The following is a 72,089-nucleotide window of genomic DNA, read 5'->3' on the forward strand; positions in this document are numbered from 1 at the left end:
CTTGTTCTCTTCTACCCTGCGCGCAGCTGCGGGCCACGCAGCGTAATTGGCGTAACATAAGCCTTTTCGCTCTCTCCCCGCAGGAAATGCTATGGCATAAAATGATTTTGACTGATTGAGTCTCCTCTGAGAAGAAGACCAACTTCTTGCCATGTTGCGCTTTACGTCGCTATAGCCATTCAATACTGAAGAATTCAGCGCTGCTTCCTCCTCAATAACTTCGTTTTCATTCCTATTTCATGAGGACATCAAGGAAGTAGGAAGGAAATTCTCACATCCACAACTGAATGGCTTTATTGCGACCCCTTTAATCATAATTCACACACGTTTTCAACATTGTTTGTTAACATTGTCAGCGTGACCAGTGGAACTTCCATCCATGCAGATACAACAATATAAGTGTCTTGTGGTCGTGGCTCATGCGGTGGTTAGTTACTCTGAATCTGTCTTCTTCCTAAAGTGCGCTAAAGAGAAGACTGCTGAAATTCTCTTCATTACCGACATTTATTTGTCGTGGGGTCCGAATCAGAAGAGAGTCTTTAGGATCCACTTCATTAATGCTAAAGACACGGCGACATCGTCAGTGAATATTCGGTTCTTGGAAACACACTCCTGAAAGAAAACGGTTCAGCTTCAGTTTATTCACGTCGCAACAGTCGACAGCATCAGGAACTTTGAAAAAGAAATACAAGAGTCAAGATGATTCCAGCTGTTAGCACTAGAAGTGAAATCAAAATGCCTTAGCTCATCATACCCTGCCTTCCTAATGAGGTATGCTATGTACAAATATCTCTCTGGCCTAAAACGAAAAAGAAAGCTAGCTCAATACAGTAAAAAGCATTTCCTTCAGGTTCACAGCGCAAAAATATGGGACTGATTTCTTGCAGCGGCCACAGCCATTCACCTTCATCATCAGCCATCCACCTCAGCAGCCAGCGGAAAACCTTTTTGGTCTATACTGAGCCTGCGCTTCCTGGGAAAGCAGCGCTCCTCGTGGCGCCGGTTTGGCACTGCCTCGACGCCTTAGAAGGTTAGGCAACAGCACAGGGTAGGCCCTAGACTTCCCGTGTAATTTGAGGAGTACAGAAAGCCCATCTTTTTTTTCGGGAATTGCGTCACATTGGTCACTGGTGCTTGTTCTGTTAACGAAGTTAAGTGAAATAGTATTTTTAAGTGTTAAGTGAAATAGTATTTTAAGTGTTAAGTGAAATAGTATTTTGATTGATCAGCATACCATTCAGTAAAGAACATTCGACAACTGTCCACCTCTCGCCGCTATATCATCATTTAGCATCACGCAGACAGCCCCAAACTCCTCATGATACCAATGCGACCGTACGAGCAGGTGAATTCAGGCCTTGTTACTATTGCTGAATGTGAGTGCTCTGTCTAAGAAACCGGGCCTTACACACGAGGTACGAAGAACGGAGAATAAGATGTGCCAGCATCAGTAAAACATAAAGTGTACCTTCTTTCTTTGCATGATTGCTATTAGACTTCATTGCTTATTGCTATCTAAGCTCAGGAAGATTCCCAGATTTGCTTTGGCCATAGAGTGGCGCAGTGGCATTGCGAAGTATGGCCAGGCGCGATGAAGCCGGACGTGCTCACCGAGACTGTTCTAGGTATACTGAAGCTCGTAAAAATCATGTGTAGCACTTAATAATGCTTCGCAATATTTTTCTTTTGGAGCTGGGCAGAAATCCAAAAATTTTATTTTTCGCCGTCAGCCTATCCCGAGTCCTTCGGTGTTGCTCGATTACCAACGCCACCCAGAGTGAAGCAACCTTGTTCTACGCTACGCCGCTACCTATGCTGACTTCTACAGCCACAGAAAAAGAATGGCATGGTGAAGTGGACGAGAAAAAATATCTTACCACGGCATCGACGAACATCCCCGTAGCATTTATAACTCCGCCCTCCACAAAGTCCTGCAAGGTTTTGATAACAAAAACTCAGACTCCTCAAATACGTTCGAGAGGAAGCTAAACTATTCATTTTATTACCACATCCGCTTGCTTTGATCAGTTCTAGTATTAGCACTTTGTTAGCTGAAACCAAATGAACCTGAAAAGTATCGCAATGCTTCAATTTGACCTAAACTATTAGCGCGTAGGGCGGCTCATTGTTACGTGTGGGGATGTTATTGGGAAGTTTACTCGAAACGTATGGCCACGGCATTCGCAGGACAGGTATGATGCGACATCGATGGCTGCGTCCTTTGCCCTCCAGGTCACATATCATGAGACCATACGCTAAAGGATCCATTTGTCAGTTTTCGAGTTTGGATTCATCCGCTCTGTGACATTGTTCATTCTTATTCGGGGACGTAGTTGCGGCCTTGAAGCGTCCGTTTGAAGCGACTGGACCATTCGCTCACTGGCGACCGGACCTCGCCATTGGCTCAATATCGAACCCAATTCCTTGCCCATGCGTGCGGGGTGCAGCCAAGGGCATCGTCGGCGTGGGGACCTGCTACCTCGTGATTTTTGGGATTGGCCGCCAGCTGCTTTCGTGCGACGCTGCCATTACACTGACGTCAATCGAAATCAAAAGGAAAAATAGATATCAGTTCCAAATGGGGTCTTACAAAATGCGTCCCCTGCTTTAATGTGACGACCCTTGTAGATGGCACACTGCAAAGCAGTTCCTATTGAGTTGATTCAAATACTTCCCGTGGACGAGAGCTTGCTTGCACAACCCGGGAGATTTACATTTTAAGTTGCGTTCAGCTGACTCAAGAAATTATGACCACGACCGTTCCCGTCGTCTCCACCCACGGAACTTAAAAAAGAACGCAAGAAAGTATATCTATGCGGTCGTCACTTGAATGTTATTACGCGGAATGATACTGTACAAACCGCCAAAGTGTCTTCGTAGTACTCTGGACTGGAGATATGTGACTTTTTGCACAACATTTCCACTGTTCTGTATTAATGACCTCATGCATTTTGCATTCTTCCTGTTTTCTAACAAGGGCATTAGCCTCTGCCGAGAGATTTGCTTATCGCATGTGAACGTAAGTACGTGATACATAAACGACAGGACTACATCGAAGGTAATAAATAGCCTGCAGCGCAGCATAGCCGTACCTGAAATATCAGCACTCATAAAGTAACACTGGTAAAACCTTGATGAACTTGGCAATTTTTTGATGCAGTTTTTCTATTTCTGTGCACATTGTGGCTTAGGCGGTTGAGTAAGGAGAAGAGCTTGTGCCTATAACAGTTAATGTCTGAAGGCAGAGCGCTACTACAGAAATTATTACACCAATAATATCCAGGATAAAAAATTTAAAATGGACTATGTCTCACCGGATTCAGCTTAATCGTTAGCAGCGGCCCAATCTTGGCAATGCAGGAATAAACTGCTTCACCATAGGCGTCAACACCCTATCACGCAAAAAATGGGAAAGCAATTTAATATCACTTAGCAAAGCTTGCTTAATGTAAAGTTGCAGTGATTGTATGAGGAATACTGGTGATATGGACAACAAAAGAGTAAGCGTTCAGACAGCTTGTTAAAATTTTCCATAACAAGTATTTAAATCATTTTGATAGTTTTTCTTTCCAGTACCAATTCGTGAAAATTTGTAAGCTGAAATATTTCTTTTGCTATCGAGAATTGGAGTTGATAATGGGCTCTGATCCTAATGTTTACTAGTATTATCTAGCATGACATTTTCTGCTCCTCAAGCTCATCAAGGTACCCTGAACGGAAAACTTTGAACCTAAGAGCTGAATTCCGCGTTATTAGTTGTTTTTTTATTACTGTAAATATTCGACGCTAGAGTATTAAAATTGTGGTTTAAGCAACAGTGCCTAGATAAAAGCATTTCAGGCGCTCTCTCCAGAATGCGGCCTCTGTTGATGTGTAAGTGTGCCCGCAGTATTATTTTAACTGAGGGTAGGAGAGAGGACGTGGAGCCAAAAACAAAATGCACCTCACACACATGTACCACCAATGCGACCGTTATTAATAAAATTTGAACTGTTCCCTTTCCAAAATAGTAAAATTACCTGGAGAAAAAATGAACCTCTGCTGCAGAAAATATATCTGTTGAATGCTGAACACGGAAGGTATCGGTTGCGCGGTTACTATAAAGCACACATTCGGTGCACGCAATGGTATGGACGCCATGTTTACTTTAGGAGAGGGCAAAAAAAACACTTGTGCCACAAAAGCGAAATAGTTTAAGCAAGAACGACAAAAAGAAAATTAGCTTCTGCTCTTGGCAAGTATGGCCCGAAACAAATAACAGACAGTGCTTGTAGCGCTCGGCTGTATATTAAATCTCCTGTCAAGCGGTGGGGCTGCAACTTAATGAGTTAGTTTTGACCAATGCGGGCTAATGCTCTTTTAGTTGCACTTTAGCGTTGTTAAAAGTTGCCTGTGAGAATTTGTTTCTTGCACAGATTTTAATAGGTTTGTAGCAGGCACAGGGCGTACATATACGGCAGGAAGCGTACGATTAATTTTTACAGGATTTGATTTTATTTAGCAATAAAAAGTATAAAATAATCAGCGCCACCTCATGGATGCCCTGCTTGACTGCAGACGAGCTGTCACTAATCAGCGCTACAGAATTTTAGAAGTGGTATGAATGTCCGTCTTCAAATGTAGCAAATATTATTCGAAAGCTCAGCAATCATGCGGTAATCGCTTACCAGCCTGTCAAAGAAGCATTTTTGCGCTCTTTCTGTCTTCTGCTCCTTCGTGTGTATGTTTATTCGTGTGCGCAACGCCGTCCCAAGAAAGCATATGTAAAAGTTCTTGAAAATATACATAGCGGTTGCACAGCGACCACAGTTCATCACAGGGAAAGTGATAAAATGCGAACCAGGAAGGGTGCCCGAACAGGAGACGCATATTTCCTGTACTATTCATCGCTTTACAGCTGGTATTCAAAAAGAACAATTGGGAGGAGTTAGGAATGAAGGTTAATGAAGAATACCTCAGAATTGCTGCTGACATTGCGTTGCTAAGTAACTCAATAGCGTAATTTAAAAGCATTATCAAGGACCTACACGTCTAGGCATCACGGGTGGCCTCAAATTAACATGATAAATCTAAAAACTTGTTTAGCGCAATTCGTAAGGGACAACCGTGTGCAATAGGCAGCCAAGCATTGGAAGTGATATTGGAGTATTTATTTGAGGAAGGTAGTAAACAATGAACCCGACCACCAAAGTGAAGTAACAAGGAGAATTAGAATCGGCTCGGGTCCACTTAGCAGGCACTCAAAGATGGGAATCAGGATTTTAGCAGTATCCGTTAAATTAAAAGTACATAAGTGTAATTTAATGGTACCCACCTAAGGGGACCAAACATGAAGGCTAAAGAAAATGGGTGAACTTCACCCGAGGACAGCGCATTGAGTTATGTAAAGGAAAATCACAGGAAAAAAAGGAGGACGGCAAAACAATTAATGGAACAAACGAGAATAAATGTATCCTAAATTAAAAAAAGAAGAAAAAATGACCATGAGCCGGCTATGTGATGCGAACGCAAGATAACTGATTTTCCTTCAAACAATGAAACAGACTCCAAAGCAGGGCAAGCGTACCATCGTGAGTCGGTGTCGGAGTCAGGGGAACGGATCTGATTAGGAAGTATGCCGTTACAAGGTGGCCACAGTTGGCACAAGACGGCGTTAATTTGGAGGCTATGGAAATAGCGTTTGTCCTGCAGTGGGCAACGTTAGGCTGATTAAGATGATGTGTATAACGCGAATTTCATATACTCTAAAAGTGACACATATGCATGGAATGAAGAGTCGAATTAGGAGAGTATGAATAAATAAATAAATAAATAAAATAAAAATATTTGCACAGCTGGTATCTCTGCCAGTATTGTCTTCATCAGAAGCTTCCCACTGTCCGCAACGATTGGGTACTGAAATTGTTTGATTGCCTGGGAATAGAAGGGCTTACTGGCAGATATGAAGCCACCCGAAAAGCTGGTTCATGATAGTAGTAGTAGTACAGTGAAACGATGACAATCTGGATTCACAGTGCGCTAGAAGATGTCCAGATTAACGGAATGTCGATAAACCGCGAGACAAAATATAATCTTAGCCCGCTGAACCATATCAAGACACCTTTATTTCTTTAACAAATCTCTAATGGTTGATTGCTTCGTGCCAGACATTTGTTGGCAGTAGCTATTTCTCACACCTTCCGCCATATGAAGGAGCGCGGACAAGCCGTCGGATGAACCAACACCTAAATTCTAGGACATTCAGCGTGGCAGCAGCCCCGGCCTCCTATATGCGCTACCCGCAAAAGAGAAACAGCACACCATGCGCATAACGCAGAACCTAATGTAAAACTTACTAACACTGATGAAGGTCATACATACCTATCATGACTTTACGGGAACCAAGAAATTTTTATAGCATTTCAGTTAGCCACAAGCACGTGGATACCCGGCGCTAACGGGTTTGTCCGGCTCTCTAGCGTTCATACTGGGCAGACAGGTATTTTTCGGAGCTTAAACACAGTTTGGTAGGTCCCTTTAAGCGCTAATACTGGAGACATTGACGCCGTGCATAGCTTGAAAAGACTTATGCAGTTCCGCCATAGCGCACATACCTCAGTTACCAGACTGCGACTTACTGCATTGAGTGAACGAATTTTATTGTTTCAAGATTGGAGGTGAGCCGATAATTTCATTAGCCAGCTTGATCGATGTAGCGGTGCAGGTTGTCGTGGTTGACAAGTTGTACTGAGCCACCGAATCTAAATGGTTCGCATCCTTACTCAATATTTTTTTCATTTTTTCTCGTTTTTATTCTTTATTTACTTCCAATGTATCGAATTTATTTTGTACCTCTTCGACGAAGTTATTTTGTACCTCTGAACGTTTCTCCAGCGTGCCCTCCTTTTGTCTGCAAGCAAACACAGCCGCCGAGTAATTGAGGGCCGTCCTTTAGAATAAACCTGTAAACCCAGTGGTGTATAAAATAATTCCGGATTTTTCAGTAAAGTTCCTTGATAATAGGAAGAATGTTGGCAGGGCACCTCGCGCAAAGCAGGCAACCGAAAGAAAGGACAAAGCAGGACATTGCTGCACAATAGAAACAAGCGTCCTGTCGTATCATGTCAATTTATTTTAAAAGAGATAAGTACGGCGCCTTTACATTTCGCTTGGACACCAGCGCCACTCGTACTCTAGTGGCCAGACTTGGGAATCACTCACTCAGAGGACCAACGTGGTCGACTCTGATATCATCATCTGATCTCAGGCAACAACCTACGCATGTGAACTCCACTGCTTGTTGTAATTAACCGTAGCGCGGCCGAATTCCCCTGAACTGACAAAAATTTCACGCTATAGAATTCCAAGGAAGCGCAAGGGCGTAGGAATGATCCAGCTTACCGTTTTAACTGGTCCGGATGAACTGCAGTTTACTGTATACGTTTGGCACTAACCTTCAGCCTCGGATCGTACTTCTACGTTCACGGGCGATACAACTGCGCGAAACGCATCGCCAGAAAGACAAAGGCGAACCCGAACTGCAACAATGGTTTCTAACGGGGAAAGTTGAAATTATGAAAGGCACCATTGATGGGGTAGAAAATGCGCTTTCGTAACGATTCAGTTATTAAGCACAATTGCGCAAAGCTCTGAATCTGAGAAAGATACCTCTTCTAGCGAACTCATTATTACAATTTGTTCTAGATTTACTTTAGCCCGAAACCACTACTTAACACGTTCCCAAGCAAGAATCTTTTATGAAGCATCGGAGTAACCCGGGCAGGGTCGATTAATTCGGAAGAGCGTCGCACAAGGTGGAGCCAATGGGAGGGAGGCCTTGGCCAAACCTAGCATAGCTACAGCCCATGCAGAAATAAATAAAGTATTTCCATGGCTGAATTTCGAACCGGCAGCGGCGCGAAAAGATTAGCCTCGCTGGCCACTGCACGAGAGCACTTCCACAATGAGCCACAATGAGATCCACAATGAGCCAGTAAGGCTAACCACAAGCTTTCGCACGTCTACTAGGTTTAGTTACGTTAAAACCCTATCACTTTTTTTTAAACATTCAGGTCTCTTGGGCGCACATGCTTCACTTGGGGAGCAGTTTCTACTCTGATTGCATTGTTCCGAAAAAACTCGGTATGATAGATTTGTCAATAAAACGGAGAGTTGAGCTAGTTGGTACATGTTTCTTGGAAAAAACAGCGCTGAACGAAAGGACAACGAAAAAGAGTACAACAAAACAGCGCCGGTCCTGTTGTACTCTTTTTCGTTGTCCTTTCGTTTAGCGCTTTTTTTTTTCCAAGATAGATTTGTCAACCATCATGAGCCTTCCAAAGAGCCTTCCTCCCATTTTTTTTACTAATTAACAATATTTTCTCCGTGTTTTCTCACCTCTGAATTTATACATGTTTTCGCATCTCAGGCTATAGGCTCCCCAACTAGACTTGCAACATTCTCAAGTTCATTGAAGCTTTAAAACAAAATGATGTGGGTCGAGCTTACTGCTTACTTACCCTTGTATTCAGAATCGGCTTGTACTTGTGATAGCAGAAACGGAATACGACGCACGTTTTTATAGCACCCTTAAGAAGAAAAAAGAGAGAACTAAAAGGAGAAATCAATCCTATGAAGCTATTAGCAATAATGTTCGCGGCTACGGAGTGAGCAGTCACAATTCTTGCTCAGCGAGAAATCCTATATGCTATGGGAACGGCTGGTCACTAAAGTCCACTTCTTGCATACGAAAGGTTTTGTCTATGACAGACTGCGTGCCCAACATAGCTTCTGCAAACACTACGTCAGATGTACCTCTCTGAGCACCCCTGCCCCGGCGCTGGCGCTCTTAAGGACACATGTTCAGCGAGTAAAAAAAAGACACCTTGGTTTTCACGCATTCACGTTCACACGCGTAACCAGTTGCCCTGAAAGGCATGTCATTCAACTTTATTTGAGGCATGTGCATCATTGGCTAGAGAAAAAAAGCAGCATCACAGATGAATTAAATCTGCTCCATTCACCTAACATATATCGGTGGCAGTGCTAACAAAGAGCTAACTAGCTTCAGAAAAAGCACTTCTAGACCTTAGAATTAGGCCGACAGATTGAATAATATGCATACACAGCGTATCTGTAACTTAAACGAGTATAATAAACATAACATAATATTCTAAATCAGAAAAATATAGCTGAACACAAAAACCAATGAAACCATTGCAACGGCATTGCAATGTATGATGAAAAACGCTGCTATAAAAACGAAATTTATATCTGCTGGTAGAAAGCAAAACTATCAGAAGAAATTGGGTAGGCCAAATCGGCTGTAGTCAAAGCATAATATAGTGTTTGAAATCCGTAATTAGTGCGAGGACGTGAAGCATAGCAGAGTTCATGATGATGAGTATGATGTCTTTGTGTATGTTTACGCAGGTTGGAGTTTTATCTAAGAACAGCATTTGGCCCTCGGACAATGAATTATAGTTTGAGGCGAGGGAAACCATGAAACGAGGTAAGTTTCATTATGTTATATTTAAGTCTAAACGACCACAAGACGAAAAAATAGGCGAATTTGTTGCTTTCAACGGAGCTCTCTGCAGCACTAACAGTTTTATACTACTGGTAGCGGTAGTGTTAACCCAGATTAAGTTACAGTGCGTTAAACCGGATCCGAAAAACACCAAATACAAAACAAGCTTGTTTCTCCCAGGTAACATGTATTGCCGTTATTTAAAAATTCCGATTGTACGAGAGAGTATGTAGTCTGTAGGTACTAAATATGAGCGTCGCGCAACATGAACTCATTTAAGTGAACACCAAGGCATCTTAAGCCATTATTTGCATTTAATTAACTCGCCACGTGAGAGCATTACTCGAATTTTTAAATCCTGTTTTTGACTAAACAATATAGGTTTTCTTTTCCTTGTGTTTACCAACGGAGCACTTTTGTAAACCGTAGGTGTTTTTCAGCTAATGCTTCATTTCCTTTTGCCATTTGCGTACAGCCCAGTGAAAAATAGGCTTGAGGTCATCAGCATATAATGCACGCAACTTCTTTTTCTACATGGATGAGGTCACATACTTAATGATTATGGAAAAAAAGCATTCTTTAGCGGGAAACCTTTTATGAACGCAATTTTTATGGAACATAACATTTCACTGTAAAAATAAATAGATCCAACAATGGCAGTCTCGCATTTTTTTTAACGTTGTTGCTACCATCAAAAGTGTTCCACATTACTTTTCTAGGGCAGGTATAACTTTCAATGCTCATCGATGGAAAAAAATTAAAAGAAAGATTGTGCTATATGTCATAAGTAGCGACCATTGTCTTGAATATTTCAGTAACACTATGTTACAATTTTTTAATTTTGAAAAATTTTTACGAGAATGCTGGACATGTTTACATAAAGGGTTCTCAATTATTCAATACCGTTTAAAAAATGCTCTGAAAGATACCTCGCTGCAGTGTCCATATAGTTTTTGATTTTGCGCGAAAAGGGACATTATTTTTCTGATAAAGGGGGAAGAAAATACTAATAGGTAACTAAAATTAATTTCAGGTTTTGACGAAGTTTTTAGTTTCAGGACGCAAGGTTAAATTGCGAAATGGAAGCCTTCCAAAATCGAAGACGAGCACAGTTTTTGAAATTTCAGAATCGGCATCGTGCTGCGAGATAACAAACATAAAAAACCGCCTTTCAGATCACTTCAAGCTATCTTTTCCACGTTGCATATTCAGAAGCTGGGCTTTGCATGAATTAAATGCAGCCGAATTTTAGTCGTAATTTGAACAAAGATGATGTAGACGTGATTCCCGTCATGATACCACGTGCATCGGCGCCATTTTGTGGACATATATAACGCGCGAAAGCCGGCTTAACTAGTTGCTAAACACGCATAACCCACGCTCCAGATCTCGAAGCACGATGCTGATTCACAAATTCTGTAACCTGGATTCCCATTTCATATCGAATGTCTTCTATTTGTCAATATACCTTGTGTCCTAAAGCAAGAAATTTAATAGTCGATCATTTTATTTTAGTTAAATACTCTTGCTTTTTTTTAGCTCTCTTACACAATGTCCGCCATGCTATATAATCAATCTGCACAGTGCGCATGCATATGGATATCTTTCACGGCTTTCCAAAGAGAAATATGCACTGAATAATTTGAAACATGCCGTATATACTGAATAGTAGAAGACCTGGCAAGGTTCTCTGGGGAACTCTATGTTTAACAGGTTTGTAAAGACTGAAAACTATCAACAGTGACAGACGGCACTTGGTTACTGAGGCAACTGGAAATGAAATTAAGCATGTTATTTCTGGTACCGCGTGCTGAAAGTTTTAAGATAAGGGCACTATGATTTACAAAGGCTTCTAAAAATCCTCGAATATTTCTGAAGCGATCATTTTGTATTCGATGCTAGTGACAAAAAGTCCGTTTAGTCGCAGTAATGCCAGTTCGGTGCATGAGCAATGCCTAAATTCGAATCGTTTCACTGTAATAAGGTTTTATTCTTCAAGGAAATCATACAGACATCGAAAAATAATTCACTCTAAGCCTCTGGAAAATATCACCGAAATTTTATAGGCCTATAATTATTAGGAACATCTTTAGAACATCCATTGTGTAGAACAGCTAATTTTGCTTCTTAATTTCAAAAATTGAAATACACCGGTATCTAGAGCTAAAGTGATAAACGTAAGTAAAAACAAGACAAATAATGTATGTGACGTACATAACTGGACGCACTCTAACTCCGATTTCGTCTTCACTTTTGCTGATTTCCATACGTCTGAAAGCTGGTAGCGCTTTTCCAAACGATCTTCCACCATCTCCAAATGATATGTAAACATTTGGAAGCGATCTTTTCCAAACGATTTTTTCATCTGTGACATGTAATTAAAGAACTTATATGGCATTAAAGAAAGATGTTTCGATTTTTAGGATAGCATTTAATTTTTTACGACGTATTTTGAAGGCTAAGAAATGTTTCGAGTCACGACTGCTGGAACGCCTCCTAGAATTTGTTTTTAATTATAGCCATTTTAAGGATATGTGGTGTGACCTTTGAGCTTTTTAGCCATGTCACCGTCTTGTATAGAAAGCATTCTCTATATGTTAAAAGGTACTGTTCTAAGAACAACTCAAATGCGTTAGCGCAATTTGTATACTTCAATACTGGTCAAAAGTCGAATCATAATAGCATATCTGGCCTCACTATTTACATACTACATTTTGTTCTGTTTTTGTTTCGTGATAGAGTTCCTATGTTTCAGATAATTACTACAAATTGCCAAAACGGGAAGGTCGTCACTGAAAGAAGTCTCAACGACCCCTGCTGGTACAAGTGCAGTCAACTTGGTGACAATTAACAGGTCAAGCGTTGTTGCTGAGGAGTGGATAACAGGTGTGGGCAAAGCGATTACTACAAATTGCAAAAACTGGAAGGTGGTCACTGAGGGAAGTGTCAATGACTCCTGCTGGTACAAGTGCAGTCGACTTCCTGACAATTAACAGGTCAAGCGTTGTTGCTGAGGAGCGGATAACAGGTGTGGGCAAAGCGATTACTACAAATTGCAAAAACTGGAAGGTGGTCACTGAGGGAAGTGTCAATGACTCCTGCTGGTACAAGTGCAGTCGACTTCCTGACAATTAACAGGTCAAGCATTGTTGCTGACGAGCGGGTAGCAGGTGTGGGCAGAGTGAACGAATTTTGAAGGAAATAAGATTCTAAGGGAAGTAACATGGGAGTCAGTTGAGGAGAACTTTAGTATATTGTAAACAATGTGCGCGAACATCATCCTCATTTGTCTATATTCATCATCATCTCCCATCGTCGGCTTCTTAGCGTACGCCATTGACGCCGGTGGAAATAAATCTATCTCCGGACGTTCCCAATCCCACACGTGGTGGACGTTGCTCTTGGTCCTCATGTACCTCTCCCCAGCCACCTGGAGCTCCGTTCCAGTCGCCGTCTGGTCGGCCCACCAGCCCCGATGGAGCCCGTACACTGAAGTAGCTCACAACCATCCACCGTCCTTCCACCGGCCGCCAACGATATGATTCCTCTCGGCGCCGATTCTTCCACCGACATCGTGGGGCCCACTGGAACACCTCCCACACCGCAGCCGGCCTAGCCTGCTTGGACGGTCAGTACCCGCCACCGCGACTCTCCGGTTTTCGCGGGCTTCATGGCGACAACGTTGAAGATTGGCTGCAGCAATAGGACCACGAAAGCGCTTTCAACCGCTGAGACGCTTGCATGAAGCTTATTAATGTCTCATTATATTTGTGTGATGTAGCAAACACTTGGTTTCTCAACCATTCCCGACTGGTCCCATTTCACATCACAGATTCGCCAGATCTTTGGGATCGTTAGCTCGGACCCTGCAGTCTATAAAAAATTGGACACTCGTGTTCAGCGTCGAGGCGAGTCTTACACATTAGGGCGTACATTGAGGACCTGCTTTCTCTCTGCCGTCGTGTGAACAAGGCCATGCCTGAAGACGACCGCGCTTTCCATGTCCTGAAATGCACTGGCCCGTTGGCCTTCACTGCACTTGCTGCTCAGAACATATCATGAATCAGGGACATTCGCACACCATCTACCAGCTCCTTGACAACCAGCAGTGGAACCGGATTGAAGACCCGTGTTATTCTCGCCCATATACTAATGCAGACTTGCGCAAGCTCATTTCCTCCTTAATAGGCGAAGAACTCCAAGATGTCATATCATCTTCTGCCGCCAGTTTCCCACCTCCTGCTCCTGTGTACGGTTTGCGCGACATGATCAAGGACGAGCTGGCCTCCTTCATGTGTCCGATTAGCCAAGAGCCCCAACCTCTCGCTGCGTCCCAACGTATGCTGAGGTTGCTGCCACACCACCGTAACCCCCTGCCCTTCGGTTCTGGACCTTTGCAGCCCAACCTCACAGCTCTTTCTGCAGGAGCTCCTGCCGCTGCTTATCCTTCTGTATGGCGTCCGCGTCCACCTTGTACTGTTTGCTTTTACTGCAAAATTCCTGGCCATGTAGCCCGTGTCTGCCACCGGCGAATGCGTGACGAGTGTGCCAGTTTACAAAGCACCCCGACTCGTTGACATGAACCTCATCGACATGATCGTAACGCCCGTTCCCCGCCAACTCCTCCTGACCGAGCTTCGAACGTCCGTGTATCGCGCCGCCGCTCCCCGTCACCTTTCCGTCGCTCTTCATCGCCTCCTCACGCACCTTCTCAGGCCTTGGACCGCAGCCCGGAAAACTCACTTCCGCAGTTTCCGGAGGTAAAACTGTATCGCCACAACATCGCACAAGTCCTCCTCTGGCCCAGTCAAATGGGTTCGTACACGTTGAAGAAAACCTTGTGGAAGCATTTATTGATACTGGCGCCACCATTTGCATCATCCGCTCCGACCTGTGGTCACATTTGAAGAAAACCCACACTCCCAACTTCGGTCCGCGTTTACGTGCTAATAGTGAAGCTCCGATAGAGCCTTCTGGACAGTGTATAACTCGGATCACTATAAACGGCATCCGCCATCATGTACAACTTGCTGTGCTCTCTTCCTGTTCTCATCAACTCATTCTCAGCTGGGATTTCCATTCATCAGCGTCCGCTGTCATTACATGCGGCGACCCATCCGTCGAGCTTACTGAAACCGACATTTGTGACCTATCTGACCGAACGCCTCACATCTTCTTTGCAGCCTCTGACCATGCCATCTGTCCTGGCTGTGCCGATGTCATTTAAGTTGTTTCCGACCATATTGCAGGTGAGGTGCCATGGTCTTACCGAGCCCGCGCTTTCTGTCCCGAGGAGATTTTGTTGTTCCCTCGCTTCTTCGTTTTTCCTATGGGTTTTCTCTCCTGGCTGCCTCAAACACTAGGCCTGAGCCTCTTCTTCTTTGCCAATTCTTCTCTTCAATCGCCAGCGCTCAGCCGATTACGCTTCTCTGCCTTTACAAACCAGCACCACCAGCTTCCTGATGTGCTTCCTTCGGGGAGGCACTTTCTGCTACCATCATAACCGAGCTTACTTCAGAACAGGGTAAGCCTTGGCTGCTGTCTTGAAGAAGCACGCCTCTTCCTCTCACATACACTCTGCAGTTTTGGACCAAAGTGCCACCACCCATCGCATATACACTGAGGCTCTGGGATCGTTCATCGCGGCCCGTACCGAGTACCTACTTTCGAACGCCAGATTATCCAGGCCAATGTCTCTGACATGCTGAATCGTCCCATCATACGTCCTTTGTCCAGTCTGTGGTCCTCACTACTCGTAGAGCAGAAGGGTGGTTCAGAACGTTTCTGTGTCAATTATCGTGCTCTGAACGAGATAACTGGCAAGGATGTATACCCAATTCGTCGCACTGACAACGCTCTTGACTGCTTAATGGAGCCGAATTTTTCTCCAGCCTCGACCTACGGTCCGGTTACTGGCAAATACCTATGCATGAAGATGACAAAGAAAAGCCACTCTTTGCCACCCCGTATGGACTATCCGAATTCAACTTTATTCCTTTTGGCATGTGCAACCGTCCCGCTACGTTCGAGCGCATGATTGATACAGTTCTCCGGGTCCTCGAATATAAAACTTGCCTTTGTTACCTGCACGATATTGTCATCTTTTTGTTGAGCTTTACAGATCAACCTAAAAGCCAGGATGAAGTCTTAAGCATGCTTGCAGGAGCTGTCCTTAAGCTCAATACTTAAAAATGTCGCTTTGCCTCCAAATCCATTAAAGTGCTTGGCCACATCGCCAGCAGATATGAAATACGACCTCACTGGGATAAAATTACTGCTGCGCTCTATTTCCGCCGTCCGTCCAGTGCCAAAGAGTTTCTTAATTTTCTTGGACTGGCTTCGTACTTTCTTCGGTTAATCCGCCACTTCCCGTCTATCGCGCCGCCTCTAAACACGCTTCTCACTGCGGGAAGCAGTGAGAAGCTGGACAGCGGCCCAACAGCTCGCGTTTCTGGATGTCAAACATGCCCTCCTACAACATATTACGGTGACCCATTTCGATGAATCGGCCCCAACCAGCCTCCAAGCGGATGCCAGCCAAGATGGACTCGGCGCAGTCCTCCTGCAGGAAGACGAGCCTGGCGACCAGAGGGCTCTTCTTTATGCCAGCCGCCAGCTCTCTGACGTTCAGGCCGCCGGCATTCTTCGGAACTCGAGTGCCTCGCCGTCCTCTGGGCCATTGAGAAGTTCCGTCCCTACCAATACGGCCGACAATTTACGACCGTCACGGACAATAGCGCTCTCACTTCGCTGCAGTCCGGCAATCATTTGAATGCAAAGATTGCACGCTGGTCCCTCCAACTTCAAGAGTACATTATTAACGACCCGCCGCGGTGGTTCGGCGGTTATGGTGCTCGGCTGCTGACCCAAAAGACGCGGGTTCGATCCCCGTCGCGGCGGCTAGAATTTCTTTGGAGGAGAAATTCTAGAGGCCTGTGTACTGTGCGATGTCAGTGCACGTTAAAGAACCCCAGGTGGTCGAAATTTCCGGAGCCCTCCACTACGGCGTCTCTCATAGACTTAGTTGCTTTGGGACGTTAAAACCCATAAACCAAACCAAACATTATTAACGATAGTACATCGGCGCGGCTCTGCCCATCAATATGCTGATTTCCTCTCTCGTGACCCTTCTTCTGTGGCAGCCTTGACGGATTTGACGAGTGCGCAAACGCAAGATCCCGACATTGCTGCAATAATTCGCTCCCGCAGTTCCGCCGCCGGCCCACGCCACCGCGAACTGCGCCGGATCTATAGGGCGTAGTATGCCCTTTTATGTCATGTGAAGCGGCTCCGTGGTCGACCTCCCGTGTGGATGGCAGTGGTGCCAGAAAAGCTGCGATCGCTGGTCTTGCGCGGCTTGCGCGACGCTCCCACGGCGGGTCACCTCAGCCGCGGCAAGCCCTACGCGTGAATGTCGGAGCGCGTTTGGTGGCCTAACATGTTTAGGGACGTCAAGCAACACGTGGCATCCTGCCAGACGTCCCAGTACAAGAAGCTCTCTACACGAGTTTCTAGGCCACCTCTGTAGGCTTTTTCGCCACCGTGTTCATCTTTCGAGCTTGCTGTACTCGACCATTTTGGCTGGCTTCCAAAGACGCGCGCCGGCAATAGGTATGCGCTGGTAGCAATCGACATTTCTCCAAGTGGGCCGAAGCACTGCATGTCCCTGACACGTCGTCCGCTCATGCCATCTTCTTTGTAGAATAGCATTTCGTGCTCCTGGTACCCGTCGCTTCATCACGAACCGTGGCAGCTGCTTCATGTCGCATGAGCTTGAGCGAGCCCTTCGCTCTTTCGGCATTGCGCATGCCATTATGTTCGTTCACCATCCGGAGTGCAATGGCCAAGTTCCACACAAACCGAGACTGTCTTGCTCCTGCTGTGACTTTCGCCGTCAACACTGCGGCGCAGGAACTGCGCATGTGACCCCGTTCTCCCTCGTCTACGGTAGAACGCCCTCAATCCCCCTCGACGCACAGTTGGGACTATGCCACCGCTGCCACCAAAAATGTTACGGTGTGGGTCTGCACAAGAAGGCAGCTAAAATCCGGTTCTCGTCTCTTTACGTTTTTTACATGGTTATAAAACTTGATTACGATTGGCGTTATCTCTGTAACGTTTGCATGCCGTAGCCTGTAGAAAGAGGCCAGCTCCAATTTATCATCAGTATCTTTTTAATACTGATGACTAGCCCTTGTGCTGGCAACGCCACCCGGAATACGAGCATCGAGCCAGGGACGACTGCACTCGCCATTCCGCGCATGCCGTGGCAAATGACCCTATACGGCCAGAAACCGCTCGCTATGCACTGCACACTAAGACTGAGTATTCAACCCTGGCTATTACCACACTCTCCCCAACAGGCACGCGATATAGTTTACCAGTAGATGTTATGTGTGTGTAGTGGAATGAACGCAACAGATGTATCGAACACCTGCCGAGAGCAACCAGATAGTCCTTTTGGAAGCACAGTTTCGCACGATACCAGCGGTCGCTCTTTTTTGGCATTACGAAAAAGCTAACACCCGGCAGTGTTTTTTTTTCAGACACCTAACAAGAGAGCATTTTCATGGCACTTCACTGACCCGTCACGGTTAAACCATATGTAACCTGCAGGCTACAACTTACCCTCTGGAACATGCTGGGTGGGTACTTGTACTTGGTACTGATGGTCAAAAAGCATTTGTCCACCATATTTGCGGCTAGGGCAGCAGCTTTGGCGCTCTGTACTACACCTGCGCATAATGTGCAGTAAATGTTAGCGTGAATGCAGACAAAAGATGCTCATTTCTGGACAAGTAAATACACAACCTAAGTTTTAAAGACCGAGGAACAACGAAAGTGATCTTTCAGTACAGTCGTAAACAGCCTCGCAGTATCCAAGATGCCCCTGCAGGGTGAGTTTTCCGGACTGCACGCCGCACATGACATTTTGTGGACGCGAGCTTTACGTAGAAGAAGAAAAAATACAGAGGGTACGCGCCATTCTTGTTTCATGCCTCAGATATAGACTAGCAAAATGTTGCATCCATGCTTTGAACGATAGCTTTAAGGCGGAAGCGTCTAGATTGCAGACGTAGGCTACAGAAATAATGTCGTCAACCAAACTTGCGTCATCAGCATTATGAGCCTGCCTACGCCCACTGGAGGGCAAAGTTTTCTCCCATAATGGTGTAACGCGCTTAACTTTTTGCGGACAAAAAACGGAATGAGGACACAACACAGAACGCGTTTCCTCGTTCCGTTTGTTTGTCCGTAAAACGTTTAGCGCGTTTCACCATGATGAAAAAACTAGGCCGAAATGTCGCACTTATTCGCCGACGTCTCTCCGATTAACCCTGCCCTGTGTAAACTGAGGCCCCCGTCTCCCCGCAGACTTCTAAATCTCATTCGTCCACCTCACTTTCTGCCGCCCTGTTCTAACCTCGCCTTCTTTAGGAATGTAGTCCGTAACCCTTACCGACCGCCGGTAACCTTTCATTCGCATTACATGCTCTGCTCAAGCACATTTCTTCTTCTTGATTTTGACTGGGTTGTGATTAGCTCTCTCATCTCTTAGCGTTAGGCCTATCATTTTCCTTTCCATAGCTGGTTGCGTTGTGCTCAATTTAAGCTCAACCTTTTTTCAGCCTCCACGCTTCTGTCCCAAATCTGAATGCCGGTAAAATACAGCGGTTTTATACTGAGAGATATTGGTAAACTACCATTGGTGATCTGAGCGAACCGACTAAAAGCTCTGTACCCCATTCTTATTCTTCTACTTACTTCAACCTCGTGACCTCGTATCTGCGGTTATTTCCTGCCCTAGGTATACGTATTCTCCTGCCGTTGCCTTTCGGCACTGCTGAAGATAACTTTGGTACTCTGTATGTTATTTTTTAGACCAACTTTTCTGCTCTGCCTGTCTAAATCATTCGCCACCTTCGCTATTATCTCTTGAGTGACATCTGAAAGGACTTTCATCAGCGAATCGCACATTGCTAAGGTATACTTCATTGACTCCTATGACCAACTGTTCCCAAGGCACGCCCCTGGATATCTCCTCTAAACCTACAGTGAATAGCATTGGCAAGATCGCGTCTCCCTGCAACACCCTTCATTATTGCAGTTTTATTGCGTACTTTATGGATTACTGTATGGCTGCGCAGCCATTCTCAATATCTTTTAATACTTTTCATAAGGAATTTCTGCATCCTGATTCCATGACGCCTGCATAACTGCTGAGATTTCGACTGAGTCAAATGCTTTCGTGTAACAAACGAAGACTGTATGTAAAGGTTGGTTATATTCTCCGCATTTCTGTATCACCCGATATAAAGTAAGATTGTGTAAAGTTAAATCAGTAGGCAAGAAGCCAACTACCTCGCGCCGGGTCTAACTCGTGTAAATATGCTGCCGGTATACATTGTATACACAAATTGTCGCATGGTTTACAGCACGCTGAAAAAATACTATCTCAGATAAGCCCCCCTCCCCCCCACACACACGCACTCAAATATTAGGAAGATTATGCGTTATGCTACAAGGGAATGCGGAAAACGCAGACTGCGTTTCCGATTCTTATCACGTAAAAATTTGAATATGGCTTCGTTTACAGGATTCTCTTCTTGCGCGGACTCGCGCGTACTACGTAGGCCAGACTAGGCGGTGTTTGAACATTGGTCTCGGGGAGAACAACGACGCCTGTTCTGGAGTACGTGAGCATTTTCGTGAATGCTGAAATTTCCGGCCTATTTTCTCGTAAACACGTCTTGTTTCGGCGCCCACGACTTCACGCTAGAGAGGTGATGCAACCGAACTTTATCGCCTCGTGCGTAAATTGTCAGCAAGCTATCACTCTCGCTGTCAAAGAAATAAATAGGCAATCTACAGAGATAAAAAATTTATATCTCGCTGAAATTAATGACTCTGTCCCTGTCCCTGTGGTGCCACACCAGTATGAATTAATGACTGTTAGTTCTTGTAGTGGTCATTGTTGTATCGTTTTTATGTACCCCATTTCTTTGCAAAAAACTAATTCTGAGAACGGCGCGTGTCCTTTCTCTTCTTTCTTTTTGTACGTAAATTTTTTTCCCAGAAAACATAATGAACATTTTCTAACTCGCGCATCTTGAAGTTCTGTCATAACCTCCTACTATTTTAAAGAGTGACAGGTATATGCTCAGGGCAGTCTATGCTCCAGTTGGTCACGCAGTGGAATGTCTATTAAACAGCTCAAATGACTGAAGAATCTCTTATAATACGCTTCTGCGTATACCTCTTAGCTGAAAAAAAATTGAAACAGTTACGTGTAAGGCTTAGTTCATAAAACTTCAATTTAGATTTTTTATTGTCGTTTTCGAAGTTCTAGGTGTTGCTTGTTTAGAAGAACAGGATAATAGTGATTATTTACCCTGCAGTGGTACAATCCAAAATAACGCCTACTACCACCTCTTCAATTATATTCTTTCTACAAGTATACAGCAAAATTATCAAATGCGTCTTAAGCGTTTTCTTTCTACAGAAGTAAACAACGCGCACGCAACTCACCCGATTTTTCCTCGCATTGTTCAATGCCGACCGGAGGTTTTCGGGCACAACATAAGGCACAGTGCATAAGAAGAGCGATGGACATTGCAAAATGGAAAGCCATAACAGAGAGCTGGCAAAGTATGGCTGCACCCAGTTTCTACAGAACTGCGGACCGTTTCTCTAATACTGGGCGGCAAATATATATGTAATCTGCCGCGGGACGTGTCCGGCAAAGGCGACTGCTAAATATATTCGTGAATGGTTGCTTGATGGGCTAGCTGGATCATGGTAACTTATGCGACAGCGCGAATAACTTTAAGGAACGGACGACGACAGACTGACAGCGCTCTTTTCTGTCTCTCTTTGTCGTCTTCTCTTTAATGTTCTTCGCGCTGTCATAGAAGTTAATGTTCGTGAAACATCCCACACTTCCTGAGTAGCTGGCGTATGTCACGATACGCTGCGCACCTGTGTTTGTATTCCACATACATAGCTCGGAGCAAATGTCCATCTTAATGGGCATTATATTCTCGCCCTACGCACTTGGCACCTGATGGCACTTGACTCTTTCCCTGTACCGCGCACCGATAATGATGACTTGTCACGCTGATGGACAATCGTCGTTCTTCTGGACTGAACTTCCGCAATCCTCCTTGTGCTGTTTGTTCAGCCTTAGGCGGCCTTCTGCTATCCGCGTCTCCAACTGCATGCAGTTTACCATTCGGATGGTACACTTCCGTTATCAGTAGCTGCACGGGCTGTGCACTGGCACTGAATAGCGTCTTGCACAGCACCGTATTCATAGGCAGCGCCCCGCCGTTCAAACCCCCGAAAACGGAGTGTGGCCATGATGCATGTGCAGCAGTGCTGTTCGCTCTAGTAGGCTACAAAATGGGGCGGACATCTGAGCCAGACGTTTGGAAGTATTACTGTGCCGATGTACTTTAAGGTGACAGTCTTAAATATGCAGTAATGTGATATAAAAAAGTGATGAAGATGGGGCTGGAACATAGCTACAAATTCGAACTTTCTGTCTAATATATCGTTTGGTTCGCTCAGATAAATTATTGAGCATGCATAAGATACCGAGGAAAGCATTAAAGCTCAAATTTTTATTCCAACGTAATGTCCGATAGGAAGCTCTCAGTACACCGCTTTGTAATTTGCCGAAAACGCCATGAGCATCTTCGTTTTCCCGATGTGTCCAGCTCGTACGGCATCAAAATTCATCACTTTTCGCATGCGCCGTTAGTCTGCTTTTGCGCTTGCTTTACTCACAGACATAATTCTATTTTGACCGCTCCCATAACCTGATCAATGCGCCGCAGCAGATACCCACCAGGTAAATGCAATAAGAAAAATCTGGACAAAATACGGTGCTTGACATTAAACTTCATCCAAAGCTATATCCTTTCCATCCTAAGGAAGGCGTCCTATTTGAGACTGGAACTATTTCCTCGAAAAAAACAAAAACAAGGCATAGTCTCTACCTCTTAACGAACTCATGGCGCAGGTGCAAAAGTGAAGGCAAGTGACCCTGAACACGTTCAACCCCCCGGATATATTTGGCGATCTAGTGAACATTTCGAGAACTGCACCTCGTATTGAACACTTCCATGACGTAGTGCAAGCTTTGTTGACTTCGTTCAACATTATCGGAACAGCGTAAGCACATGGACGTGAAACGACAACACCGACAGGGCGCTGACTTGTAACTCCCACTTGCTTGAACACGCAATCATCAAAGAAAATTAGTGCTCCCACAGCGAGGTACTAGCAAGGGGGACGGCTGCGTCGAACGCATATGCAGCATTACTGGGCAGAAGCCTCCACTTGTCGAACGCGTCAGCGTTCAAAGCAGTCTCAAAGCCGGGACACTGCAAGGTGCTGCAACGCAGGGAGCACGAGCAGTGCACTGAGAAGCGTGAGCGCAATTCCCCTCATGCCAGAGAAATTACTAATGAGCACGGATACAATGGTCCACCGCTGCGCGAACTTTGTTACTGCTACGTTTATTAAGGCGAAAGCCTTTAATGCCTCATACTGTCGTTAGCAGACGCGTCGGCAGGAGTGTCTACAGACGCGTCGGCAGATTCGTCCGCCTTTCGGCGTCACTGCTTAAAAGGCTCAAGGTTCCAGCATGAATAAAGGCGCATCTAGTGAATGCATGGGCCTCATAGATAAAATAAAAGGAGTAAAGTTAAGAAAATAAAAATAAAAATAAGAAAATAAACAAAATTAAATACAAAATAAAAATAAGATCTGAAAATAAAAATAAAAAACAATAAAATTAAGAAAAGGAGCAAAAATAAATAAAAACCAAAATATGAAAATAAAAAGTAAATGAAAACAAACCGTCACCAGGAAACGCTTTCGCCTTGCAGCACTTTAGAGAGCCAAAGTGCCCCCTGAATTTTTACTACTCTTTATATCTTCGTTAATTTGGTATCAACTTTAGCGCATGGTAGTCCCTCTAGTGGTGCCTTCATCCCCTATGTCTTTACTGTCCTACTCACATAGAAATCTGAAAGAAACCTAGACTTAATGCGGTGCTAAGACGTAAGCATAAAGAATGCTGATATTAGGCTGACATGCACATTAGCTGGCCATGGCAAAGGTCATGAATGTTAAATGTCAATTTCGCAGACTTAATTTTTTACGGCAGCCTCTAGCGCCTTCTGCGCAGAGACTGTTGCGTTGCACGAGGCTTGTTATGCCCGAAGCGCCCCTCTCCTTTACCCTGGCATGTCTACTCTAATTGCCCCTCTCTCCTTCAGGCTCTTCACTCTCTTTCCACGAACGACTTACGCGTCCGAGACATCAAGCCTTGGAGGAGGGGAAATTTAGAGGAGAGGCCGTCACGTGACATTTTGTGAAGCCGGAAACAAGCTCGGCGCCATCTTGCTCCGGCGGGCTCTTCTGTTCACATTTCGCCGCCGCGCCGATTGCGCGCGCGTTTCAAAGCCAACGAAGGAGAGTGCTACCGCATGGGAACAGGCCCCCGCGCGAGTGCCGCCTGGCTGCTTGCCAGTTTAGGGTGCCCTATGCTGGTGTTCGTCAGCGGAAAAGTTAATAAAGCGGAAATACCCGTGTGAGACAGGCGGCTACTTCCAGTAACTGCTTCATACTGCGTCGTATTCGTGCTGTCTCCAACTGCTCGGCCCTGGTCACAATTAGTAGCAGCCGGGAAAAATGCTTATCTCAACTCCTGCAAGCGCGGGAAGTGAACTTCGCTTTCAATTACTGCGGTGACCCATCTTGACATGCAGTACCCGTCACCACTTATGGCTACGTTTTGTTTTCTGACGGCGGAGTTTATAAGCCTCCCTGGCAGTGGCGTAGCCAGAAATTTTGTTTGGGGTGGCCATTGTGCATTAGATAAAGCTCACTGTCTAGAACAGTGAAATATGTATTCTTTAAAATAAAAGAATGTATATTTGTATCTTAAAAATCGTGTTAACTGATACCAATGCTTCCATGTTTTTGGGTATTTACTAAGTAAACAAATATCACGCGAAGTCTACAACTACATCAGTCCGAAACCAGCAAAGCAGTGCATGCCACTGATATGAAAAACGTAAAGGCCATGAAATGAGCTAGTAGCTAAGACAAATATTTTAATGAATCTTTGTCACTCAAGCGTGCACGTGTCTGCTTTCGATTCAGCAGTGAACAATGCTGCCATGCATGGCCACACCCCACCTTAGAGTTCAACCTGCCTTTTATTGCAGCTCTTGTCGCTGAATGTTGCAATCTGCCTCCATTGCGTATGTTTTGGAAGCTGGCAGTGTCAACACTCAGTTCGTCTTCAGTGGGCATGGAAGCACGTCTTCGACGATGATGCACTCACACGTTATCGTCTTCTTTGCGCGCTTTCTGCTATCTTCAGCTACTGCAATCATGGTGCCGAAACGCCCTTCAAAGCCGGAACATTCGACTCCAGTGAAAAGAACACTGAATTGCCTGGACAAAGCTTCGCTAGTTTGCCGCATTCCGCCTACTTTTTTGCCATCTGCACTGCTAGACCAGGCCTCATCCATCGTAGTCCAGCCACAGCGACATCAACATTTCGAAAAACGGACGGCTTAAAAGCGGATGCCGAGCGGTTCGTCCGTGCTGGCTAGCTCTGACCCCAGAACGCAAGTTTTGGCGGTGGAGTGGGCTGGCAAAGTCGTCGAGGGCTATGTACTCTCTACCACTTAACGCGACCTCTTGCCAAGCTCTTTCCGGCGAATAAAATGTTTTACAATGAATCTTCAGTGGGCATGGAAGCACCTCTTCGACGATGATGCACTCACACGTTATCGTCTTCTTTGCGCAGGTTAGTCGTCCATATCTCCCTACTAAATGCTTTAAATCAGATGATCCGTTTATTATTGTGCTTCCATGCCCTGGAAAACTGGCAGCCTCATTTTGCTCGCTCTTTCTGTTAATGTGTGGTAAGGAAGAAAACCCGGGACCGAAAGAGAACGATATGACTGAATTGCTCAAAATGGCTAAAGAAACCAACGAGAGATGCATCAGGATAGAAGCAAACCAAGCTAACTTATCGCAGACTATTATCGAAATCAAGCAGGAGCAGGTCTTGCTCTCTAACACCATATCTGAAATAAATGAACGTTTAGCAAGCGTTCAGCAGCAAACCGCTTCATTAGCAACCGTACAGCTAGACATGAATGAAGCACAAGGAAACATTAACCGCCTTGAACAAGATTCCATAGGCCTCCGCTCTCGACTTGATCAAATGGAAGACCATTCTCGTCGCGATAATTTAATTTTTTTTTGGAATCAGTGACGACGAATCAGAAACACCCCAGCAGTCCGAAGAAAAACTTTTAGCTCTACTTTCTGAGGAACTTGAACTGCAGCTAACCTCAGATGCGGTAGCGCATGCTCATAGAATTGGCCGATACGATTCCGAAAAAAGCAGGCCGCTTATTGTTAAATTCACAACCAACAAGACCAAAGAGCTGGTATTTTCCAAGCGGTCCGGCCTTCAGGATAGCGATTTCAGCATGAGCGAGGACTTCTGTCCAGCTACTCGACAAGCTCGAAAGAAACTTCTTGAGTTCGCGAAATCACTCAAAACTAAGTACAAGCTACGTCACAATAAATTGCTTGCCAAAGACAAATGCTACTTTTATGACGCGCTTACCAACAACATACGCGAGATGCCACCCGCTAGCCGAACAGTTGATAACGAGGCCCCACCTACCATGGCAACACGTTCTGGCCGCACTTACTCGTCAAAATGTTAGGAATGGGTCAGGGGAAGCGGATCAGTGTCGAAAGTTTCCGTGCTTTACACGAATATTCGCAGCCTTTACAATAAAAATGACTATTTTAATGCGCTAATTAACGACTCTGAAGCAGAGATAATTGTCCTAACCGAAACTTGCCTCTCTGCGAAAATATTGCTACGGACGCTGGGAGGACGACGAAGTGGTTTTGTTACGAAGACGACGCTGAGGTGCGAGCTTGTGTGCTGTGAGTCTACTTCAAGCCGTCGGTCCCTTGCGTAGCAGATTACCTCTGCTGTTTCTATTGCTGCTTCTAGCCGCCACGTATCATTTGGTGGAGGTTGCTAAATTCGATCCCCGACCTCAAGCTGGCTCTCCGCCGTGGCCGCCGTCTCGCCACCATGTCTAACGAGTCCGAGCCATCTCCCTCTCCGTCAACACCGCCAGCGGTCGTCGTCGCCCACCACCGCGAACCGGGCACGTTCTGCGGTACCGACGACGTTGATGTGGACGACTGGCTGGCCCTTTACGAACGCGTCAGCACGCACAACAGGTGGGATCCAACGCTGATGCTCGCTAATGTCATATTTTATCTGACCGGCACCGCGAGAGTGTGGTTCGAAACCCACGAAGAGGACTTGACCTCATGGGACATCTGTAAACAGAAGCTCCGCGACCTCCTCGGAAAACCTATCGGCCGCCAACTCGCCGCCAAGAAGGCCCTCGCGTCACGCGCCCAAACTTCCTCCGAGCCCTACATAGCGTACATACAAGACGTCCTCGCCTTGTGCCGTAAAGTGGATAAAGACATGTCCGAGGCAGATCGAGTTGGCCACATACTGAAAGGCATTGCCGACGATGCCTTTAACCTGCTTCTATGCAAAGACTGCTCAACGGTCGCCTCTGTTCTTGAGGTGTGCCGGCGTTTCGAGCAAGCCAAACACCGGCGCATTTCTCACCGTTTTGACCGGCTGCCGAACACTGCTGCTAGCTCCTCCTGTGAAGATCTGCCAACATTGCGGCAGCCTTCCGACCCGGCTAGCTTAACCCGTATCGTGCGCCGCGAACTGGAGGCGATGACGCCCGCTGTTTCTTCCTTGCCACTGCCGGACAACACCTTGGCCCTCATCCAAGCCGTCGTTCGACAGGAGGTTGCGAACATGGCCGTCCCTTCTCGCGTCGTGGACACCGCTCATGCCAGCCCGGACCCTCCAGTGATCGCAGCTGCCACTTACAGTCGCAGCTTCTCGCCTCGGTACCGATATCGCAATCCTGCCGAATGGCGTACCTCTGATGACAGGCCGATCTGTTTTACCTGCTCTCGCGTCGGACACATCTCCCGTCACTGCCGCAGCCGTTGGTCCCCGCCACCTCGCCCCTACTCCTTCGTCGACCGCCGCAACGACTACGGCCCGCGCCGCTTCACCCCCCGTCCCGATCCGCTCCGTGACGAGCCCGCTCCGCACGCTCGTGGGTCCAGCCGCTCACCTTCCCCATTAGGCCGCCGCTCCCGTTCTCCTACCACACGCCGCAGCCCTTCTCCTTCGACCTCCCGCCACTTCTCGGAAAACTAGTCGATGCAGCCCCCGGAGGTGACGCTGCATCATTGACCCGGCCTGAAAATCCTCTCTTGACCCCTGCTGCCCAACGTAATCTCTTGAATGTTCTCGTGGATGGTGTCCCGGTCCTTGCCCTCATTGATACTGGCGCCCAAGTGTCAGTCCTAAGCTCTTTGCGCCGCCGTCTGAAGAAAGTTTTAACGACTGCCGCATCTAATGTCCCTACATCGCAGCCCTCCAGTGAGGATTCTATTTCCCGGATGATAGCGGCCGATCTACCCTCTGCTGATTCTACAGCTCTTCACAGTCTCTTGTCCTCCTACAGTGATATTTTTGACTTTGGGCACCGTCCCTTGGGTCAAACCTCTGTTGTCGCCCACCACATTGACACCGGCGAGGCCCGCCCTATTCACAGACGGCCCTATAGGGTCTCCCTCGCAGAGCGCCGTGTTATTCAGGCAGAAGTGGACAAGATGCTGGCCCGCAACATCATCGAGCCTTCGAGTAGTCCTTGGGCGTCCCCTGTCGTGCTTGTTAAAAAGAAAGATCAAACTTGGCGATTCTGCGTCGATTACCGCCATCTGAATGCCGTCACAAAGAAAGACGTCTACCCTTTGCCCCGAATTGACGACGCTCTCGACTGCTTGCACGGCGCCAGTTACTTTTTCTCCATCGATCTTCGCTCAGGGTACTGGCAGATCGCTGTCGATGAACGGGATCGGGAGAAAACCGCCTTTGTCACCCCGGACGGCCTGTACCAGTTTAAAGTCATGCCTTTTGGCCTGTGCAATGCCCCTGCCACCTTCGAGCGCATGATGGACTCCCTCCTGCGCGGTTTTAAGTGGACGACATGCCTCTGCTACTTAGATGACGTGATTGTTTTTTCGTCCACATTCCAAAGCCATCTTCATCGCCTTTCAGCCATCCTTGCCGTCTTCCGCCGCGCTGGTCTTCAGCTGAACTCGAAGAAATGTACCTTCGGCCGCCGACAGCTCAAGGTCCTTGGCCACTTGGTCGATTCTGCTGGGATCCAACCCGACCCCGACAAGGTCCGTGCCGTGCGTTCATTTCCTACGCCGCGCTCCTCCGGTGATGTGCGCAGCTTTCTCGGCCTATGTTCCTATTTCCGCCGGTTCATCCAGAACTTTGCGAAAATAGCCCGACCTCTTACCACGCTCCTCAAGAAGGACATCCCGTTCTCTTGGGGACCCCCCCAAGCTGACGCCTTCAGAGCCCTTATCAATGCCCTCACTGCTCCACCTGTGTTGGCTCACTTTGATCCTTCAGCCCCTACGGAACTTCGGACCGATGCGAGCGGCCATGGCATTGGTGCCCTACTTGCTCAGCGGCAACGCAACAAGCTTCGCGTTATTGCGTACGCCAGCCGTCTCCTTTCTGTGTCAGAGCGCAACTATTCTATCACCGAGCGGGAATGCCTGGCCCTGGTTTGGGCTATTGCAAAATTCCGCCCTTACTTGTTTGGGCACCCTTTCTCTGTTATCACGGATCACCACGCCTTATGCTGGCTTTCTTCGCTCAAAGACCCTACAGGCCGGCTGGGGCGCTGGGCTCTTCGCCTTCAAGAGTACACATTTTGTGTCGTCCACAAGTCCGGCCGCTTGCACCAGGACGCGGATTGCTTGTCCCGTTACCCTGTCGATGCGCCTTCCTCCAACGAATGCGAGGCTGACGCCTGCGTCTTATCCATCTCGGCCTTCCGCAACATTGCGCACGAACAGCGCTTGGATTCTTCGCTACGTTCCCTCATCGACCGCCTCACTGCCAACCGCTGTGATGCGTCCCTCGCCCCGTTTGTGCTCCATGAGAACGCCCTCTACCGGCGCAATATGCGGCCTGACGGCGCTGACCTCTTGCTCGTGGTCCCGCAACACCTGTGCCGCAGCGTCCTTGAGCAGCTTCATGACGTTCCCACGGCCGGTCATCTTGGAGTCTCCCGCACCTACGACAGCGTGCGCCGCCGCTTCTTTTGGCCCGGTCTATACCGTTCTGTCCGCCGTTATGTGGCCGCTTGCGAGCTGTGCCAACGACGGAAGACGCCCTCGGTTCTCCCTCCCGGACACCTTCAGCCGATTCCCATCCCCGAAGACCCGTTTTCCCGTGTCGGCCTCGACCTGCTCGGCCCTTTTCCGGTGTCTGCTATGGGAAACAAATGGATCGCGGTCGCAACGGACTACTCCACGCGCTACGCTATTACGCGAGCGATCCCAACCAGCTGCGCAACTGATGTCGCTGACTTTCTCCTGCACGACGTCATACTCCACCACGGTGCTCCCCGTCACCTGCTCACCGATCGCGGCCGCTGCTTTCTTTCCAAAGTGGTCGCCGAACTGCTCCGCTTCTGCTCCGTCCGTCACCAATTCGCCACGGCCTACCATCCGCAGACGAACGGGCTCACTGAACGTCTGAACCGTACCCTCACCAACATGATTTCCATGTACGTCTCCGACCATCACCGCGACTGGGATATTAGCCTCCCATTTGTTACATTCGCCTACAATTCTACGCGTCACGATACAGCCGGTTTCTCGCCTTTTTATCTTCTCTTTGGCCGCGATCCTTTGCTGCCCTTCGACAGTGTGCTGCCCGCCACCGCCTCCACGAGTCCTTACGCTCGGGACGCCATCGCTCGCGCCGACGCTGCCCGTCTTGTCGCCCGCCAGCGGCTGTCAGCCTCCCAAGTCAATCAGAAACGACGTCATGACTGTCGCCGTCGTGAAGTCACCTACTCTCCTGGTTCTCTTGTTTTACTCTGGGTCCCTTCCCGCCGTGTGGGCCTTTGTGAAAAACTGCTTCCCCGATATACAGGCCCTTATCGGGTCGTACGTCCGGTGACCGCGGTGACTTACGAGATCACCCCGCTACATCCGCCATCCCCGGCCGCTGCACCCCGCACCGACATCGTCCATGTGTCCCGCCTCAAACCTTACAACTCGCCGTCTAGCTGGCCTGTGTAGTGCGCACCGGGACGGTGCTTTTGCCGCGAGGGGGGTCATGCTACGGACGCTGGGAGGACGACGAAGTGGTTTTGTTACGAAGACGACGCTGAGGTGCGAGCTTGTGTGCTGTGAGTCTACTTCAAGCCGTCGGTCCCTTGCGTAGCAGATTACCTCTGCTGTTTCTATTGCTGCTTCTAGCCGCCACGTATCAATATCATCAAATGAACTGTTCGACTGCAATAAAGACTTCGTTACTTTTCGTTATGATCGAGCTGATAGAATGGGTGGCGGAGTCCTAATTGCTATCAATGAAAGTTTTCAGTGTTTTCCTATAACTGTTGATTGTGACTTAGAAACAGTTTGGTGCTGTAGAACTGTTGCTTTAAAAAAAATGTCATTGGTGCCTGTTACCGCCCTCCCAGTTGCAGCACGGCGTTTTGTGAAGGTATCCATGACTGTCTTAACCAAATCACTGTACAGTTTCCTGGTGCACCTATTTTTTTGCTTGGGGATTTTAACTTCCCAAGCATTGACTCGTCCAATCTTTGCGCTAGTTCTACCAGAGTCCGGTTCTACTACCGCTGAAGCTTCTAACTTTGTCACTGTTTGTTCTGACTTCAGTTTATCTCAGCTTGTCAATCTACCAACACGTGTAACACCGTCGTCATCTTCTTTGATTGATCTAATGCTTACATTAGCTCCTGACATCAATTCTGCAATGTTACACGTACCAGGCTTCAGCGACCATGACATATTACACTTCTCGTTTTCAGTTCCATCTACGAGAGCAAAGCGACAAAAAAAAACGTATCCGAGATTACAACAAAGCCAACTTTGACGCTGTTAACATGAAGCTCTCCTCATTTCTCGATGACATTTTGCTAATCCACTCGAGGCTTTAGGTGTCCGAACTCTGGTCATCTTTTAAAAGTATACTTGTTCATCTCAGTGACAAGTATATTCCACTAAGAACGATCCATCACTCATCCAGTGCCCCCTGGTATAACACCTATCTAAAACGCTTACCCAATAAGAAAAAGGGCTCTTTCGCCAAGCAAAAATGAGATGTAGTCCTAACCGATGGTCAATATACAATCAGGCAGCACAAAACTACATAAACGCTCTGAAAACAGCTAAATTTAATTTCTTTAACACCACACTTCCTTCCTTAATAAGTACGAATCCGAAACAATTTTGGAACAATGTAAAGAGCTCCAACGATCGAACAATCACCCTGGTTGACGAGTCTGGCAAACAGGTCCCTGAAAATTTATGTGCTGCCTTATTGAATAACCCTTTTCTCTCTCGTTCACTAGTCCCTCAGCCACTCAATGCCCGCTTTTCCCTCATGCTCATTTTTCTCCAATGGACCCCATTGTTTTTGATCCTGCCGGAATCAGAACCATCATTAGTAAACTGAAACGATCATCGTCTTGTGGTGTCGATGGAATCACATCAAAACTCCTTCAGAACACTACTGAATACTGCTCTATTTTATTAAGTTTTATTTTTACCAAATCACTTAACGAGATCTGTCTACCCAAAGACTGGAAAACAGGGAAAGTTGTTCCTATTTACAAATCTGGCCATTCACACAAACCGTCTAACTATCGCCCCATTTCCTTGACATAAATACCCTGCAAAGTACATGAGCACATAATCTTCACAAACCCCTCTCAACTTTCTCGAATCAAACCAGTTTTTTCATCCCTCCCAGCATGGATTCCGCAAATTATACTCATGCGAAACGCAGTTACTTATGTTCACCAATGATCTACATTCATTTTTAGACTCGGGGTTAATTACCGACTGTGCGTTTCTAGATTTTTCCAAGGCCTTTGATAAGATTAATCATCAACTTCTTATACTAAAACTCAGTCACCTTAACATCGATCCTGTAGTACTTAACTGGATAATCGCATTTCTTTCAAACCGCACCCAGTATGTCACAGCTAACGAGACTGACTCCCTTGAGGTACCCGTCCAATCAGGAGTGCCTCAGAGATCTGTCTTGGCTCCATTGCTTTTTCTTATTTATATTAATGACTTACCCAACTATGTTTTTAGCTCTATTTGTCTTTTCGCTGATGACTGTGTAATTTACCGTAAAATAACTAATGCTTCTGATGTGACTTTACTCCAGACTGACTTAAATAATATCCCTTCTTGGTGCTCCATTTGGCAGATGAAACTGAATGCTGCAAAATGCAAAACAATGCGAATTTCCCGCAGTCAATCAGCCTGTCCAAGCTACTGTATTAATGATTCTTCACTCGACTCCGTTTCAACTTATAAGTACCTTGGAATACACATTGCGAATAACCTCTCCTGGAAGTTTCATATTAACTACATAACAGCCAAAGCCAATCGCATGCTTGGGTATTTGAAACGTAACTTTTCACTAGCTCCGTCTTCACTTAAAAAACAGCTATATACTACCTATGTATGACCCAATCTCGAGTACGCTTCATCCATATGGGACCCTGGCCATGTATCACTGAATAAAACCTTGGAGAGCGTACAAAATCGCTCTGCTTGTTTTATTCTCAATAATTATCACCGCACAGCAAGTGTCACTAACATGAAACTAAGTCCAAATTTGCCCCCTCTCACTGTCCGTCGTAAGATTTCTCCTATTTTCCTCTTCCATAAAATTTATCGTCACAACCATCAACTCAGGACGAGCCTGATCACAGATGCTGCTCATGTTTCTGCCCGTGTAGATCACTGCTACAAAGTCGCCATAACTCGCAACAACACCATGACATCTGCACGTTCATTTCTACCAAAAACATCCCGTGACTGGAACCATCTACCTGCTGACCTGGTCGCTATCACTGAGAACCACCGATTTCGCACTTGCCTTACTAACATATTTTGAAGCCCTTTTTTATTTTATTTTTAAAACTTGCACTGGCGCTTAGCATGTTCTGCATGACTGTTCCTTCATTTTTTTTTACGTTGATGCTGTACTCTGCTGCATTCTGTTCAACCGAACTATTGCGCATTTGTAACCTACCCGTGTGCTTTGAATACGTGCCGTTTTTGTTGTTTTTTCGTCGTTGTTGTTGTTGCCCTTATTTTTTTCTGTTTCCTTTTATTAACCAAATTGCATAGTGTCCTTTGTATCTCTGCCCCTCCCCTCTACAATGCTTAGAAGAACAATGGTTTTGTAAGCCCCGAGGGTAAAATAAATAAATAAATAAACAGTGCCTTCTGCTGCAGCAGGGAGGGTTTAAAAAATTCTGCAGTACTTTGTTGTTGGTGTTGAATACCATACTTATCTTCATTGCATGTTTTCGTGCGGCTGGCCATGCAAGGAATGCTTTCTCATACAGCAGTGAGGATTGGCAAATATACTAAAAAGTTTGGGTTCTTGACCCTGAACACAAAATGTATCATAACGTGTTGTAATGGTGGCCGTGCCAACAATGACTTTTGATTCACAACTCCAAAAGCCACTCATAGAGGCGACAGAAACGGAAAGGGCCAAAGTGCATATAGTAGACGGCAGGGGAGGATTTATGGATGGGGGGGGGGGGGGGGTCGCCCCCCTCCAGAAGACTGAAATTTTACATAGGACAACCATTCTCAACACCTTTTTCTCAATTGAACAAAAATTAAGAAAATATACGTTTAAAATGTGACTGCCCCCTCCGTAAATCCACCCTTTGTAGCATGGCAACATCGCATATGTTTCACATCCACAGATCTAGTATTGTGCATAATATATATGAGCGTTGCTTTTCAGACTTCTAGAAGTTTAGGAGTCCCCAGTGGCTGCAGTATAAGTTTCATGGTGTTGTGCCTCATTTCAATGCTGTGTATCATATTTAATGTGCAGAGCAGCAGCTGTACGCTTCGCTTTTCTCTACTTGGTGAAATACTAGCTTGTAATGTCATTGCATAGTAGCACACTTTACTTGTGATCGACAATACAGGCAATGAAAGTCGATCTGTTGTACGTAATGAATGCATCCAATTATTTTCTTCAACATAACCACAGGCACTTTTGCTGGGCTAGTTGGTGTGACATTATGCTCAGGAAAGTAAAAACAGTATACATTTTACACAAACCACACAGAAAGATGGACAGGACGGGCGCTTTCCGTCTTTCTGTGTGGTTTGTGTAAAATTTAGCGGTGTTTTTACTTTCCTGAACAGAATAACCACCATAGGCATCAATGAAATTCAGCGCACATGTGAATCCTCATTTCACTAAGTACTTTTTACGACAAATAACACTACCACAGGACATGGGCACAATAAACACACGTGCGTAAAGGCATCCAAATTCAGTTAGAGCTTCGCCTTTTTCGCACTTCTTGACCATGACATCAGCTAGAAAAGCAATTGCAAACCTGCTCCAGGAAACCGGTCTAAACATAGCGCGCGACCAAAAGCATAGAATTGGCCACGATATTGATACATGCATTCGAAGAGACAGAAGTAGGGCATGCACTAGAAGAGAAAGAAGTTAGTTGGCTCTCGCTCGCGCGCTCGGACCACTGAGGGATCATCACCGCCGCAGTTTTTTCGTCTCTGCTCCGGTGTTTGATTTCGCGTTGCACGCTACAATATAAACGAATACACTAGAGCCCGGCACGTCCCAGAGGCAAATAGCTCGCTAGACGCTTCAAACGTTACACGCTTCAAACGGGCATGTAACAAAGTTTCTGTATACTAAGAGCAAAGCGAGCGCACCTGCTTCCTTTACAATATCGCTCTCCGCCCATGTCATGGCCCCCGACGCTCAAACAAGCACAATCGAAGAAAAACGAAAATGACAGTTATACCGACGTCAGTGACAATCGCTGGAGCGTTCCAAGAACACGCATAGGTAGCAATGAGGTATCACTGCCGATGTAAACGGGAGTGCGAATGGCACACACACACTGCACGTACAGGCCGTGAAACGTCCGCACAATGCGCCGACGACCGCTCTAGCGCACGCCGTATTGAATCACTGGTGAACGAACAGCCCGAATGCAGCGGCGGTCTCTCGACGGCTCCGAGCAGTGACGCAGTAGACGAAATGCTCGTGCGATCGTGGTCGCCGAGCACGTTGAAATCAATGCACGCAACACCGAGAGTTTTGCAGCGAATTCCACCTGAGATATGAGTGAACGGCGCCAACGTCAGCCTGTGAGCACGATCAAAAACGAACTCGAGCAGTTGAGGAAAGCACGCCTACGCCGCACCGCAAATGCTACGCCGCGGCTGTCTGGTATCGCCCGGTTTGTAAACAGCAACTACGACGCCGTGACTAAGCTGCCGGAACAAGATGGCCTCCCAATTGGGAAAAAACCACGTGATTTCCTCCACACTTTTCTTCCAGTGTGTTGTGTGGAAACGGCCTCTCCTCTTTTTTCCCTTCCTCCATGCATCAAGCGCACCCTTGCCACCACTTCTCTTCAGCGTCCTATCTTCCTGCATCATGCCCCGCCCATTGTGATGCCTGCGGCCACGAGCTGGCTGGCAGACTGGGCCGCCGCACAGGCGTCGACGCGCGGCCTCCTGCGGCCGTCGTGGATGTCGCCCTTGTGTACGCACACGCGCATGCGCACAACCGCCCTCAGGCTCTGGATATTCACCTAGATTGCGGAACATTCTAACACCCTCTTGGCTGTTTCTCTCTCTCTTCTATTCTCCCGCTCCCTTTCCGGCCACCCCGATCTCTTGTCCCTCTCCTAACTGGCCACGGCCGTTTTCCCTCGTACTTCCAACGCTTTGCCCTCCGTCCCTCGCCTTCCTGTCGATGCCGTGCAGCTGTGGGAGACGGTCTTCATTACCTACGCGCCTATCCTCTCGCCGCGGACAGAGCAGAGCGGCACCCCGGCTGTCCGCATTATCTTTCCCCTCACGACTTACAGTCTTTGTTATCTCCTCCTCGGTCTCGTGCTTTGCTTTTTCGCATTGCCGGTCGTGTTTATACTTTCCTTGCAGCCGTTTATCGTGTTTATTCCAGCCTTGATGGCTGGTATGTCTTATGTGGTCGGGGGCACCATATGGCCAAATAGGGTGGGCCGTGGCCCTGCCCCTACCTCACGAGCTCTTTGTTCGCCCTGCGTGCAACCGTAGTTTTTTTGGTTTTGGTTTGTTTGTTTTTGTCGCTTTTTTCTTTGCTAGTTTTGAAAATTTTTCCTTCTTCTCACTTGTGTTCATTTTCCTTTCTCCTAGCGGTTATGTTTTTCCGTTTTTTACCTGTTTAGTTACATTCCAATTTCGCTCGTTCTTTACCTTTTCTTCTGTACCTACCTTTTCTCTGTATTTTGGCGTAGCTTTCTCTTCTCTGTCCCCATATTTTTTATATACCCCTTTTGCTTTCTGAAGACAATTTATCTCCTGTTTTTTAAGCATGAAATGCTTTTAGCTCCCGTTGTCGGCAGTGTGGTGACGTCACGCCGAGACCGAGAACCATCATCCGGGCACTGAAATCCACTCATCCGGGCACTGAATTCCAGTTATCCGGGCACTGAATTCCAGTTATCCGGGAACTGAAATCCACTCATCCGGGCACTGAAATCCACTCATCCGAGCACTGAAATTCAGTTATCCGGGCACTGAATTCCAGTTATCCGGGAACTGAAATCCACTCATCCGGGAACTGAATTCCAGTCATCCGGGCTCTGAAACGAGAACATCCGGGCACCGTACGAGACTTAACGAGATTTAACGAGACTCTCTAAGCCCTCCTACGCGACCGGCAAGCAAGCGCCGGTTGGTCTCCAAACGAGACAAAAAATAACTGCTGCCAGTGCCTTCTCAATGTTTATCAAGATATCAGTGGAGCTGTGGGTTTGATAATGCACGGAATTATAATTTCCGATTTCTAATAACGCGTGCAAAAAGCACATAAATGCCACGTTACACTTCGTTGTCATACGTGATCCGGGGGAGAAGCGCTGCGTTCAAAGGGCAAGGCATCGCGCCGAACGGGTGGTGGCGTTCCTCCCTTCCATTACGGTGCGGTTCGGGTGTCCACCGAGATGGCAGAGAATTACTGCGCCATTTCCTTTCCTCAAAAAACCTTGCGTTCAAATGGCAAGGTATCGCGCTGAACGGGTGGTGGCGTTCCTCCCTTCCTGTACGGTGCGGTTCGGGTGTCCACCGAGATGACATTAGGCCCGTAAACATTTCATGCTTACTCTACTCTCGGTTACGGGAGAGGCAGAGAATTTTTTTCTGACGTCTTCTTTTCTCGTTTTTTCTTCCGTCCTACAGATACTCGCACCCTCCCTCCTCCTGGGCATCTGCGAGGACATCTGAAGCTCTTGGGAACGCTGGACCCATTCATGTTTCTTTTCCTCCACCTCAGTTATTAATCCTATTGGGGCTTCTCTCTCCTACAAATTACCCTTGCCTAGCCATGATTTCTGCCTTTTTTATTATAATTGGTTTTTCTTAAGTTTTCTATTGGGGGGTTGGTCTCTTTTCTTTTATTGTCAATTGGTTCAATTACGGTAACCTCTGGTTTGGTGCGGGCTTCCTCTCACATTTTTCTTTGTCTTTTTTTGTACTTCTTGAGAGTTTTACAATAAAGGACAACTATCTTCTCTTGACCGCAAGGGAGTATAAAACCTCATCCATGACGGCAGTTAACGAAGTAAAGGTTATGAATTCTCACTGCATACTTTTCGGCTAGACACTGCGAAAAAATTCTGGAAAATACAAACAACCAAACCTATCGGCAAACAACCATCGCCAGCTGGTTTCCGAACGTGATAGAGAGCCGCAGAAAGAAACAGCTTGCGTATTACTTTTCGCCTCATTTTACCTTACTTTGCTCTTATTCACGCGTCTCCTTGAATAGCGCGTAACAAATCATGAAAGCCTGTTGAATGAACGGCTAATGAACACCATCCATGCGCCGCTCCTACAAATCCCCGATGTGTTAAAGCAGTTTCTTGGGCACGCTAGTACTGTCTGACAATACTTATGTCGACGGCATTGAAAGTATAGCGTAGGAAAGTTTTCAACATGAAACTGCTCAACTGTCAGTAAATTGACCCAAATCGACGCGAAAAAAAGAAGTACGGGAACTGAGGTTACAATTGTGCCACCGAGCTTCACAGCTTCGGAGGCATACAACAAAGGAAAATAAGCACTCGCAAAGAAAAAGATACCATAAATCATTTCTGTATAAACTTTCTATAGCCCTCAGCGTTCGTCAATGAGCTGGGCGTGCTTTATTACTAAACATTCCAAAGTCCGTGTGCCAACAAAGTATACCTCTTATACTTTACTGGAAGCCACAGCTGCTGCAACAAATTTTCTTGGTATGTTGGCGATATTTTTTGTTGTTTGCTTATGCTGTGAGAATATTTATTAAACACAGGAAACACCATAGAACGTGCATGTTAAATTGTTAGCAAGACTCCTTGCACTCTCTATTTTGAGTCGCACTCACGCGTCTGTCTGGCTTGGCTGCAAGATACGCGACGCCTTTTTTACCAAGGATATTTATCATCTCCTTTTCCTTATAATAATGACGATATAGGCAGATAGATGCCTAAAGACAAACACATACCTACACCGCAGAGTTTATGAAGCTCACGCCTTTGATCACTGCCTCGCATTCTCCCGTAGAGCTACTGTACTCGCAAGAGCTATTTAATCATTCGCAAGACTTCACTTGCATGTGAATAGCGCTTCAACCATGGGTGCCTAATATGTATTTTGCATTTTTGTTTTCTCTAGGAGTGCTGAAGCCAAAATAGTGAGCGTGCATGTGTGCTTTTGTTTCACCGCTTATCTTCATTATCGAAATAAAACAATAGCCGCCATTAGCCTCATCAAGCGTGTATAGCAGCAGTGCCTCTCCCATATCTATCCAATCCGCTCTTGCTTACACAAGCTGCGGCCACCTTACCCCTCACACTTCCTCTCATAGCCTTAGTCGCTTTGGGACGTTAAACCCCATAAACCAAACCAAACTTCATCCACCCACCTGACTTGTTGACGACCCTTACTACGCTTGTCTATAACTCAGGGCTGTTACTCTTAATGACCAATGATTATCTTGTTGTCGCACTACACGCCCGCCCATGCCCATTTCTTCTGCTTGGTTTCGACTACGTTGTCATTACTTGCCTTTGTTCCCTGACCCACTCTGCTCCCGTCTCAACATTGCACCTCTAATTTTCCTTTGCATAACTAGCTTGGCTGTACTAAATTCAGGTAAAACTAGCAGGCTCGTTAAGCCATATTGAATATTTGCGTTTTTAGCTATTACACTTAGGCTCTTTGTTTACTGAGAGGCTTGCAGCCTACCGCAAATAACATTCCCAACAGTTTCATGTCCAGCTTTCTTGGACAAAAATTTTTATTGCTGGAAAACTGTATGGTACCGTTATAGAAATACTGAAGTTAATGGTCCGTTCTTCCTAGGTTAGAAAAAACTTTCTCGTTAAGTTTTTCCATCACTCGCATCGAGTAGTTAGGACTGCCATAGAAGCCAATGGGGAAGGGTTTTGATGACATCAATAAAGTTAACAGTAAAAAAACGCAAACCTGCCGAGGGGAGATGTGCGCATAGATTGATTGTTATAGCGAATATTTATTGTATATTAAATAAGGGCGTTCATAAACTCTTTCCCGTTGCAACATGCTTTTGTCCAGAATTGTTGTATGTGTAAAATTTCGAAAATGTCATTCTCCCAACCCCTGCGGGGTAAGGATTTTGGGGAACCGCACACTGGCGAGAGCGAAACCTTGTGACAAGAAACAGCTTCAGCCAGGCCTTGGCATGCCAGATTGGCGTGCCTGCCACGGGCTCCTTTCGCAGTGCCCAAGTAGGAGCAGCGAAGGGAATAGTGCCATGCACTCAGCCTTCAGAAACCCGTGATTGAAAGCAGCATAAGTGACATCGAAGATTTAAATAAAGTATCCTACTATTTCCACATGAACAGGCATCCGTGAATTGAGCGAGATTGTAACATCGAGATTGTAACACGAAGCTTTGCTATTAAAACTTCGTGCTGCTTAACATTGAAGGCCCAGGTAAAGACACGGAAATGCAGCTCATCGTGCCGCTATTCAGATCTTCTGCCATTTGGTGCCGAAACTTAACTATGTGGCACCTGAGAAACCTTGATGTAAGCTATGCTTTATGCCATCTGTTAACCTGCTAGTCAACAGGTTAATCTCTTAATGAGGGTGATAGTATTCTTACGCGAAACTTGCTGTGCTGTTTTACAAACAATTCTAGATAACGAGATGAGGTGAAAGTAACATACCACTTTCCAGAGGCCACTTCTGTGTACGACTCAACAACTCGGGCAACTTTCCAAACAAAGGCACTAAAGACACAATCAAAACGTTTTGAACAGTACATGAAAGTAAGCGAAGATTATGCCAGAACATACCTCAGTATCAAGGTAAGGATGTCAGCAGAAGCAAATTACTTTTTATAACTTCTTCTGCTTAACAATTTAAAGTTACTGTTACGTGGCCCGAAGTCTACGTCGGCACAAGGACGACCGGAGCACAGGGCACAGATCACAGCTAGCCCCGAGCGGCAAGCGCGCACACACCGGGCACTTCCTCTACGTCGTCTTCACCGAGATTATCCGTTGCATGGCCCCCCGGTCGGAAAGCCACCGTCTCTGTGTTCATCAGGGTAGTGACAGGGACTGCAAGACGTATGGTTTGAGGCGAGAAACGTGCACAACATCGCTCTGATGCTGAGAGGACGTGGCATCGGGGAAGGCCGGAGCGATCTCGTAGGTGACTGCGGTGACTTGGCACAGGACACGGTACGGGCCGATGTAGCGGGACAGAAGTTTTACAGAGAGCCCCACGTGGTGAGATGGCGACCAAAGCAAGACGAGGGAGCCAGGGGTGAAGGAAACCATACGGTGACGGCGGTTGTAGAATTCCTGCTGAGAGGTCTGGGAAGCGAGGAGCCGGGAGCGTGCGAGTTGGCGAGCGTGGTCAGCGCGAGTAATGGCGTCGTGGGCGTATGCAGACGGCGGAGCAGTAGAAGTGGGAAGGAGCGTGTCCAGAGGCAGCAGGGGCTCGCGGCCGTACAAAAGATAAAAAGGGGAGTAACCGGCAGTGTCATGGCGGGAGGAGTTGTAGGCGAAGGTCACATAGGAGAGAGCGGTACCCCAGTCGCGATGGTCCGGAGAAACGTACATAACCAGCATATCGGTGAGAGTGCGGTTGAAGCGTTCTGTGAGGCCGTTCGTCTGCGGGTGGTAGGCGGTGGTGAGCTTATGTTTCGTAGAACACGACCAAAGAATGTCAGCGACAACTCTGGACAGAAAGCATCGGCCTCGGTCGGTAAGAAGTTGACGGTGAGCTCCATGGTGTAGGATGAGGTCGGTCAAAAGAAAGTCGGCAACATCAGTAGCCGTACTGGTGGGCAGTGCCCGTGTGATCGCGTAACGGGTAGCGTAGTCTGTGGCAACAGCTATCCATTTGTTGCCCGAGGCTGATTCCGGAAATGGTCCGAAAAGGTCTAAGCCGACGCGATGGAAAGGTTCGGGTGGGACGTCAATGGGCTGAAGCAGACCGGCTGACAGAGTGGTGGGGCGTTTCCGGCGCTGGCACTCGTCGCAGAGAGCAACATAGCGGCGTACACAGCGGTAGAGGCGCGGCCAAAAGTATCGACGACGCACGCGGTCGTAAGTACGGGAGACACCCAAGTGACCAGCAGTGGGAAGATCATGCAGCTCTTGGAGGACAGCAGTGCGAAGGTGCTCGGGACAACGAGAAGGAGGTCTGGGCCATCTTGGTTAAGGCTCCTGCGGTATAAAACTCCATCACAGAGCACAAAGCGGCGCATCGGAGGGTCGAACAGGGCGGTGTTGAGGCGGTCGATAATTGAGCGCAGCTCGGCATCGCGGCGCTGTTCTTCGGCCATGTTAGCGAGGACAGAGAGAGAGCACAGAGCATCCTCGCTGTCAGTGCCAAGATTGTCACACGGGCCAACGGGGTAACGGGGAAAGGCAGTTGGCATCGGCGTGCAAGCGGCCAGACTTGTAGAGTACAGAGTAATGGTACTGCTGCAGGCTCAGTGCCCAACGACCAAGCCGTCCTGTCGGGTGTTTCAAGGACGAGAGCCAGCACAACGCATGGTGGTCAGTGACAACTGTAAAGGGGCGGAATTTCCCAACAGCCCAAATAAATATGGGCGGAATTTCCCAACAGCCCAAACAAGAGCTAAGCACTCGCGTTCGGTAATTGAGTAATTCCGCTACGGGGCAGAGAGGAGACGGCTGGCGTACGCGATCACACGGTGCTCTCCGGATTGTCTCTGTGAGAGGATAGCGCCGATGCCGTAGCAACTGGTGTCAGTGCGAACTTCAGTGGGAGCGGTCGATTCGAAGTGGACCAGAACTGGCGCGGTAGTAAGCTTCGATATCAGGTTGGAAAACGCTTGTGCCTGGTCGGGTCCCCAGATGAAGGTGGTGTCTTTCTTCAGAAGGTTGGTTAGGGGGCGGGCGATGTCGGCGAAGCCTTCAACGAATCGACGAAAGTAGGAGCAGAGCCCCAAGAAGCTTCGGACGTCGTTAGGAGAACGTGGCTGGGGAAAGTCTTTGACGGATCGGATCTTCCCAGGGTCAGGGTGGACCCCCGTATTGTCGACGACATGACCCAAGATGGTGAGCTGGCGGCGCGCGAAACGGCACTTACACGTGTTGAGCTGCAGGCCGGCATGACGAAAGAGGGAAAGGACCTGGGAAAGGTCAGTGATATGAGTGGAAAACGTGGGCGAAAAGACAATGACGTCATCGAGGTAGCACAGGCAAGTGGACCACTTAAAGCCGTGTAAAAGGGCATCCATCATGCGCTCGAATGTGGCTGGTGCGTTGCATAATCCTAAAGGCATAACTTTGAATTGGTAAAGCCCATCATGTGTCACAAAGGAGGTGCTTTCACGGTCCTGGTCGTCTACAACAATTTGCCAGTAGCCGGAGCGAAGATCTATGGAGGAGAAAAATTTGGCACCATGAAGGCAGTCAAGGGCGTCATCGATACGCGGCAGGAGGTACACGTCCTTTTTAGTGATCTTATTCAAGTGCCGATAATCAATGCAAAAACGCCAGGAGCCATCCTTTTTCTTCACAAGTACGACGGGTGAGGCCCAGGGACTGTGTGAGGGTTCGATAATGTTTTTCGCGAGCATTTTAGTGACTTCCGCATTGATAACTTGACGCTCGGCGTGAGAGACTCGATAGGGGCGGCGGCGGATGGGAGGGGCATCGCCGGTTTCAATGCGGTGCCTGACGGCGAGAGTTTGGCCCAGCGTCGTGTTGTTGACATCAAAAATATCCGAAAAAGATTCGAGAAGGGCACGAAGCTGGGCAGTTTAGTCGGGACTGAGGTCGGTGGCCATCATGGTCGTGAAGGCGTCGGGCGACTGTGGAGACTGCCGGCGCGGGGTGGCAATTTCTTGAATAGGGGTGGTGGCCAACTGAGCGACGTGGCAAGGAACGAGAGGAGATAGTGTAGCCACGCAGATGCCGGACGGGAGCACTTGAGAAGGGACGCCGAAGTTGACGAAAGGCAGAGAGAGGGCGTTGGCTTGGATGGTGGCGATGGTATGAGGTAGGGCAACGTTACGGGTCAGCAGGAGGTCAAGGTTGGGCGTAACGAGATAGTCGCCATCAGGAACTGGGCGAGATGGGGTCAGTGGAACGCAACAGGCGGTGCGGGATGACAGGCGAGCATAATCGGTACTGTACAGTCGCAGGGATATATCGACGGGTTCTGAATCCAGCAGTGGAAGTTCGAGGTGTAGGACGCCATCCAAGCAGTCAATGAGGGCGGAATGGTCAGTCTGAAAATCCGAGCCAAGAATGAGGTCATGGGCACAGGTGGTCAGCATGGTGAATTGAACCGGTATACTGTGGCCGGCAATAGTAACGCGCGCGGTACACGTACCGTCGACAGCAGGCGTGCCACCATCCGCGACACGCACACGGGAAATTGCAGGCGTGAGGACTTTGCGGAGGCGACGGCGGAGGGCAGCACTCATCACTGATATTTGAGCACTGGTGTAAATCAGGGCGCGCACAGGAACACGGTCGATAGTGACGTCCAGGATATTTGGTCGAGAGGTCGAGAGAGGATTTGTGGTCCGGGTCGTTGATGGAGCGTCACCTCCGGAGCTGCATCATTTAGTTTTCCAAATGGAAGCGGCTGGTAGAAGGCGACTGTGGGGAGCGAGAGCGGCGGCCCTGCGGCGACGGAGAGCGGCAGAGTCGGCGTGGAGGGGGAACGGCTACTTCAGATGGTTCAGACGGGGCTCGGGACGAGAAGGTGCGGGTCGATGTGGTACTGTAGAAGGAGGGGCAGACGTTGCGAGCTAGTGAAGACCATGGACTGCGGCAATGTCGGGCGATGTGGCCAATGCGAGAACACCGCAAGCAGATGGGGCGGTCGTCTGCTGTACGCCACTCATTGGGATTGCGATAACGCTGCGGAGAGTAATAGGTGCGACGATACACAGATAGAGGTGGCTGGGGGGTGTCCGGGCTTCTGATGGTGCACACAGCCGGAGGAAGGTTCAGGTTAGCGAGTTCCTGACGCACGACGGCCTGAATCAGCGACACGGCGGGTAGAGAGTTATCAGGTGCGGTCGGACGGGGCAGAACAGGCGCAAGGGCTTCCAGTTCGCGGCGAACGATGCAGGTCACAGTGCCGGCAACGGGGTCATCATCGGAAGAGGCGCGGGGCGGGAATCGTTGTTCCTCGCAGGAAGAAATGGCGGCAGTATTAGGGAGCCGAGAAAACTGCTGTGGAATTCGGCGGCTTTTAACCTGTTCGAAATGACGGCATTCTTTTATGATTGCGTCCACGGTGGTGCAGTCTTTGCAAACCAGTAAGTTAAAAGCATCATCCACAATCCCTTTCAGAATATGGCTCACTTTGTCGGACTCGGTCATGGCGGCGTCGACCTTGTGGCAAAGCGCTAAGACATCTTGGATATATGCCACATAGCTTTCGGTTGACGACTGGGCGCGCGACAAGAGCTGCTTCTTCGCGGAGAGCTTCCGGTCATCGCGTCTGTCAAACAAAGTACGGAGCTTTTCTTTAAAAGTGTCCCAGCTCGTCAGTTCTTAGTTGGTTTCGTACCAGACCCGGGTCGTGCCACTAAGATAGAAAATGGCATTCGCCAGCATCACGGTGGAATCCCACCGGTTATAGGTGCTGACTCGTTCATATAGGCTGAGCCAGTCGTCGACATCGGTGCCGTCGTTCCCAGAAAAGGTACAGGGGTCAGGGGGGGAGCCATGACCACGAAGGGAGCAGCAGGAGTGGTTCGTGACTCGCCGGTGCAGCCATGATGGTAGTAGCCCCGGCCTGGCGACCGCTTCGGAGCTGCGTGGCGTGGAGATCGTCCACCCAGCACGTCCACCAAAGATGCTACGTGGCCCGAAGTCCATGTCGGCACAAGTACGACCGGAGCACAGGGCACAGATCACAGCTAGCCCCGAGCGGCAAGCGCGTACACACCGGGCACTTCCTCTACGTCGTCTTCACAGAGATTATCCGTTGCAATACCTTTGATTTCAAGGCTAACAGCAGGCGTTATAAATAACTGATGGCCCACTGAAAGTTTTAACTGGGATGACGAATGAAACAGACATACAAAAAGTGTTCGTTTTTTTGACATGGATGCATCGTTATGTACGACTTCATTGCATGGCTTTAAAATGGTCTCGGTTTAGGTATACAGTGTTTAACGTCCGAAATCGACAGAGGCTATGGGGAACGCCGTAGCGGAGGGCTTCGGATAATTTAGACCACCTGGGGTCTTTCAACGTGCTCTGACAACGCACAGTACACTGGCCCCTAGAATTTCGCCTGCATCGGAATGCAACCGCCGCGGCGGGGACCCAACAGGCGTTTTCTGGATTGGCAGCTGGGCACCATAACCACTGGGCTGCCACAGCGGCTGGTTTTAAGTTTTGTTCAGAAGGATTACGTGGAGCACTGCTGCGCTCATACTTCAGAATTTCTTTATGGTTACTCTCCCCGTCTCCCAAAAGTCTCTAAAAGGGAATTTTTAGCCAGTTTAATTTAACTTTTGCACAAGCAGATAACTCGCATAGTTTGGCAAAACGTGCTGGAGCCTGGAAGTCTCATTACGCGATTTTAGACACCTTTAGCATATCTTGTTCCGTGTTACCTTTACCGGAGAACTGGTAGTACGTCCACCGCCAGTGTGCATGCGCAGATCACATTGAGGGCGTTGGATGACGGCTGGTGCCGGTAGCTATGCGCACGCCTGCCGCACTGCGTTGGGGATTGCGCTTCTACCCACCGCTTCCACCGGAGTTGGAGACGGAGGGGCCCCTGTGTTGGCTGACTCGTTCTCCCCGCAGGTCCCAGCTCCGAAGGACGGTGTCGAACTCCGTTATGAAGCAAACTCTACAGAAGGCTTATTTTACATATTTACAATCGAGATAGGAGTGTCTCACGTAAGAAACCAGCAGCCCGTTAAATACCCTTCGTATTCCCTTGATGCCTGGCCGGGGAAAGATGTTCCGGTAATGATGTCCAATGAGGTGGACAGTAATGTACACTGGTGGTACCACCCACGGCAGGGGGCAGTGCTGATGCTCTCGCGCTGCTCGGTCGATAGAAAAGGGTAGAGGCTGAGTCATCAAACACTGATGTGTCGATTTCACCAATGCGGCAAGTGTTCTGTTCGGTACCTTTGTGGGAAAGGGATTGCCCGCAGTCTCTTAGTAGCTGAATGAAAGGCCCCGTACTCCGCGGCTGGGATGTCAAAAACACGAGACTTCTGTCGAGGTCGCAGCCGTTCTTCAATTCACATCAACACTTTGATCGTTCACAGCATCACTCCGTCCGGCGACCCAAGGGTACACTCGGCCACTTGACGCCGCCGTCGCCGTCGCCGCTGCTTCCGCCACCGCCAGTCCTCACCGCACCCTTGCTTCATGATGAATCATGTCTGTTAGGAATTCCTCCCAGGTCCGTGTTGGCCAAACAACTGGCAGCAATCAGCGCAAGTGCACTGGCGATGCCGGGATCCAAGCACTCCTGTAGCAGCAACACGGCGCACGGTATTCATAAGGTGTCGACTCTATGTAAGCATTATCACGCACAGCCTCCGAATCATGCAGGCGTTGTCACAAGCCAGCTGCTGGGAGAACATTTGAAAAAGTTTTCGTTGACGCTTCGGTTAGAAAGTGTACCGATAGTTTTTTAATGCTCAAATAGAGGACTTTGGTTTAAAAACTCAGGAAGTGTAACTGAGGAATACACGTCCTAGTTTAATAATCTGCACTTGCTGCAAAAAAATACACCGCACTGTTTAGATTAAAGGTTAAGAATACCAACTACGTTGTCAGTGTATTGATCGTTTCATGCAGAGTCACGACACATCGGTTGCCTAGGCCAGGGCTAGGCCTAGGTAGGCTAGGCCAGCGAGAGAAAGAGAAAGGGAGATGGGGCGTTGGCAAGCTGTCGGGCCGCTTGCCTGATAAGCACATCTGATGCACTCACCGCTAACACTGGTAATTAGCTGTGTACTGGAAATCGTTTCGGGAACGTTGGGAAAGAGCAAGTTTGAAAGGGTGTAAGAGTGGGCTAGTTGGTAGTTCATCTTGGGGGAAAACACAGCGCACTCCTAAGACACGGACAAAGAAAGACAGGACGGTACAGCGCTGGAAAAAGCAAGTTGGATTTTTATTACAGCACCTTAAATTTAAGGCACGTCATTTAAGAGAAAACTCGGCGTAAAATTTTCCACTTATTCCGAGCCTATGATCACTCACGCTGTAGTGGATTCCTGCGCTTCACTCATTAGTCAAAAACTGATTTTATCTCCCATTCTCGACAAGCTTAGGCCAACACTGCCCCGAAGCTGGCATTGGAACTTAGGCCTGAAATGAGGCTGGAACTGAAGGAGGACCGTTTCCAAATATGGCGCAATTTTCTACGTGACTCTTATGCAGCAGACAAAAGAAAGAATCGAGGAGAGTTTTCGCTACAAATATGTCGGTTCAACTTATAGTTAAATCTTTCAACTTACACGGTTGTTAATGCTGGTAGGTCTCACTGCATCTGTGATGCTTTGTTTTGCGCACATTTTATTGGTGCCTGAAATTATATGCAGGTCGCAACAAATCCTTTAGCTGATATCAGAATTATGTTTATAAAAACTGTTAGCAACACCGTGGAAGAATCGCTGGTGGATTACGCTTGTACAGAGGCAAACGCATATAAAGAAAAACGGATTTGGCAACTGAGCGATTCTGAGCAACTTTCAGAGTGATTGTTACAGATTTGGTGAGTGAGTGTTGGGGGCAGGTGGGAGGAGCGTGCGTAGGGGGGGGGGCGAGGGATTGTGTAAACAGTCTCTCCGCCCTAGTTAAGTACAGCAGTAGAGGTTCTACATTGCGAGGTAAATCTGCCTGAGCTGGCTTACTAAGCGCACGACCTGTGAGTTGAGCTATCTCTGCGTCTACTTACCGCAATGCAAGTGCCAGCCAGTGTGTGTGTGTGTGTGTGGACATCAGCCTTGAGACTCATTGTATTATGCCATCATGCATGCCTTCATTCGCACTTTCCCTTTCTTCCCCTTCCTTTTCCCCTGTGTGGAGTAGCAGGCCAGGGCCATGCTACCATCGGCCGACCTCTTCTCCTCTTCCTCTCACTAAAATTCCTTCCTCTCTTTATCTCTGAAGCGTATATTCATGACACACTTCGAACGATGAATGACTGGTGCACAGAGAAACATGCCTAAAAGTAATTATTGAAATTTATGAGGGCCGAAAGTTCAAATAAAAACCTTCTATAAGCAGTAATCAGTGCTGAAAAAAACGGGTTCCAGCAAGAAAGAAAACAAAAGGAAAAACGTAGGAATCATGCAAATTAAAACCGCGCCAAGTTTGATACAGTGTAAATACACAAATGAACAAGTTTCAAGCTTGTGTCTTATCCGTAGGTAGCAAAAAATATAAATAGGAAGACAGATCAGATGACTGCGATACCTAGAGAGAGAGAGAGAGACATAATATGGCTTTGCTCGACCAGTGACCGTTATTTAAACTTCCCGCTCGTCGCTCGTGCTGCGGGCGTCGCCCGCCGCCAGCCAAGGAAGTATTCTCTCCGGTGCTCCAGAGCACGCGGTAAGATGTCATTTCCGCGGCACACGATACCAGGTGTTTGAAGGCTGCAGCCGTTCGTCGCGCTGCTCCAGCGAGTGAAAACCGCGCTTTCTCTCTAGCGGCCTACATTGTTCGTGAGCCTTGACTGCGAAAGCACCACGGGTAAGTCGAAGACATTATCTGTGAAAATAGAGGCTTTGACGCAACGAGAGGATCGAGCTGCCGGAACATCGACAGAACTGTTGTGCTTAGCTCGCCAGCTTTATTGTGCGTTACCGCAACTGAAAAGCGCTGACGAGCTTAATGCGCAGAATGACTGAGGGATATGGCTGGTTGCGCTTGGCCTTGAGAAGAGCTAGTTTATGTCGGAGAGAATTTTTTAAGTGGCTGAGCAGCCAACGTATTTCTCGCTGGGCCTCCTTTGTAGAGTGAGATTGAAAATTTTGCTTGGATAATATGGATGCGGGCGGCGCAGGACAGCGCGAAAAATGTTCACTGTAGTGGCCTTTCTGCGGCTTTTGATGATGATGGACACGTACTTTTGATGAAACTCGCCGAAAGTACTTGTTTCCTCTACACAGGATGCTTCAGCTAATTATGTAACAAAGAAACTGCGCACTTTTCAAGCGAGAGCTATTGCAGTTTGGTAGGCAGGTTTCTTGACGGGGTCATCATGAGCAACTTCTCCGCCAAATTCACTACCTTAACACTGTAGAGTAGGTTGAAAAGTGTATATTTCCGGGGTTTTCTTCTATGCCTCTTTGGCGTGGATCTATTTTCTTGTTAGCCTAAAAAGTCCTGCGAGATTTTAGATTCATGCTTAACTACGCAGTCCTCCGTGTCAATGTCAGCATGCCATAAAGAGGCCAGATTGAATTGAAGGAATTGAGCCAAGCGAAGCGGGAATAATTTACAGGGCACCGGTCATGGCAATGTTTCCATGGTGCACGAGGAAAGCTAGTTTTGTGAAAGTAATGACGCTATGGTTAGTGCTGGTGATGAAGCAGCCATATAGTCATCATAGTCACGTACAGAGAGCACATGGGACCATTTTTTCGCACTTTTTATCACAGGAATCCATGGATTTGCTGGATAAGTACCTTGACTGTCTTGTATCACTGGGTATAAAGATAGTATAGCTTAAGCAGAGCAATTACAGTGAAGGCAACGCCACTACGTGCTGTACTTTACTAATGTACGCAGCCCATGGCTGTCATAGAAGGAGAAGCAGCGGGGCAGCATACAAGAGCTCCTGTCTCCGGTGCGCTAAAGCATTACAGCGCGTACTCGCAGGGGGGTGACGCCCATCTTCACCCTCACTCTGACGTGGATACGTATCAAATATATTTTTGTATCAGGTTTGGCTGCAGTAGTGATGACAGTGACGATAAAGGTTCACGCTTCGCGCGAAAAGGCAGAGCAAATTATTCTTATTGTGTTATGCTCTAAGCTACTAGGTTTCATTCTGATGCTCGAGTGCATGTAGTGCAACACACGTCACCTTGTGCACCATGACTTTTCCGCAGTTTCGACGGCTTTCTTATGAGTATACAGTGCAGCAGCCGACCGCAACAGCTTGCTGGCGCAGTTCCAGGTATTAGCCGAGCAAACCACCCCTGGCCACGCACCCGTAAAAAGTAAACAAAGTATACGGTTTGTGGAATGCACCATTTTGGCGGGATGCAAAATTCTCTGCTACGGACGGTGTCGACGCCAACGGCGTTACAGCTGAGAAATCAAACAGAGCGAAACCGGACAGATCAAGCAGGAGAGTCGTGCGCGGGCGATGAAGGAGAAATGAAGCTAGCGCTTTGTTTTCCTCGCCTTCCTTAAATTGTGCACTGCAGATGACGCTGCGGACGCCGAAGACGAGATCACGAAACTGAGGAACGAGTGAAGAATGCTTCGCCGAAGACACATAATAAGATCAATGAAGCCTTCAGTTTGAAGGCCTCGCCTTTCAAGGAACTGGGTCCGCGATTCATGGTCTCGCGCTCAGCTAAGGTTCCTGTCAAACGACCAGACCGCTATATCATCCGCATACACCAAAGATACTTGGAATGGAAGCAAGTGGTCACGCCCATGAAGAGCCACGTTAAACAATTGGGACCAGCACGAATCCTTGATATATTCCCCTCTTGCGATGGAGTGGTCAACATGCTATTTACCCATGCGAATGGCGATGTAGCATTCTTGCAAGAACGAACCAACAAAGTTGGATACTTGGCATGGAAGATGAAGTAAATGTGCAACGGCCAAGATAACTGAGTGGCTGATATTGTTGCAGGCCTTGTGAGCGTTGATGATTAGAAGCGCGTGGATTCTGCGAGATCTGCCCCCGAGTAGCACCGTACTTGAAAGGTGGTCCAACCCATCCACAGTGCCCAAGTGAGGGCGAAGCCAATCTGAGCCAGCTGGTACCAGCGATAGCGTTGCAGCCACCATGAGAGCCTATGATCCGCTCTAGTAGTGTACATACGTTGGAAATCAGCGCTGTCGGGCGAAGGTTGCATAACTTGCTAGGATGCATTTTCGGGTTGAGGAATCGGTTTCACATCAGCATGTTTCCCCGAGGTTGGGACATCTCCGGAGGCCCGAAGTGGGATCATGGCCTCAAGTAATCACTCCAGTGCACGGCCTTTTATATTTTTGAAGGCCTTATATATTAGTTCATCCGGGCCCGGATCTCTGAGCAGTTTCGTTTGGTCTATGGCTGCGAGTAACTCAGATATGGTTAATTTCTTCTGCATACCACGAAGGTCCTCTTTGCTTGGAGGCGAGTCTACTTTTTGGTTTATGGGGGTTTAACGTCTGAAAGCAACTCAGGCTATGAGGGACGCCGTACTGAAAGGCTCCGAAAATTTTGAACACCGGGGGTTTTTAACGTACGATGCCATCGTACAGTGCACGGACCTCTAGAATTTTGACTCCATCGAAATGTGACCGGCGCTGCCCTAATCGAACCCGCGTCTTTCGGGTCACCAGCCAAGTGCCATAACACTGAGCCACCACGGCGGCGTTTCTGAAGGAAACGTATTGCGGTGAGTGATTGATGCTACACGCTGGTCAAAAGCCAGAAATAATGTCCCGAGGACCTCTGAAGCGAACTGCTTCGGAGCCTGCAAGATCCTGTACAAACTTGCGTACTTCCATGAAACGAAAGGTGAGCTAGATCGATGCAGTCGAAGGCGATGAGCTAAGAGACGCGCACCAGTCCTACCATCGCTGGCGAGACCGGCGCGTTGCATGTTGGCGTCCCTCAGCCGTTGGTAAGTGCAATGTGTCTGGGCGCTACGACGATAATCGGTCTCAGGTGACCCACAATCCTCTCCGGCGACGGGCCGTCCATAGGCGAGGAAGGTACAGGCCCGAAGGCGGTCGGTATTCCTCCATTGAAATGGAATGGGCTTTTCATTGAAGCGCTGCCCACAAAGCTTCCTGTGGAGCCAGTGCAGCTGATGGCAAGCAGTCGGCGACTGCCGTCCTGAATAAGTCTCACTCTGTGACGCGCCAACGGCGTTTACGTCGATGCTGGGAGTCTGGATCCCAGCCGATAAGCAATGGATGACGATCGCTACTCCAACAGTCTAGTTCGCGGTCCTAGGAGATCGGTGCTCCACACCTCGACGTCAGGCCTGGAGAGGAAGGGGGAGAACGAAGAGGATCCCAGCCTCCACCTCCACGCTTGAAAGCCACGGCTTCTGCTGCGCTGCGTACTTCAACACCTTGCGTTGCCGGCACGTCAACCCTCCGCTCCTCGTAGATTGCCGGTCTTCCTGATCTTCTGTTTTTTGGGCCACACTTGGGTGTGCATCCGTGCCACGCAGCTTGGCCAGCAGGCGCGTCACTGCGGTGTCAACGCACCACACGCTCTTCTTCTGCTTGCGCACGTCACATCACTCGCAGTGCGTTGTATGGTCAGCGAGGAGCTTGACTCTCGGCACAGCATTTTTCTAGTACAAAGCACAACAGCGCGGCAACCGTAAAACAAGCACGCAGCAGGGAGAACGGACGGTGCTCTCTAAGCTTTCACGGGCGCTCTTATAGAGCAGCGCCCGGGAGTGAAAGGCATGCATCGTTCGCCCTCTTTATCATTTGCACTAGTAAACGGCGGCGGTGGCAGCGGCGCGATAGCGGAGCGCAGCCGATCCTGGCTCATTCACAGAGCCCTGAAGTATTTTGACCGAGACTTTACTAGCTACAGTGAGTGCGCGGAATTTTTCAAAAAGTATGAATGCCCTAATCTGCGACCCTAATGCCGCCGCGGTGGCTCAGCGGTTATGGTGCTCGGCTGCTGACCCAAAAGACGCGGGTTCGAACCCGGCCGCGGCGGCTAGAATTTCTTTGGAGGAGAAATTCTAGAGGCCCGTGTACTGTGCGATGTCAGTGCACGTTAAAGAACCCCAGGTGGCAGAAATTTCCGGAGCCCTCCACTACGGCATCTCTCATAGCCTTAGTCGCTTTGGGACGTTCAACCCCTTAAACCAAACCAAACTAATTGTTGTGTAGTGGGACGCAGCTACTGAGCTGAGACTGAAATTCTAGTGTTACGATTAATCACTAGGAAAATAATGCGCTATCCACGGATGCGCTATCCATAGGACCGCATGGTAGGGCCTGTACTGTTGCCTTGTAAATGACGTTATGCTCGACATTCTCACTCCGTAAACAACTTTCGTATTATTTTCCCGCGCAGAGAACACTGAAAAATGGCAACAGCGCTCGGAAGCATTCTGTGCCTGACCGTCCAACTGGTAGCTCGTAAGGAAATGTATTATAATCTTCATTCTTCTAGACTGTGGTTATTTTCCAGGATAATGTACGAAAAAGCAATACCCATGTTTATCTCTCTTTTTTTTTGCAGTGAACCTATTCATCCAGGCCCAGGCGCGTAAGGACCAGGAGTTCGAGCCACGGGGTGGTGGCTACTGTGAGAACGAATCGATATGGAAATTGCTCATTGTTCTGGTCTCCAAATTTTTCCAGTTAATTCTGCCAATTTTCAAGAATGTAGTTGCAGGTTGAAAATGCGACCAGATTATTCAAAATGATTAAAATACCCCAGTCTCTGTGGAACCTTCCAAGCGAATCATATGCGTCTCATTTCTCTCGTCCCTCTGTGGCAAAATAGAGGGCGATTTTTTTTAAACGCTGCTTAAGATACGTTGGTGCGGTCTGTGCAAGGCGAACATTATGTACGTGACTAGATGTTGACAGTTAGGGGAGCCAAGAAATAAAATTACGTCTTAACATTTAATATTTCGGATTTTAGGGTTCAAAGTTATATTGCATTGAGAAAATTTCCAGGTGAGGTGGGCACAATTTCAAAAACTTTTTCCCATAAGTCCGCTCCTTGCAAAACATTTATTAATCAAACCAAACCAAGTCTATTACTTCAAGCTCTTGCAGTATATAAAGAACAACAAGCTCTACACTACAGAAAATCCTTAGCCATGTTCACAGTATTCTCTCCGCAGAGGACAGAGAAGGAGACCTATTACAAGAACAAACTATGGCCGGCAACATACAGGCTTCCAGATACCTTTGTTGTTGAATCGTGTTGATGAATTAGTAAATTTTACAAAACCAATGTCCAAACATTTTCTAAAAACCCTATTGCTCAAGCGTGATTTCGTATTTGTGTAATTTTGTGCTGTTTCTTTTGTTTTGTTGTACCTGAAAATGTATGTCTGTTTTTAGTATAACTGATTTTCTTTGGTAATGTTTCCTATAACGACATGTTTTGCTTTGAATATATTATAGTCAGATGTTTTCTTATTTCCAAGCAATCAACAATTCTGTGTTAGCCTATTTTGTAAGTATTTATGTGTTCATGCATGGCGCAAATCTATATGTGACCAAAGATTGTATGCTGTTTACCTGCTCGCTGAACGTCATCCGGAGCGAAAGCCTTTGTCAGGAACTGCAACCTTTAGCTTCCGCTCCGGCTTTCTGTAACGGAAAGGAACACATAAAGAGAAAGAAAGTTCTTTAATGCAAAAAAAAGTTTCTTAATTGGCAATGTGGCTAGAAACGTGATGCATTTCATTCCGTAGCTGACACGTGTAACGCCGGTATTATTGCACTTACTGAAACATGGCTTCATTCTAACATTCGTAACACCGAAATTTTCCAGAACTCATCCCGATACACTTTTTATCGCTGCGACCGCACGTCACGTCAGGGTGGTGGCGTATTACTTGCCATTTGTAAAACACTCCGGTTTTACGCTATTAACATCACAACAGATCTCGAGATTGTCTGGGCATGCGTGGAACTTGGACACTCAAAAATTGTTTTCGGTGTATGCTACCGTCCTCCCAGTCACTCTGCTAACTTCCTCGATGATCTGCACGATGCCATAAATGCTGTTTGCACACGACACCCCCTCGCGCCTGTTTTCTTACTTGGCGACTTCTATCTTCCTAACATATCTTGGTCTTTTGATACCCCAGTTCAGAACCCTTCTTCTAACTTAAGCACCGATTTCTTAAACCTTTGTTCCACTTTTTCCTTTTCCCAACTAGTCTCTCAACCGACAAGAATTACTAATACCACTGCAAACACGCTGGACTTAATACTGACTACCCATCCCGATATGGCCTCAGAAATCACTTACTTACCTGGTCTCAGCGACCATCTATCGTTCTCATTTGACATTTTCATCGTTACTCCCCCAGCTGAGAAGATTTCTAAACACATCCGCGACTATAAAAAAGCTGATTTTCAGGCCATTAACAGGGAACTCGCCGACTTTCTCGATTATTATTGCAACGGGTTTGATGACCGCTCTGTCGATACTAACTGGAATCTATTCGTTACCAAGGTTAAAGAACTAACAGATACATACATACCATTACGGACAATCTGTTCCCACTCGAGAGCCCCGTGGTACAACTCCTATCTTAAACGATTATCCAATCGAAAAAAACGTTTTTACCGAGTTGCGAAAAGGTCTGGTAGTAACGCAAAATGGGAGGCGTACCGCGAAGCTAACGACGTTTACGTAACTGCACTTAAAAGCACAAAAAATAATTTTCTTCACAACACACTTCCTAGCATTATTTCCACTGATCTAAAAAGTTCTGGCGCATTGTCAACCTTAGCCACAGCGATACCATTAACTTATTAGACGAGAATGGCCTTGCCATCCCAGATGCAGAATGCCCAGCGGTACGGAACTCCACATTCTATAATAACTTTGTTCATTGTACTAACACCATTTTTCCACAAGCGCAGACTTACAACTACATAACTATGGATCCCATTTGCATCGAAGCTTGTGGTATTGAGAAGATTAATGAATCCCTTAAACCATGCTCCAGTCCAGGTACGGACTTAATCAACGCGAAATTTCTTGAGGGTTCTCAAACTTACTGTTCATTGCTGCTTTGCAAGATATTTCAACAGTCCCTCGACACCGCTGCACTGCCTTCTGACTGGACGGTCCGGAAGGTGGTCCCAATCCATAAATCAGGTAACAAGAATTCACCCCTTAACTACCGTCCCATATCTTTGACAAGTATTCCATGTAAAGTATTGGAGCACATATTATACACAGGTATCGCGAACTTCCTGGAGTCAAATTCATTTTTTACAGACATGCAGCATGGTTTTCGTAAGCGACTGTCTTGCGAAACTCAGTTAGCATCATTTACGCATAAACTTAATCTCATCCTTGATCGCCGCTCAATAGCTGACTGCGTCTTCCTCGACTTCGCAAAAGCCTTCGAAAAGGTATGCCACAAATTACTACTTTTTAAGCTAAGCAAACTAAACCTTGATCCGAGGCTTTTTTCCTGGCTCGAATATTTCCTTTGCAACCGCACTCAGTTCGTAACTGCTAACAATGCTACCTCTCCATCAACCCCCGTCCATTCTGGAGTGCCACAGGGATCCGTCTTAGGCCCTCTTTTATTTCTTATTTATATTAATGACCTACCTTCTCGCGTAACCTCGAACATACACTTATTCGCTGATGACTGCGTAATTTTTCGCGAAATTAACGACACTAACGACGTATGCGCTCTACAGAATGATCTATCTGCTATATCTGCATGGTGCAACTTATGGTTAATGCAACTTAATTCTTCTAAATGCAAAGTTTTACGTGTATCCCGCACATCATCTACTACAGGTGCATATTGTCTGAATAATACCACACTGGAGGCCGTCACGTCATATCGCTACCTCGGAGTTCATATATCTTCCACTCTAAATTGGTCGCTGCATATTAACGTCATAATTAACAACGCTAACAGCATGCTAGGCTACCTACGCCGGAATTTCTCCAACTCCCCTACCTCCCTAAAACTCATGTTATATAAAACCCTTGTCCGTAGTAAACTAGAATACGCATCTGCAATTTGGGACCCCAGCTACGCAAATTCAATTAATGCACTCGAGCTTGTACAAAATAACGCCGCCCGTTTCATCCTACTCAACTTCAATCGTACTGCAAGTGTCACCTCCATGAAAAATACGCTCAACCTCCCACCCTTAGCCTCCCGTCGAAAATTTTCACGGTTAGGTTTATTTCATAAAATTTTTTACAACTGTCCCAATCTACGCGATGAATTGAGATCTCCTCCGTCTTTCATCTCTCCACGGCTAGATCACGCTCACAAGGTCGGTATAACGTCGCACGAAACAAGAGCTTGTTCTCAGTCTTTTATTCCCCGTACATCAGCAGATTGGAACCACCTTCCCGGATCGACAGCCTGCATTCAAGACATCCTGCGCTTCCGTAACAATTTAGCTAACATTGTATACTAAGGCTCACAGCAAATGTACTTATCATTCTCCATTTCCTCTGTTTACTTTAGTTTCCTTTGTTTGTTCTCTTCCCTTTTCACTTACATATTATGCTTACTTCTTTTACTGAATTGTATAACCAGGAACATGACGCTTGTATGTTGAATTTTTGTTTTTGTTCTCTTTCTGTAATTTGTAACCACTCCCCTCTGAAATGCCTTTGGCCCTGAGGGTATCAATAATAAATAAATATCTAATGCCAAAAGCACCCGCTTGAAAGGTCAGCGATTTGGCTTTCCCGCATGGCTTATTTATAAAATGCGGCCGCAGAGTGAGGTATCGTAACCGAGATCAATTTATCTTCTTCTACATCGTAAAACACACCAAGAGTGTCAGTATTTCTTGCATAATAAATGCGAACGACGCCATTTTATAAATATTTATCACGCGGGAAAGCCAAATCAGCGATGGCTTTGGTTATTTGGATCCAAGTTGTCTGTTAAAAAGTTCAAGAAGGAATGACCTTCGATGCTGATGGCCTTCAGTTTACCGCCTTAATATTTCCTGGAAAATTGAAATGAAAAAAGTCGCTGTGCTAATTTACTCATTATTCGTCTCATTATTGATCGACATCAGGTACATAATTGCAGGCTTTTTCTCGAATCCAGCTGAGCAGACCGCACCGACGTATGTCTACATCCTTTTAAAGTTAACTACTTAAACGCTTAAAAAATCGCCCAAGGTGTTATTGATTGGACCGCTTAAACAGTCACGAACAGATGTATAGATAGGCTAGTGCACTGGCAAGTATTATTGCGCATTCGATTCGGCGATGAACATGCTCTGTTCTGACCATTACTTGCTTGGTTGGTTGGCCTCAAATAAAACGGCACCTACCCACTACGGGAAAGTGGCCAAGACACAGGCGGTGAACTGATGGCAAGAGGAACATTTATAGAGGAAAGGGAGCAGAAATAGGGATTAGGCTGACAGTTTGGACGACGTGACGACAGGGGACCTGTTAGCCGGGAGATCGAAGACGGGACGATGGCTTTTTCTGCAAATTCGAATGCAATGCATGTAGTGGTTCAATTTTGCAGTGACTGAAAGAGAGAAAAAAATAATGAAATATATTTTTGAAAATCAGAAAAATAAAAACAGAAAAAATACTATTAATAATAAAAATAAAAAAATGAAATAAAATTAAAATCAGAATGGGAGTCGCTGCGTTTATAGTAGAAAATTTTGAACAGCACAGCGCACACTCCTGTTGCTTCGTCCAAGCGAAGAAGCGCCAAAAGGAAAGAACAGCCGCAGTGGACACAGGAAGGCCCAACTGGAGGAACAGAATTTCTAATAGGCGCCTGCTCAAAGAAGAGAAGCGCCAGCAGAACAGCAGGTAGTGATCCACTGTCTCAGTCTCGGCACAAAATAGGCACAGTGGAGAAACCGCCAGACCAGATCTGTGATGGTAGAAATTTAGCAGACGTAGTCGGCATCGAAAACGCGTGAAAGAGACCTCAAGTATGCGCGAGCGCCAGTCTTTGCTACTCCAAGGATGCAGAAGACGCTGATATTCGGGAGATGAAGTAAGCGCCGAGGCTGAAAATTCCTGAAATAATGTTTCCTGAGAAATCTCGCCGCAGCTGTATATGCGCAGGTTGGCAGGACAGCAATTATTCGGCCACAGAGAGAGGCCCTTGGTAATGAATCAGCAACCTAATTTAATTGAATGCCCATGTTCTCCGTTACCCAAAGCAACCGCACCGAAGTTTGATGGAGCGGGATCAGCTGCTTAAAGAGGCGCAATACCCGAGACTCAGTGGGTGATGATAATGTAGAGCAAATAGATAGACAGTCCGTCATAACTCTGACTTGGGAAACGGTAGGATCTAATGTACGTAAGGCTAAGATTACTGCTAATAATTCGGCCAGATAAATTGGAGTGAAGTCGGGAAGACGCAGGGAAAAGGGCCATCCCAATGAAGATTTAAAAATGCCCACACCTGCCTTTTCACGATTCTGCGAGGCATCGGCAGCAATGAGAACATGAGAAGGAAAGGACCTTATGTGGTCCTGCTACAAACCATGAAGGAGAGGAAAGGGCTGCAGCTTTGCATTCGATAGGAAAAAGGGATCAAATGCAATCTTGAATCTAAGGTGAGACTGCACGAAACATATCTGCGGAGTATGCAAACGAGACCAGGTGGCTTTCTGACTGTTCAAAACAGGACCTGTCGGTTTTTTTTTTTTGAGGCACTTTTCGAGTACAAGCCTTGTTGTTAGGTTTCTCGCCATCTCACCGGAGTGCTATAGGGTCGCTAAGTGTTGGCCTTGTGCAGCAGGGAAGTGCACAATCACAGCAATCTGGGCGACTTAAAGAGCACTTTCTTTTTGAAAGGAAAGAAGCAGAATGAGCATAGTGGCGCTAGACTGAGCACACACAACGCCAATCCTTGTTGAATTTTGTCGTGCGCTCTTATTTTAATGGCTATTCTCGGAGAAGACAAATTGAATTTGGCCAGTATCGATGGGTTTCCGTCATCCAGTTACAAAGAGACCACTACCATCGAACACGGATCTTGTATGAGCAAAAAAAAAACAACTAGGGGGACAGATAACGCACCTTAAGAGAGGAATCCGATAGAATTATAGATCCCCATTGTTGCTGCATTGGTGTACCGGAATCTAAGAACTGTTTCTAATCGAATTTTCGAGCCATTTCTCTTGCTTCTTTTTCTGCCTCCTCCTTCTGGCTTCTGTTTCTTCATTGGGAAGGTTGTGATGATGTCACCATGCAGGTCATGTGGCCTCTATCTATCAATAATTTTTTTTTCCAAGTCCGTTGGGCCGAAAGCCATCTGCAAAGGTAGGGAGGTTGCAATGACGTCACACAGTCACGTGATCTGCATCGACCAATCAGACAATTGTGACGCATGCCACCATTTTTGTGAAATGTGGATTTTAATGCCCTTGCCTTAAACCGATACACAGGTTGTCCAGCTAACTTGGATCGAAATTTAAGAAAAACATAAGCGTTCTTCAGAAATGAAATCACGTGGTTGTTGTTAGCGTTTATCGAAAGTTACAGTGCCATTTTCTTAGGTCGTCCTATTCCAGTAATTAGTCGAGACAAATAAATTAACCTTTTACATATCGTTTGAAACCTTCAGGCGTCAAAGGGAAAGTTGTGGAGCTCCACAAACATTGTCCAACCCATGCACTCCCAACGAAGTAGACACAGCGTGGCCGTTTTCATTCGGAAAAAACGAAATCCCCCCGGAGTTTAAAAATTACCACGTCACTGCGCGCTCCATGCGCCCGAATGCGCCGCCATTACTGCGGTCTCATCCGTGCTTTGTAAAAAACATCACTCGATTCGCGCCTTTCTTGCTGCCCAAGACAGGGCCTCGTGTTGTGCTTGGTTCCAAGGTAAGCACCAGTGGGTTCTGGCGGCAGTCGAAAGAAAGCGCGGCTCCCATTTCTGTAACGATAATTGCGCTCTCACGTTAGCAGAATACACGCGGAGGAGCGATGGCAATCTCACGAGTTCGAATTTGGGAACAAGATCCCAACAAGCAAAGACGCATGTAACAAGCCTGATAACACCGCGGGAATTGCGCGCAAAAACGGGAGCCGCGCTAGCCCACTGGCTCTCATCTTGGAACCAAGCACAACGCTAAGCTCTGTCTCGGGCAGCACGAAAGTCGCTAAGCAAGTGACGTTTTTTTGCGAAGCATGGATGACAGCGCTGTAATTGCGGCGAATCCGGGAGCACGGAGCGCGCTTTCACGTGGTATTTTTTAAACTTCGCGGGCTTTCGTTTATCCCGAATAAAACCTCCACGCTATGTCTATCTCATTAGAAGTGCCTGGGTTGGAGAGTATTGGTGGTGCTCCACAACTTTGCCAGTGACGCCTGATCGTTTGAAGCTATATTTAAAAAGTTAAATTATTTATCTCGACTGTAACCTTAGATAAGCGGCAACAACAGCCGCGTGATTTCATTTCTTAGGTTTTTCAATATCTTGGCCCAAGTTAGCTGGAAAATCCTGGATAAAGGAGTCCCCACCACTGGCCGATTTAGAAAGTAAAATGCATATGTCGACATACAGTTTTGGGCCTGGATTATAAGGGCTTTCCTACACCTTCATTCCCTTCAAAATGGAAACACCCCTCCCTTTTCGGTTGAGCATACTGGCGTGAAGATCTGTAAATAAACTTATCTCAGCTAGGAATGCTTATTCTGATGCCGAAAAATCGTCAGCACGTCAAGAACGAGCCAAAAATCAATGCTTACTGACAAGAACAATTCGATGAAATTGTCTTCTGCGTCTCTTTAACGGAGTCCTAAAAAGGGCTCTCAAAAAGGGCGCCGTATTGCTAGCATGTGAAAGCACACCGCTTCCTGAATATCCTCCAGCAAGAATTTTGAATGCGTTTAGTGGAAGCTCAGTTCTCTGATGCAAAAATACAGAATTGTGGCGTCTTCGCGCTTTTTCTTCTCCTCTCCACCTCCGCTGGCCCCACCACGTGAAAAGACCTTTTCCAGGCGCTGCAGCGCCATCGGTGCACGCGGATGGGCTGCAGAACCTAAAACAGTGCAGTGAGATGCTATGTGCTACCGCATTACTAAAACCAGAACTGCGCAAAAAAGGACGGGAGAAGAGAAGCACACGGAACGAGCGCAGACTAACAAGTTGTTTATTGCACCCACGCCTCCTTCCTTCAACTACCAGACAGAGCCAAAAAAGGTAATCATTTAGTCCATCCGAGAAATTCCAACTCCTTGCGTTACAAGTGACCCGGTCGCCTCGCTAACACATTTGTCAGGCCCTAGTCTCGTAATTTCCAAGGCTTCAAGAATTGGGCGTTCTTCTTTCCTCAAATCCTTTCAGAAACCCTGTAAAATGATTATTTTTGAGATTCCTCTAACTCCTCGTGAGATTCCTCTAAAATAAATGCTTCCGCATTTTGCTGACGGCGGCGGTAGGGATCCAGGCTAGTTGCGTTTGGATACCTACGTCGCAAGCACGGATTACGGATTAAAAACGGGCAACCGTATGGATGCAGTACGTATGTCAGTCCTGCTTGGATAGCTCGGTCGCAGACACTACTTCCTCGGTATAAATTTGCGCCTCGCCCTAATGCCCAGTAGGCTTGTGCAATCTTTGTCAGTAATATACAGCCCAAGTGTTTCACTTGTAAGCAGTGTAGTGGGGAACATGTGATGCACTTCTAAGTTCGATAATAGGGAACGGTGAGGTCGAGAGATGCTCTGTCCTTAGAGGAACTTAGAACGCTTGCGATACCGAAAGAAAATGAAAATGAAAATTTGTTTTCGAGGAAAGGACATGGTTTAGTCTCTATCACACATCTCGGGGAACATTTGAACCGCACCCTAAAGGGAAGAGATGACGGAGTCAGAGAAGAAAGGAAGGAAGAGGCGCCGCAGCGAAGCACTAAAAAATTTGCCGACACTGAGGCGAATATCGGATATCGAGCCTCAGCACATATAATATAGGTCGCCAGTTCGAATCCCTACCGTGAGCTAGACTCCAACTTCACTAGTAAGTTTATGCTGCAAGAATCGTGAAATCCTGTGCCACCACCCCGTACACACTGCGACAAACGGTTGAGCCGCAATATTCGTATAAAGATCTGTAAAGTCAAGGAATTGATGGTACAGAGGTCGTTATTTTGAATGCCTGCGCGAGCTAGGCTCAAACTTAACAAATAAGTTTTTGGTGCAGAAAGCTCTGAATCGTATGTGACCATCCGAAACATTCTGCGGCACTCCCCATCCCCCTAGTAACCCCGACACAGAGGCTATGGAGAGCGAGACGGCGGTGACACCGGCTATGGAACCTTCCCTTGCTGAACTCGAAGCCCGTCTCAATGCCAGATTTGACACCTTGTTGGACACAGCGATGGAACGCCTTATAGCTCGAGTCATGGAGGCTATTCCCTCTATGATCGCTCAACACGTCGCGAGTAACCCCCGCCTTTCTCGCAGAGCCGGCCCCCTTAAGGACGTATCTGGTCGGCCCTCTAGATTATCCCGGCCAGTCAATGACCTCGACGATGACGAAGACAGCTGCCCCCTTCCAGGTGCTGAGCTTCAGCCCCTGGTATCTGGCTCGGGGGCAGCCTCACTACCACCTATCACGTCAAAATCTGAGCATGGCGGGACACCCTCGGTATAGGCGCTCCCCCCTTTCCAAATCGGCTTCCCCCATTACGATTACTCAATGGAACTGTCGGGGGCTCCGGTCCCGTTCCAAGCGCGCCGACCTCCGGCTTTTCCTATCAACCTTTGAGCATTTGCCAGCGGTGGTTGCCCTCCAAGAGCCAGGGAAAGGCGCCACACTAACAAATTATACGACGTTCCAGCAGGACCCCTCGTCTTGTCTCTGCGTTCATAGAAATTATACAGCCAACCAGGTCGACTTAGACATACAACTTGAATACTCCTATGTAATGGTGACCCTCCTCCCACTCCGCAAGCAGGACCCACCGTTACACATACTCAATATATACTGCAATCCGAAATTGCCGAATGTATAATTCGCGGACCTCTTTAGCCGCGCGCTGAGAGTTGCGGGTCGGGACCCCCTCCTGATTGTGGGCGATTTCAACGCTCCCTCTCGGATGTGGGGATACTGCCGTGAAGAGAAGCGGGGACGCAAGTTGGCGGAGCTTGCGTCAACGCTGGGCCTCACTCTTCACACTGACCCCATCCATCCAACTCGTATAGGCAATTCCGTGACAAGGGATACGTGTCCGGACTTGACCTTCACCCACAACATTCAGTATGCAGACTGGGTCAACACCGAGGAAACCCTCGGCAGCGACCACTGCCTCCTGAACATTACGATTAGGACCTATCCTTTCGCGCGACCAACAACACAAGCCCGACTCCCAGATTGGACCAAGTTCAGGCAAAATTATAACACTGCCACACCAATACATGAACAAGGCTATCAGTCTTGGTCAGAACAATTGGTCTCTAGCGTTCGCTCCTCCGAAACTCAAATTCAGCTCTCAGAGGCGGTTTCTGATGTGGACAACCACCTGCTCCACCTCTGGGAGGCCCGGCATTGCCTCGTCCGTCGGTGGCGTCGGCAGAAGCACAACCGGAAACTTAAAGCTCGCATCGCCGAGCTCACTCAACGAGCGGCTGAGTATGCGGCCCAACTCGCCGACTCCAACTGGGTGGCACGATGCAACACGGCCGCGAGGCAAATGTTCAGCCGGAACACGTGGCGACTTTTTCGCGCCCTAATTGACCCCACGCAAACACGCACGGAAACTCAAAAACACCTCCAAAGAGCCTTACACAGCTTTCAGGGCAACACAACTCAGTTGGCGCACAAGCTCCGGGACCAGTACTTGTGCACCACCCAGGACCCCCGCGGGCCGGCGTACTCTTATGCAGGTTCTGAGAACGTTGAGCTGGATCAACCGTTCCAGCTCCATGACCTGAGGGCGGCCCTGGCAAAAATGAAACGTGGCACCGCTCCGGGTCGGGACAAAATTACAGTCAAATTGTTAGCCAACCTCCCCGACCCGACATACTTGTCTTTACTGAATTACATTAACTCAATCTGGCTTGGGGAAGTACCACTCCCCATCGACTGGAAGACCGCCCTGGTCACCTTCATTCCTAAACCTGGAAAGGCCATCAACACGGACAACCTCCGCCCCATCTCTCTGACTTCTTGTGTGGGCAAACTCATGAAGACGATGGTACGCGACAGGCTGTCCGAGTTCATGGAATCCAAACATCTTTTCGCGGACACCATGTTCGGGTTTCGCCCACAGAGATCTGCACAGGATGTCCTGCTACAACTCAATCGGGCTGTCCTTGACCCCGTCGAATGCGCTCACAATGACAAGTTCGTACTCGCCTTGGATTTGAAGGGAGCATTCGACAACGTTACCCACGAGATCATTCTCACCCACCTTTCTCAAACTAACTGCGGCAGAAACGCCTTTCAATACATTCGGCAATTTTTGACAGACAGACAATCTTACATTCGAATCCAGGATAAGGAACATGGCCCTTTTCATTTAGGAACCAGGGGTACACCACAGGGCGCGGTGCTCTCTCCCCTTTTATTCAATCTGGCTATGATGCGCCTACCGGCCCAGCTGGGCGCTGTCACCGGTGTACAGCATGCGCTGTACGCCGATGACATCACCCTGTGGGCCACACAGGGTTGCCTTGGAGACATTGAGGCCAACCTGCAGGAGGCGGCGACCATAGTGGACCGTTATGCTCGCCGCTGCGGCCTCCAATGCTCCACCCAAATGTCTGAATTTGTGCACATACGCCCCTCACCAAAGTGCACAGCCAAAATTTCATTGTCTCTTGAGACAGGTCCAATCCCTGAAAAAATCGAAGTCCGGGTACTGGGGCTCTTTATACATCAAGACAGACGGTCAGAAACAACATTGGCCAAACTCCGTCAGGTGGGGGACCAGGTGGGCCGCTTAGTCCGCCGGGTTTCTAACAAGCGCGGGGGGTTACGATGTAAGGACGCCTTGCGGCTGGCGCATGCATTTGTAACCAGTCGAATTCTATATTCGACTCCATACCTCCACCTGCGGAAGCAAGACGAGGATTCACTCGAAGTCATCCTCCGCAAAATTATTAAGCGGGCTCTGGACCTCCCCGTGACCACCTCCAACAAACGCCTCCTGGGGCTGGGCATGGTGAACACATTTCGGGAGCTCCGGGAAGCTCACTTGACCAACCAATACACACGTCTCTCGAAGACATCGTCGGGTCGCCGCCTTCTTGCCCGACTACACATCCAACACACCACTCTCATGGAAGAGCGCGTACGTATTCCATCCCAGTGGAGATGCACCCTCCACGTGCGCCCTCTTCCCGCGAACATGAACCGTGAGGACCATAATGGCCGGCGCCTGGCGCGGGCGGAAGCCCTGGCCCGCCACTACGGATCGAAACCCGGCGTATTCTACGTGGATGCCTCCGGCCCCCACCATGGGGGATGGTTCACGGCCGCAGTCGTCCACGAATCCAAAACAGTGAACGGCCTTACTTTCCGAGCCCGTGACATAACACACGCGGAGGAGGTCGCCATTGCTTTGGCTGCATCTCATTCCAATTCAAAACAATTATTTCCGACTCGCGAGGGGCATGTCGGAACGTCGAGCAGGGCTGGGTACCGTATCTAGCCTACCGCATTCTCCAAAACAGCGTCTATACCGGGGACCCCGCTCACCGGCGTATCGTTTGGGCTCCTGCTCACATGGGCCTTGAGGGAAATGAGGCAGCTGAGGCCGCCGCCCGCGCGCTCTCTCACCGGACATTCCCCTCCGACCCCGACGATCAGGAACTCGAATTCTCTCCAGCTTACTCGATTAAAGACATTTCTTTACTTTATCAATCTGGCCATAGTCTTTATCCCCGCCCGTGTAAAGGTCTCTCAAAGGCGGAGGAGCGGCTTCTGCTTCGCCTATATACAAATACTTTGCTGTGCCCGGCAGCTCTAAAACACTTTGACCCTTCTTTCTCTGGCAGCTGTCCGCACTGTGCGGAGAAGTCTTCGGACATCTACCACATGGTGTGGGCCTGCCCCTCCAACCCTGCTATCCCCCCTCACCCCAACCCAACCCGGGAGGACTGGGAGGCGACCCTGCTCGGCTGCTCTGACCTGCAGGCCCAACGGGCCCTGGTCGCGCGAGCCCGGGCAGCGGCCGACGCCACTGGGGTCCCGAACTAGGGACCTCCACCTAGTACTTGTGAGGGCTGGCCCCCTTTGGGTCAGCTCATACCTCACCTCCCGAAGTTTATCTGTAAATAAATGTTTTCCACCACCACCACACGGTTGGCCCACAAATTTTACACTAATATCAGGACTAAGTGGCCCGACTTTGATCCTGGCCAGACAGGGATAAACAATTTTTACCCTAGGAATTTACACAATTTTTAAAAGAGCGCTTTTGTCTTTATAGCGCTGTCAGCGGTGAAGTACATCAGAATAGGGCTCGGCGTGCTAACAGTAGACTGGTCAACTAATATTGTATAGTTAAATTTTTAACTTTGACCTTTAGGCTTTCTATTAATGAGAGGCGTGTAGCCCAGCGTGAGTAATCTCTATATCAGTTTTTAGAACTTTGAGAACATGTTTACTGTCCCCGCTGTGGCCCAACATATTTTACACAGATCGCGCCAAAACACATGTGCTCACGAGAAGCTTACATAGAAGCTCACGTAGTTGCGTACATAAACTGCCAGTAAAGGCTCGCATCGACAGCGTTTTAGATTACATGGATTTTATAGCTCCTCAATTAGAACTGAACGAGCGAAACCACAGCATTCATTTGGGCACTCGGGAAATCGGACAAAGCAGCTTGTGCAAGAGTGTTTATTTAAGCGGTCGCACTCGCTCTGCCAAGAGTGCATCTTCTAAATGCTGGGACGTTCAGCCGCTGTATTTGGCGAACAGACCAGGATGGCCACTTAGTATTGGCCAAATGGAGAACCTTTCTCACCGTGTATCTCACACAATTTATACACCAGAGGAGCTGGGAGGCTTACCTAACCTGTCCTGATTGCAAGGAGCAGAGCCTCTGCAACCTTAAATGAGATCTTGGGGAAGGATTAAAATACGTTCGGAGCTTTTCAATTCTATGCCGGGAATAAAAGCTACATCATCCTGCTATTCGAAGACATGGGCTGGTTATTAGGCTGCAGCAACCGAGTACAAATAGCACTGCAGCGCAAGCTGTTTGTCTGTTGTGGGGTTGCAGTGTTGAACTGTCTCGACTGAAGGGCGCTGTAGAACAGTCTGAATTGACTAGGACGTCGCTGCGCGAGGTGCTGTGTCAGTGCGCGATCCTCAGAGCCTTCGTGGAAAACTGACGATGCGACGAGGTGGTCCGCGCTCGTGACTTTAAAGTGCGCATCTTTCTCCGTTTGCACGGCAAGATGTGTTTCTGCAGGCACGATATTTATGGATTTTGTTTAAATATTATTGAGAACATTATTTTCTTCATGGAGGTTGGGTCACAATGTTGGTGGTTACCTTGTTCTTCATTGGCCTAGGTAGCTGGTAGTTTTCTCATTGTAATGTTAAAAATGGCTGCCGAAAGAACCGTGCATGGTTAGACATTGTATTGATGTGGGAGGGTAGCAATTAGGTGCGCCAGACGAAGGCGCACATAGGAGGTCTGTTAGAAAAGTATCCGACCTTATTTTTTTTTGCGAACAGCTGATGGATATGAAACAAGCGCGCTTGCACCAGCAGACCTTGAGCCGTCGTGCGCATGCACGAATTTTTTCCCGCCTGCAGATAGCGTCAGTCGCTGGGAGGCAGCGCTTGAGTGAAGTAGTGCGCAGTGCTCTCGTCGGTTTTTTAGTGCAAGCAAAATGGCGGTCCGACAGGAGCAGCGCTAATGCATCAAATTTTGCCAGAAACGGGGCGACAGCCAAGTGGAAACCATTCGGAATATTCAGACGGTTTTCGGTGATGATGCTTAGAGCAGCACACAAATTAAGCAATAGTACAACTGGTTTAAAGATGGCCGCACATCGGTGGAGAGCGAGCCATGCTCCAGTAGGCCATCAACATGCAGAAATGGCCAGGTCATTGCCGAAGTGAACGCCCTGGTGATGCGCGACCGTCGTAAGACTATCCGAGAAATTGCGGAAGAGGTAAACATCAATAGTTTTTCTGCACATTCCATTATCACTGAAGATTTCGCCATGAAGAGAGTTGCGGCGAAATTCGCGCCGAAACTGCTCACGGTGGAGCAAAAGCAGCTTCGGGTTGAAGTCTCACAGGACACGCTGGATTCCACAAACAGTGACCCCGACTTCATCAACACCATAATCACTGGTGACGAGTCTTGGGTGTACGGGTACGACCCGGAAACCAAATCCCAGTCGTCGCAGTAGAAAAATTCCACGTCCCCAAGACCAAATGCTATGCAACGTCAAAGTGATGCTGACTGCTTTCTTGGACTCTCGCTGTGTGGCACACCACGAGTACGCACGCCCCAGGGTCAAACAACGACCAAAGAGTACTAAAGGGGTGTCCTCCGTCGCCTACGCGATGCTGTGCGGCGCAAGAGACCGGAGTTGAGGTCAACAGGAAATTGGCGCATCCTTCATGACAATGCTCCTGCACATTCCTCGCATTTGATTCAGATTTTTTGGCAAAAAGCCAGACTCCTGTAGTTCGACAGACTCCTTACTCTCTTGATATGTCCCCCTGCGACTTCTGGTTGTTTCCGAAAATCAAGAGGCCATTGAAAGAGCGCGATTTCAGACAAGAGAGGACATTATGGCTGCAACGACAGCTGAGCTAAACTCCATTCCGAAAAATGCCTTTTCGGAATACTTCCAACAGTGGCAGCAGATCTGGGAGAAATGTGTGGAGTCCCAAGGAGACTACTTTGAAGGTAATTAGGTTTCCAACGCTCCAGTTATGCCATTTTTTTTTTCTTCGGCCAAAGGTCGGATACTTTTCTAACAGACCTCGTATATGTGTATCTGCGCTCACCGCAGTCCGCGGAATCGAGGTTTTCGAGATAGCCTCATGGCTTACATTGTCGGCTTTTATATCTAGAGTGACTGCTTTAGGTGTAGGGGGTAATAAGTACAAAAAGCGTTTGTCAGCTTCAGGAGGTGGTCTTTTGTTGGAGATTTAAGGATAGGATAAGAACGACGAATGTTCCGTGCGAGCTCTCCAGTGGCGACGCGAAGCGGCTCAGTACTACATGCTCGAGTCATTTTCCGAGGCAGGAGATTAGGGAAATGGCCGGAAATCGGTGAGATCGGGTGGTTTAGCAGACTTATGGATACGTACAATGTCGGCGTGCATCTATTCTAGCGGGAGCGTGCCTACCGCAAGACCAATAGTGGTTGCAGTATTCCATGAGAACCTCAGTATAATTCAGGGGATTTTGGAGGAGAACGTTTTGGATCATCTTTATCTTTGACATGTTTGTGTCAGCGCCTGAATCGCTGTGGTGACTTGAGGGACCATCACGGAGCCGTAAAAAATGAGGTTATCTTTACCAGCAAAAGGCAGTACCTAGCGACAGCGTTAACGCCGATGTTCGTTGTCCACACATCATCTAAGGAGCCTTCGTTCCTGTTCGGATGGTTGTGAAGAACTTCCCGGATGAGCTGCTGAGCGCACTGCGTGCTATTGGTGTGGTCGAGCAGATGGTGAAGCAAAGGTCATGTTTCCACAGTGCTGTGGCTACTAAGCAGTCTGCAAGAGAGCTGCCTGAAATTAAATGTGGTGAGCCCCTCCGCATCCTAAGTAGCACACAGTGGGGGACCTCGTGGGTCCTACATGGGCAAGTGGGGCTGTGAGAACCCTTAGAGTGCATACGCGTCGCTGCCGTCTGGGAATATATGGGCAAGTAGAAATTGGGGTTGCCCCTGTTTATTCTACATGGGTCCCATATGGGTGTTGCTGG

General features: G+C 47.7%; 1 protein-coding gene and 1 pseudogene across 1 annotated transcript; both read right to left on the reverse strand.

Moving 5' to 3' along the window:
• Positions 1 to 483: 483 nt before the first annotated feature.
• LOC149344114 (uncharacterized) lies at positions 484 to 21,111 on the reverse strand. Its single transcript, XM_089542548.1, has 6 exons — positions 21,038 to 21,111; positions 18,137 to 18,243; positions 8,499 to 8,567; positions 3,315 to 3,392; positions 1,878 to 1,931; positions 484 to 612 (listed from the first exon to the last, which is right to left on the reverse strand). Exons 1-6 carry the CDS (start codon positions 21,102 to 21,104, stop codon positions 526 to 528), a joined length of 462 nt encoding a protein of 153 aa, XP_089398674.1. The 5' UTR covers positions 21,105 to 21,111; the 3' UTR covers positions 484 to 525.
• A 23,793-nt stretch (positions 21,112 to 44,904) lies between these two features.
• LOC149344115 (uncharacterized) lies at positions 44,905 to 47,696 on the reverse strand (annotated as a pseudogene).
• Positions 47,697 to 72,089: the final 24,393 nt, after the last annotated feature.

The sequence above is a fragment of the Amblyomma mixtum genome, chromosome 5 (assembly GCF_055824585.1).
Source record: "Amblyomma mixtum isolate Tamu chromosome 5, ASM5582458v1, whole genome shotgun sequence".
NCBI classification, from domain to species: domain Eukaryota; kingdom Metazoa; phylum Arthropoda; class Arachnida; order Ixodida; family Ixodidae; genus Amblyomma; species Amblyomma mixtum.

What these genes read in the sequence shown, in the direction of transcription:
- LOC149344114 (XM_089542548.1), bottom strand. Translation starts at nt 21,104, where the DNA reads ATGCACTGTGCCTTATGTTGTGCCCGAAAACCTCCGGTCGGCATTGAA. An exon ending in AGCCGATTCTGAATACAAGG is followed by an intron (nt 3,393 to 8,498) that starts GTAAGTAAGCAG and finishes TTTGCGTGATAG; the next exon opens with GGTGTTGACGCCTATGGTGA. An exon ending in TAACGATTAAGCTGAATCCG is followed by an intron (nt 1,932 to 3,314) that starts GTGAGACATAGT and finishes AAAACCTTGCAG; the next exon opens with GACTTTGTGGAGGGCGGAGT.